This window comes from Pyrus communis, chromosome 3, assembly GCF_963583255.1.
Source record: "Pyrus communis chromosome 3, drPyrComm1.1, whole genome shotgun sequence".
Classification (NCBI taxonomy): domain Eukaryota; kingdom Viridiplantae; phylum Streptophyta; class Magnoliopsida; order Rosales; family Rosaceae; genus Pyrus; species Pyrus communis.
This window is the reverse complement of record NC_084805.1, coordinates 14,302,911-14,363,858: the sequence shown is the minus strand read 5'-3', so window position 1 is coordinate 14,363,858 and position 60,948 is coordinate 14,302,911. Positions and strand designations below refer to the sequence as shown.

The 60,948-nt window shown below is 39.6% G+C and overlaps 7 protein-coding genes across 7 annotated transcripts; all 7 read right to left on the bottom strand.

The window, feature by feature from the left end:
- Positions 1–5,745: 5,745 nt before the first annotated feature.
- LOC137728790 (probable amidase At4g34880) lies at positions 5,746–8,120 on the bottom strand. Its single transcript, XM_068467555.1, has 5 exons — positions 7,461–8,120; positions 7,012–7,226; positions 6,638–6,874; positions 6,353–6,548; positions 5,746–6,252 (listed from the first exon to the last, which is right to left on the bottom strand). Exons 1-5 carry the CDS (start codon positions 8,001–8,003, stop codon positions 5,890–5,892), a joined length of 1,554 nt encoding a protein of 517 aa, XP_068323656.1. The 5' UTR covers positions 8,004–8,120; the 3' UTR covers positions 5,746–5,889.
- Positions 8,121–9,444: 1,324 nt separating this feature from the next.
- Positions 9,445–11,303, bottom strand: LOC137730336 (uncharacterized). Its single transcript, XM_068469403.1, has 3 exons — positions 11,127–11,303; positions 10,463–10,925; positions 9,445–9,987 (listed from the first exon to the last, which is right to left on the bottom strand). The coding sequence occupies exons 1-3, from the start codon at positions 11,275–11,277 to the stop codon at positions 9,636–9,638; spliced, it is 966 nt and encodes a 321-aa protein (XP_068325504.1). The 5' UTR covers positions 11,278–11,303; the 3' UTR covers positions 9,445–9,635.
- Positions 11,304–13,046: 1,743 nt separating this feature from the next.
- Positions 13,047–15,666, bottom strand: LOC137728005 (eukaryotic translation initiation factor 4B3-like). The gene is made up of 2 exons (XM_068466881.1): positions 14,381–15,666; positions 13,047–13,420 (listed from the first exon to the last, which is right to left on the bottom strand). The coding sequence occupies exons 1-2, from the start codon at positions 15,565–15,567 to the stop codon at positions 13,312–13,314; spliced, it is 1,296 nt and encodes a 431-aa protein (XP_068322982.1). The 5' UTR covers positions 15,568–15,666; the 3' UTR covers positions 13,047–13,311.
- A 1,002-nt stretch (positions 15,667–16,668) lies between these two features.
- On the bottom strand, positions 16,669–20,537 carry LOC137729588 (probable magnesium transporter NIPA6). The gene is made up of 9 exons (XM_068468565.1): positions 20,112–20,537; positions 19,866–19,922; positions 19,668–19,758; positions 19,413–19,573; positions 19,180–19,307; positions 18,944–19,081; positions 18,373–18,465; positions 18,129–18,252; positions 16,669–17,623 (listed from the first exon to the last, which is right to left on the bottom strand). Exons 1-9 carry the CDS (start codon positions 20,233–20,235, stop codon positions 17,529–17,531), a joined length of 1,011 nt encoding a protein of 336 aa, XP_068324666.1. The 5' UTR covers positions 20,236–20,537; the 3' UTR covers positions 16,669–17,528.
- Positions 20,538–21,362: 825 nt separating this feature from the next.
- Positions 21,363–22,237, bottom strand: LOC137727550 (peptidyl-prolyl cis-trans isomerase-like). Its single transcript, XM_068466397.1, has one exon. It carries the CDS (start codon positions 22,167–22,169, stop codon positions 21,618–21,620), a length of 552 nt encoding a protein of 183 aa, XP_068322498.1. The 5' UTR covers positions 22,170–22,237; the 3' UTR covers positions 21,363–21,617.
- Positions 22,238–29,811: 7,574 nt separating this feature from the next.
- Positions 29,812–51,403, bottom strand: LOC137728237 (uncharacterized). The gene is made up of 30 exons (XM_068467085.1): positions 51,293–51,403; positions 51,053–51,162; positions 50,752–50,836; positions 50,467–50,562; positions 49,923–50,051; positions 46,238–46,291; positions 45,936–46,127; positions 45,681–45,737; positions 44,857–44,934; positions 44,714–44,773; positions 44,419–44,576; positions 43,968–44,166; positions 43,286–43,405; positions 42,446–42,531; positions 41,339–41,416; positions 40,473–40,561; positions 40,090–40,238; positions 38,504–38,647; positions 38,360–38,412; positions 37,808–37,918; positions 37,193–37,269; positions 36,977–37,087; positions 35,284–35,405; positions 34,636–35,098; positions 34,043–34,150; positions 33,778–33,836; positions 32,969–33,337; positions 30,576–32,124; positions 30,236–30,443; positions 29,812–30,120 (listed from the first exon to the last, which is right to left on the bottom strand). The coding sequence occupies exons 1-18, from the start codon at positions 51,401–51,403 to the stop codon at positions 38,609–38,611; spliced, it is 1,890 nt and encodes a 629-aa protein (XP_068323186.1). The 3' UTR covers positions 29,812–30,120; positions 30,236–30,443; positions 30,576–32,124; positions 32,969–33,337; positions 33,778–33,836; positions 34,043–34,150; positions 34,636–35,098; positions 35,284–35,405; positions 36,977–37,087; positions 37,193–37,269; positions 37,808–37,918; positions 38,360–38,412; positions 38,504–38,608.
- On the bottom strand, positions 30,020–37,377 carry LOC137728238 (uncharacterized). Its single transcript, XM_068467086.1, has 14 exons — positions 37,336–37,377; positions 37,210–37,269; positions 36,977–37,087; positions 35,284–35,405; positions 35,041–35,098; positions 34,636–34,917; positions 34,043–34,150; positions 33,778–33,836; positions 33,130–33,337; positions 31,946–32,124; positions 31,425–31,889; positions 30,576–31,374; positions 30,236–30,443; positions 30,020–30,120 (listed from the first exon to the last, which is right to left on the bottom strand). Exons 1-14 carry the CDS (start codon positions 37,375–37,377, stop codon positions 30,020–30,022), a joined length of 2,802 nt encoding a protein of 933 aa, XP_068323187.1.
- Positions 51,404–60,948: the final 9,545 nt, after the last annotated feature.

Sequence of the window (60,948 nt, the reverse complement as noted above, 5' to 3'; positions counted from 1 at the left end):
CCAACCACTTCACTTCGCTCAAAATTATCTCAGCCTGCCGCGTCTTTTTGTTGCACTGCAGCTGCTGGATACGCCGTGCGCCGGCAACGAAGGCCGTCAGCCGAGCCTTGTTGGCCTCAAGGTCCTTCTCAAGCTCGGAAGCAGCAGCCAACCTTTGCCGTTGAAGGTCAGAAATTTGACGCTGGAGGTCAGAGATCTGACGATCAAACTCGGTCAGCTTTGCTTTCTACGCTTTGATTGCCTCCATCTCTACTCGGCCAGCCTCATGCGCGACCTTGGCCACCTTCAAGTCGTCTTCGGCTTGTAAGGCTCGCTCGAAGATGAGGAAGTGTTGCCGAGTCCGCTCCAGAAGGTCGGTGAGGAAAGAGATACCCTCCGGGCTCAGGTGACCACCGCTGGCGAAGTCATTAAGACACTTTCCAACAGAGTCAAGGCCCTTGCATCGGAGAGCTTGGGAGGCAGTAAAAGACAGGACTTCGTGCAGCTTCACGAAGACTTCGGCCTCGGGTATGGCCGCCGCTGGTTCGGCTGGAGCGGCAGACGAGCCGGCCTCACCGGTCGTGCTCTGAAGAAGAGCATCAAACTCCACTTCCCACGATGGCTGCACATGAAATGAAAACTTTGTGACGAAAATGAAGACGTCGTGATACAGTGCATGACAAAAAAGGGATTGTTTTAGACCTGTCGAGAGGAGACTTCGGCCATGCCCTCTGGGTCATTGCTCGAACCCAGGGAACTTAATGGCCGAGCCCAGTGCCTTAGACCGCCTCGCAATTCACGCGGCCGATGGAGGTCATCTACATTTGATGGCCACGACGGTGGCCAAGAAATATAGACAACGCCCCTCGGCGCGTAAAATTGTCGGTGAAATGAACGTTCGGGCACCTGACATTTAATAGTCTTTTAAAAACATGTGTCACGAAAAAATCAACACAAAGAAACAATACTTACAAAGGCCGAAAAGACTTCCTGCGGAGGAATGGGAGGGTCTTCATCCTGTGGGTGGATCGACGTTTCGGCTGTGGCCTCAGGATCGGCCATAGGTCTCTTGCCGCGATCCGCCGCAGAAGGACATGGTCGAGCGGTCGCCTCGACGACCGGAGGAGGATGGACGGGAGGAGAGTTGACTGGTCGACGACGACGTTCCAGCGGAACTTCGTCGCTCTCGCTCTTAACATCCTGAACAAAGAAAAAAAAAATTTAGCATTACAACCAGAAACCCAAAGAGACGAGTGGAAGTAGAATTATACCTCCAGAACGACTGTTGGAGTCGAGGGTGCTTCGACAGGCGCAGTCGACTTCCCCACTGCAGGCGCCACGACCGGCTCCGAAGCTGGAGCTGGTGCAACGATTGGATCGGCCGTGGTCTCGGGAAGGGAGACGGCTGGAGGAATCGGGGTTGGAGATGCCGGGGCAGCCGGTACAGAAGGAGAGCCGGCAGGAGCAGGCGTCCCAGTAGTGTCACTGGGGACGACATGAATCTCCCGGTCGCCCTTCTTCGCCAATTTCTTGACGCGTTTAGAAGGGCGAGGGGCATCATCCTCCGGCTCGACCCCTCGATGGGGGCGTTTGGCCGGGACCGTCCGCTCGGTGACAAGGGTCCTCTTCGTGGGCGCCGACTTCTTCGCCCTTGCCACCGCGGCGACCACTTCGACCGTCCTCGACCCGCGACCCCCTGAAGAGCAAAGTAATTAATAACAAAAAATAATAAATAAAAAAAAGAGGTAAGAATAGCGGAAAGACTACCTTGGGCCGACTCCTTAGGTTGAGTCGAGGACGTTGACCTGGGACGGTCGCCGAAGATCTTCCTCACCAGATCTTCGGCCGGGCCGCCGAAGAAGTCGCCGGTATACTCCTCCCACCAGTCCCCGAAGGTGTCGGTTCCCAAAGATTTAGGAACCGTCGGCCGGATCCGGAATTTCCTGCACTTCTCTTGGAACTCCTGCTCCGACGTCTTACATTCTCTTTCAGAGGAACCGGTAAGACGTTCCCGACTCAGGAGAGACCGAGAGGCGAGCAGGGGGACGGGGCAGCCTTGAAGATAGCCGAGCTGCCGGGCGACAAAATGGGGGTGGTAGACCTCCCAGCTGCCTCGACGGGCATCGCAACCAAGAGGAAGGTCGCGAGCCAAAACAAACGACCCCCAGCACTGACGGATGTCCGCATCCTCGGACTCGGCCCATGCTGCCGTAGGGAGCCTGAGCGAGGAAGGGTACTCCTGGCGCCGGCACACCAGGAACTCGTCATCTGAGAGGACGTCGAGGCTGAGGAAGTGTTTGAAAACCTCGTCAGCTCGGTGAGGTGGCGCCGGTCGAGAGGCCAATTGAAGGCCGAGGGCGGTCGTTCGCTGGAAGGCAGGAACCTCCGGTCGAAGGGTGGAGAAGTAGACCTGCAACCAGAGTTGGAACACCCAGAGGGGTCCGTTCTGGTGCGAGTCAATCTTGCTAATGGTCGCCTCAGCCAGGTAACGGTAGAGGTTGGCGAGTATGGTTGGACTGAGCGCCAGTGAGCGACCATTAGCTAGTGCCTGGGCCACCGGCATGTTCTCGACTAGGCACTTGTTTGACCTGGTACACTAGATGAATTTGTTGTACCGGTAGAAGAGGAAGGCCTTGTGCTCTCCCTTCCTAAGGCCTTCCTCGCCCCGGCCGGCGAAATGAAGGATGAGGGTGTTGTAGTTGAAGAAGTTCTTGTGGAGCTTCTGAACTTCTTCCCTTGAGGGCTCCCGATCACCCCGGCTTAGTGTTTCAACGGCCCTCTCGTCGAATAGTGCCTTCAGGTCGAGAGGAGAAGGATATCCGGAGAGGGCGGCATCAATAGGAAGGCCGGTTGGAGACGTCCCAAGGATGGCCGAGATGTCGAGGACTGTGGGGCCGAGAGGGCCGAAGGGCAGGACCATGGTGTTGGTGGCCGAACACCATAAACTCAGGGCCGCCATGAGCAGCTCCTTATCCATGGCAATCTCCATGGTCGATAGGATAATGGCATCGTAGATGCCGAGAGCCTTCCATTCCTCGCCAAAGAATGTGCTTATTCGGTCAACCTAGGCGGCCCAAGCCGTGGTGGTCGAGGGCCAGGCTCCCTGAGGCCGCGCCAGAATCCACTTTGACTAATCAAACCCCTGCAGCAGGGGTGTTAAACACTGCTCCTTGAGCAGGTTGGTGACAGACGACGGCACTGCGTCTCTGAAGAGGGGACCCAGAATCTGGTGGGTGGTGGCCATGTCATTTTCAAATCGCAGCGTCTTAACGGCGCTCCGATCAATGAAATCTTTACATTTGTTGACTTCATCAGAGAGTTTCGAGATAAAGGAGGCCATTAGTAGAGAGAAGAGGAGGTGGTTTGGAGGAAGAAGGTGTTGCAGAAGGAAGAACTGGAAGTTTTTGCTTGAACGAACAGGAATGATAAAATTAGGATTTTGGAATTTCTGAAAGCGTAAGATGCGAATGACAGAAGTGTGGGTATTTATAGGCTTTTCAGAATGAAGATCAAACGTCTGGAATTCGAAAAGCACTGGTTCAAATTGGGGGGAAATTTGGCCGGGAAAGGTTTCAATCATTTCGGATATTTTGGGAACCTGCGAAGATGGGATCGAGGAGTCGAAAATCCAGGACGCACGATTGCGTGCGGCGCCAGTTTTAATGCATTAATGAGGATAAGACATTTCAGTTAGTGCACGGTTTCGAGGCCCATGATTGAAAGCTTTTAAGAACGGCGGAAAATCGACACGTGGCCACGCGTTGGGGGTAACGAGGAAAGTGCAATCATGTCTCATAAATGTGCAGGAATAATGGTCATTAAGGAAGTAAAGCCCAAAAAGCAATAAACGTTTTCGCTTCTTCAAGGCCGAGGCCCGACCAAGAGTTAACAGTCGGCGACCTCAGAAGCGAGGGGGCAATGTTTGGGCCCAAAATACTATTGTTGGGCCGAGCAGCAGGATGTGCTCGGTCCAAGGTGATGACAAATACTATGGGCCGAATAATAAATCCTGGGCCAGATGGCAGGGTCGACCAAATCCTATCCTAAGTAGTCCGGATGAATAGAAAAGGTCGAGGAAGTCCTGGTGCGACCAGGATTCTCGACCGGCAAGGAATGGAGTCTCGAAAAGAAGGAAAATTCAGAATCCCAGTGGGAGTAGGTTTGTTCGAGTTAGAGTCGAAATGGGACAAGGACTCCCAATCCAAATCAGAATTGGTTTCAAGGAATGGGGTACTATAAATACAAGAAATCATGCAACAGAAAGGCCCCATTCAAATCAGCATACAATTGCCCTGCGCAAAACCTCTCAAACACCTTGAGATTTTTCCTTTTCTTTTCCCTGCCGACACACCTTCAGTTTGGATAAACAGCACTGTGGAAGCACCCGGCGAGCACCTTCAGTTTGGATAAACAGCACTGCTGCCGCAGAATCAGCCGACCGAGAAGCACCTTCAGTTTGGATAAACAGCACTGCGTCGAGGTCGACCGGTTATCTATCTGAGTCTCGGCCGAGAAGGGTTTTCGAACCTTTATTGGCAGAGGTCACCTTGATAGCCCTCTCGGCATAGTCATGTGTTACAAATTGCACTGCTCGGCGTACTGGACGCCGAGTGATTTTATGATTAGATACTCGCAAGTGAGTTTCAGGGTTCGGCATTCCGACGGCCGAACTACGTTTACCATCAAGACATACATCACGTTTGAGTACCTGTGCCCATATAGTTTGGTCTCGATTCGGCGTGCTTATACTCTTACGAATATAATCACAGTGACCGAATCGGGCTCCGACGATTTGTGAACTCCGCAGAATTAGTAGCCTTGTCTTCAGGCTGTAGAACCCAGAGACCGAGAGTGTTCCTTCCTCGGTCGCAATCGCAAGATAGAGAAGTCAACGATGCGCTCGAAGCGACATCAACAAATTTTACTCCTCGGCCAAGCTCGGCCGACGAGTTGGCACGCCCCGCATTCAACCGAATGACGTAGTTAGCTTATTAGTTACTCGGCCTGCGCGCCATATAGGTTTTGTAATTTTTAGAACCAACAAAAAGTCATTGGTCTATCATTCATCTAGATTTTCTACAACGAATGACTTCTGTATCAGACGTTATTAATAATGGAATCACATAAAACTCAACATGAGCTATTACTTGCTGCTGCAACCCTAGCCGCCACTTCATGCTGAAAGAAGAACGAGCATGATAGGATCAGACATGGTAATAGGGAAATTGCAAGAAAGTAAATGCAGAAAATGGAAAAGAAATCAAAGTAAATTCATATTTTCATTCATAGTCCTCTTTACATCAGAAAAAGTGTTTAAATACATCCAAGGATAGTAGGGTTTGAGTTGTAAGAGTCTAATGTTATTACCTATATAATGGGCCAAATGGACAGTAACAACAATAGGTTGTCCAACTAGTAATAACAGAAGCCCAAGTGCGAAAAGTCGCATCAAGCAAGCCACTTTCTTGGAGGATTTGAAGAATCACATTGATGATTTTGTCAATGCATCTACGGTTAAACATAAAACATGCTTCAAGAAGACCATGCAGAAGATTTGTTCCCCCTTCACATTTAATGCTTATACAGCCTGTGTCCAAATGTTTTCATTGTTGAATCGGCTTGCTTCTAATTTTGATTGAGAAATTTTGCATTTGTTTTTAGTTGTTCGGAATGTCAAAGATTGTTGCTGAGATGAGCAATGACACCAAGGAAGTTGAAGCGAATTGCCTTGGTAAAATAACAAAACAAGAATTTTTCTGCAGCAAATAAAATTATTCCTCTCTTGAGATATTTTTATTTAGATTAATCAATGTTATACCAACGTACATTTATTAGCTCAAATTCATATACTACTGGAAAGTTGATTTCTAATCCTACAGCAACGCACGGGCATTACTACTTAGTGTAGCTCTAAAACTTCAACTTTTTAAGTGAAGGAGGCTTCCTAATCCTAGTTGCTTGCTCAAAGCCATATGCCATCTCAATTAGCTTCGGCTCCCAACCCCTCAGCCCTCCAAAGGAAAGGCCAACTGGTACCCCATCATCATATCCTGCTGGGACAATCACACCCGGGGAGCCGCTAATCGCAAGCAACGGCGACACGTATACAAGAGGAGCCGCCACGGCATCTAGCTTGTTCTTCGTCACTAAATTCACGTAGTCATCCTTCGCGAATCTTGCCAAATTTAACAATGCTGCCTTCTCTGCCTTTCCTATACCATTTGTTGCTTCAGCTTCTAAAAATCGGCCTTGGCCATACTCCTTCACCTTCTCCTGCATTCCAAGTAATCAAAATCGGTTTTAGTTTCCGCAGCTACTTATTCAGAATGAACCATAGTTTGAGAAGAACAACAGCTTGCTCCTATTTACTCACCAGTTTTGCGTTTTTATTGTTAAAGGCTATCAAATCCGCCAAGGATCGGACCGGCGAAGCCACCAACTCCTTAAGGTATGTGTTTATATATATTTTGAACTCAGCTGACAGTGCAGTATTCTCACTGCTTCCATCGGAATAGATTTCATCAAAATGTGGTATTTCCAAATTGTCTACCAAAACAGCACCACCTTTCCTAAATTTAATTTTCCAACACCTTAATTAGCATTTCATCAGAATGGATACATGTCTCCGATTGAGACTTAATATGACTTTTTTTGTTACCTCATCGTGTTGAAGTGTTTTTCATAAATTGGAGTCAACGAAGTTTGACCGGAGAAGTTAAAGAAGGCTCTCACTATCCCTATTCGCTTTCCTCTAAGCCCATCACGCCTGAGGAACTGTGCGTAGCCACCCTTGGGAATGTACCTCGATGCCTCAGTCGTTGCAACATCGTTCTGGTCGATGCCTGCAATGACATCAAGAACATGAGCAGCATCTGATACTGTCCGACAGATTGGCCTGTTCAATCCAACACCAACAAACGACAGAGAAACAAAATAGTAAATATGACTAAAATTTATCCAAAATTAATTTTACACGAGCCTACTCTATATTGTGTGGAAAACTGAAAATTACGTAAATTGATCGCCACTTACCCAACTGTGTCCTGTCTTAGAGAGATCGGGACAACCCCTGCTCGACTAGTAAGACCGTTTGTTGGTTTGATGCCCACGACTGAGTTATAACTGGATGGACATAAAATTGATCCATCTGTTTCAGTCCCGAGTGTCACTGTTGCCAGATTTGCTGCCGCTGATATTGCTGAACCGCTACTTGAGCCGCAAGGTGTTGCAAGAGGATTGTAAGGGTTCTGCATTCCACCTAACAAGCTTAGTCTGTTGATTTTTTTTTCTGCCTTGTTCAGTCTAAAACTATAGAAATGTTATCTTAGGAGACAGTCTGTCAAGTTATATTGTCAATCTGAAATACTAATCAGTTGGACTCTTATTTAAATGTAAGTTTTAGCTCGACAGTTTCACAACATAACATACTAGTAATTCCGCGATTAAACATAAATTAATCCAACAAGTGATCCTCAACTCACCACCCCTTGGCCGCCTCTGGCACTCCAACCAGCGGGTGCATCGTTGGACCTCCAAAAGGACCACTCACTCAGGCTGGCCTTTCCCAGTATAATAGCCCCGGCATTCCTCAGCTTGGTGACAACACCTGCATCACGAGGAGCAACTGAGCCAAGCAGAGCATACGAGCCAGCTGTGGTGTTCAACTTGTCCTTGGTAGCAATGTTGTCCTTGACCAGAATGGGAATCCCATGTAACTTAGAGAGTGACGTGGGCGGCGCCTTAGTCTTGCGTTCGTAATCCGCCTTGTCAGCCAAGTAAAGCGCGTCCGGGTTCACTTCTATGACCGCCTTAAGGAAGGGGTTGAGTCTTTTGATTTCTCCAAGGTAGAACTGGACAAGTTGCCTTGAGGTGAGTTGGTTGTGCTTGAAAGCGAGTTGGAGATCGTCAATGGTGGCTTCCCTGATCGAGAATTTCCGGCCTGTCGTTGTCTGAGTCCCAAGCGACAATGTAAACAGAAAAACCAGAAGTAAGGATGAGAAGTGATGGAGGTTTGGTTTCTCCATGGAAGCAGTATTAGTGGAGCCTCTGCAACTCCAAACTTGGTGTAAACAAATTTATAGGATCCGAAAGGAGAAAAGTATCACAAGCAGCTATGAAATAGTGTAAACGGAAAAAAAACCTGCCCAAGCTTCCACCAATTCCAGCACCATTATCTGTGTTGGTACTGTGACCACAAGGCCCACCATCACTACAATTTGCCGGGCACGTTTAAAAAGATGCTTTGAGACCCCGTTTGGTGGACAGAATGGAATAAGTTGTTTCTAATTTTTTTTTCATAAATAGTCCAATCAATGTTTGGTGAGAAAAATTGTAACACGGATTAGATTGATTATGAATTCGAAAAAAAAGAGAAATATGATGGGTTATGTAACCTAATCATACACATGAGTTATGTAATCCATCCCTACCACTCCAAGCTTATCTTTATAACTCAATCTCATCCAGTTCACTAAACGAGCCCTAATTATCTTATCTCTTTGATGGTCGCCTTAGAAAATATGTCAAAGCAACATAATATCATGAGATATATGGATAAGGTTGCAAAGTGTGAAACCAGGTTGAAGCATAGTGGGTCGAAATAATTGTCCCTTTGTTTCGCACATGTTGAAAGAAATCGCATCAATATTTCTCACTTCTTTTCACGATGACTATGCAGAATATGGTTGGTGGTGGTGATATTTTTTAATTTTTTTGTCTTTTGCTTGCACATTGTATAGTCATGTGTATCACATTGTTGATGTTGATGTGGAGATGATTACATTTTATTGTTAAATAATTTTGAGTTTGATGCTCTAATTCTAAATAAGGCCACAAGCGGACAAGTTGATAATCTCGAGACTTCGTGTGACCGATTAGTGGCTGGGGCCGCTTCATTTGATTGATACCCAAGTGTGATGCCTTACTATTACTATCAACTCGTCAATAAGGCCTCACAAACTACATTGTAGAGTCATCCTTTGTTTCATTGAAGATAATGCATGTGAACTTGCAAAACTCACTAGCCATCCTAAACTTCCCCGCCCACCAACCACCGCGAACTCCCACCCAACCTCCATCATGAGGTTCCATGAAAGTACACTAATGGAGCTGCCATGGATCACCACTAGAAAACCCAAAGTTAATGTGGGGCTTTCTCTAGTGCACATAAAAAATGCACATTTAAGTTGCATATTTGAACAAGAGTCGTTAGATAAAAATTAAGCCACGAGCATTAGTTTGTCTATTACCCGTTGATACATATGTAACTCGAGTTATGAATCACCCATGAGTTTAGGTCAAGGAATGGATCATCCATGATCCATCGGACCTAGCCCAATCCAAAAATGTGGAAAGGTTGTTGGGCACTGCTCGAGCCTAGTTGAGCTCAATGATGAATCCTACTTGGTACGTAGTAAGATATGGATGAAATACAACCCAACACAAAAAATATAGACGAAGATGAACTACTGTTAAAATACAATACATAAAAATGTATTGTACATATTATATTACGCAAGAGCTTATAGCTTCAATGGCAGAGCACTTTAACTCTATACTCATAATAATTAGAGTTCGACTCTCGGCCTCCCTCTCTCTAAAATGAAAAATACATAATTGTAGCCTAAGATAAACATAGAAGCAAGCTTAAACACAAATCACTTGCAAGCAGTAAATTTGCAAGGGACTTTCCCATAACCTGAATTAGCCCTAATGAACCTCAATCCTGTAAGGAGGACATTTCTGTTGGAGCCCATCAAGCCCCAATTCAAATGCTGAACCACAACAATTGAATTGTAAGGAAATTGAAGGCTGTTGTAGGAGTTGAGAAATGCAGTGATCCCTTCCCTTAGGAGTGTCCTATAAGGGTCTCCTCTTCCTTGTAGGCCTTGCCACAATGTGAGGTCAGTCCCATATCTCCCAGCCGCCACCGGTCCAAAAATAACGGCTACCTTCGTGTTCGGGTTCACTGCCCTCCAGTAGCATTTGTGCTCTGGTAGTGTCCACTGTCTGAGAATCACAATCCGATCACACAATCAGCAAAGGAGTCTTGCCAACTAGGAACACATTTCTTCTTGCTAATAGAAAGGGAAGGCATGTTCGAACTTGGAATTCGTTTGAAAATAGAAATATCACTATATCAAGAGTTAGTTGTCGACTTTTGATGAAACAGTCATGTATACCATAGTAAATTAACCCATTTTGCACTTTTACGGAGAAACAAATCTTAATTTTGTTGCAGTGAACTAGCTGTGCTAAACAGCCCTAAAGCCTAATGCATTTTAGTCTAGTACAACTTGGTAAGGTCATATTTGGCTCATCCCTATGGTGAAAGTCATTCTTACTTGATTGCCAATCACAGTTTACACTTGAATATAAAGTTTTTTTTTTTTTATAAATATTCTACAATGTGTCAAATCGTGATTTGCGAAAGAATGAATGACACAATCCAACAAGAACGCGATTTGCTTAATGAATAACTTACTGATGTGGGCATGCTGTAGCTTCTAAGAAGGGCATCGGCGGCATTGGAGGCAACGAGGGCAGTGGTGGCAGTGGAGGCAATCGAGGCATTGGGGGGAGCCTAAAAGGCGGAGGGCTTGCCGGCGTCACTGGTTTAGGTAGAGGGTTAACCGGTGTTAACGGTGCAGGCACAGGATTAGATGACTTGGGGCAAAATGACATGGGTTGAGCAGGCTGAGTGAGCAAAGAGTCCACAACATACATCCCCACGTCAAACATTCTAAACACAAGTCTAAGACTTTGAGCAGGACCAGCACTAACCACACAGCCACTCCCTGTGCTTGAAGAAATCTGAGCATAACAGCCACTCAAATCTGGTGTCCCATCAAACCCGATGGCATAGTTTCCAAACCAATTTGTAGTCTCTTCCCTTGACATTGTGATTTGCCCATTACTGTCACTACATGCCACTTGTACTTTTACTCCTACAAAAATCAAAGCATATAAGTTTAGCACTAAGAGTCTAAGTAGAGAATGTGATTGAAAAATTCTACTATGCTACAGTGTATAGCGGATCATACTAAAAAATCTACAGCTGCGGATGTCTTACTTTCTTTCGGCTTCAATCGCCGAAAATAAATTAAAAGGAGAATGTAGTATTAGGAATTAAGGAATAGGGAACTCACCATAGATGGGGTAATCAAAGAGGGATCTTTCACCATCTTTGCATTGGTCACAGAAGACGGTGCCACTCACCATTGTATTTGCCTGAGCTGCATCAATGGCTACAAACAAAACCAGAATTGCTACAAAAAAGAATTTCTCCGGCCAATCCATGAGAGAGAGAGAGAGAGAGAGAGAGAGAGTGAAGAACTAGGAGTGAAAGCAATTCTTATATGCCAACTCTCAACTGCCAATATTTATGGTGAGTGGAAAGGGAACACTATTTTTCAAACTAGGAGGGACAATTGATAGTACAGACTTGCAGAGGTACATTTAAGGCTTGGTTCTAATAGCCCCATATTCTTGGTTTCATTACGACTAATGTTTGAATCACAAGTGTCGTGGACCAACAGTTAATGGCCTAAACCATCTAGATCTAGAAATTAACTTAATGTGCATGAGTTGGAGATTTAATTGCACTATTCCATGCATGAGTTTTGTCAAATAAGATAGCTTATTCGAACTTGAAACCTCTTTGAATTTTGATTGAAAGCCACAAGTAATAGTCGTTGTTCATGATAATTGATAAATTTAAGTACTGATTTTAAATTTACCAAATTTATGCTTACGGTTTACTTCCAATACTAGTTTCGATCAAATGTTTATTTTTTGTTGATTTGTACAACTTAGCATCCATGTGCAATAGTATTACAATCATTCTGTATCAAATATGCATGTGGATTCTAAATTATACGTAGTAATGACTAATGAGACCTAAGTCTCGTTGTAAACCTAACTAGTTACCTCCAGTTACGCAAGTCAAAAGTTGAAAACGCTTTCCATGTGAACTTCAACTGAAATTAATAGTAGAAGTAAATTATAGGGTACCCTAAATTATATGAGTAAAATAAATTTTTTTTTTTTTAACAAACAATATTAGCAATAATGTGGTTCAAACTCGCTTTTTGCGAGAATTAAATCTAAAACCTCTCACTTACAAATACAAAATTATACCACTAGGTTATACTAATAAGTTACTCCAGTAAACATTGTTAATTTTGAGAACCGGCGAAGAAAACACTAGTCGGTGGGCCGGAGTTTTTGCTTTCTAGGCAATAAAATAAAAAGTCCATATTACCATTATTAGACATGGGTGGGTTTGCCGCCAGATGTATAATATGAATTTCAAGCCGTTGCTGGTTGGGGGGTATTCGTTGGCCGTAAAAGTAGCACCACACACATTCATGAGACCACGAGAGAGAGTGATGATTTGCAAAGCAGGCCAATCCACGTCTGCAAAAGGTATGGCCTTTCTCTTGTGTCTGTCCATGTGATAGCTAGGGCACATGAAGAAGGTGAACTTTTTATTTTGATGTGTGAGAGACGAAAAACACCTAGTTCTTTTTTAGACAAGAAGTCTGTTTCAGTGTAAAAAGAGTCGAGTTTAAATTAGAGTTTCTCAATGAGGGTCATTTAAGTAAAAATTGGACAGATAAAAATGAACCTCACATTGATGAGGAATTTTGCATGAACTTAAGAGTAAATTGAACTACTCTCCCTATGGGCAATTATTTTTATAATGAAGCCTCAAACTTCTTCTTCATGGACGTCATGCATAGAGAATCTCTGCCTCAAATTTTGCTCATAGTATCAATTACATTATTATATGAACCAGATATTTTCAATATAGCAGAACAAATGCATGAACCCAGAATACATAAATACAGTAAGCTATAACCCTCGTCCTGTATCGTTCCCTATTCATCTCGCACCAAGCAGACATTCAGCAACATATCGATCGCACAAACAGAAACCTACAAAGTTATACAACATCTCATGTCAAAGCAAAGAAGAAAGTTATAGAGAACACCTGAAAACTCTAGATTTACTTGATCACAACTTCAAAACCAAAATCTGCACACCATGCACAAGCGCTCAACAAATGTGGGAACCGGGAGCTTTAAGGGTCAAAAATAATAATTAGAGTAACAGTAGTTCTCAATCTTAAATACAACATACAAACAAATCCTATAAGCAAAACTAACTGTTTAAAAAGCCTACAAAAATCGTCTCAAGTTCAATGTATAACAGTCGCAGCAGGGAACATAAATTATAGAAACTGAAAATTCAACAGCCTCATGGTTCCAAGCTCTCTAGTAACCTTAAATCTTTTCCCATGCCTTACACCGAACTTGTAAAACCTCCTCTTCAATTTTCATCAACATGCTCGTTCCCTGGTTCCATATGCCCGTTCTCCGACTCAACATGCTCGTTCTGTGGTTCCTCAGAATTGCTCCTAGTCTCACTTTTATCAGCACTGCACCCAAAGAAAACAATGAGGATCAAAGTTTTAACAAAATCTGAAAATAGGAAACACGTAGTTAGAAGCACATGCAATCGCACAGTGACAAGTTACAAAGTTGAAACTAACGGACGAGGAATGCATGGTTGAATGAGCCTTAAACTTTAAATGATTCCATTGAAGATGGTTATATCCTTCTAGCCCAGTATTCAGAAATTAGCATATACTAGCAACTACAATTAGTGCGTAAAACACTTTCTTTCTTTGTGCAGCTGCAGAGTTAGGGGGCTAAGTGTGCGAGCGAGCAATTAGTGCATAAAACACCTTCTTTCCTTGTGCAGCTGCAGGGTTAGGGGGCTAAGTGAGCAAGCTAGCGAGTGTGAGTGTGTTTGCGTGTGTGCGCGCGCGTGTGCAAACAGCAGAAGGATACGCATCTACAGATCACCACTCAACCTTCAAAATATGTAATAAGGTACAAAATGAAAAAGTGCCACTAATTTAATTTTGTCCATGCACACACATGAGACGGATCATAACAAAACACCTCAGAAGTGGATTTCATTTCATCAAACCACCAAGAATTCCGTAAACACTAATCAATAAGATGGCAGACAATGGTCAGCAGAGAAAAATTCTTTTGAAATACAGAAACATTGTCAAGAGTTCAAAAAGCTTCCCTTGGACATAGATGTGTACATGAATGCCCTACATCTCCCCCACAAGGTTTAGAGAGTTAACCAAAACTATCCCTTTATACAAAGAAAAACTGAATGACTCACACACAACATAAAACCAATATGCGAAGTCACTGTTCCATCGAGCAACATTTCCCAAAAACTCATTCAAACAATTCTAACAGCAACATACAATCAAAATCAACATGCAAAAGTATAGAAAGGATCAAACTTCACAATTAAGCATCCTAACTTCGAGTATTTCAGATTCCCAATCAATCATATTACTGAAATAACCAACCTCTGGGGCCGTGAATCAGCCGAATCAGGCTTCCTCCAAGCTCTCTCAGTTCGATCACCAGCACGCCCATTTCCCATCCCAAAACTCCTCCCAAACGACTCGCTGTTCGCTATCTCCTTCACCTCCTTAATCTTAGCAGACTCAAGCTGCTCATCAATCTCCTTCCAGTCCTTCCCCTTCTCCGCCAACACCTCTTCCCTCGGCCTTGCTGCACCAAATGGGTTAGAGCCCTTGGGCTTCGGTGGAGTGGTCGACCCTGGTGAGGTCTCGTTGCTCACAGGCAAACTCCTCGGCTGCAAATTAAGCCTGGGCCTCGCAGTACTCTCACCAAGACCACCATTACTCTCCTCTCTCTTCTTCCCCCAAACATCAGAATCCGCACCACCGCCATTGGAAACGAACCCAACTTTTCTCTCTCTATCAAATCCAGACCCACCATTAGTCTCCTCCTTCTTCCTCCCCCAATTATCAGAATCAGCACCTCCATTAGATGGGAACCCTACTTTCCTCTCCCGATCAAACCCGCTGCCACCACCGCCAAATCTCCGTCCCTCCGACTGCATGGAGCTCTTATTCGATACCCAGCTGTTGGATTCATCAGCCTTCGACTGTGACCCACCAAAAAAACTACCTCCAGGTCCTCCTCTCTCCCTCCTCTCAAACCCATTTCCCGGCATCGATTTCTTCTTGGCGCCCCAATCATCAACCTCATCCGCTCTCGAAGGCTCATCTCGGTTCGATTCCCTCCCAAACCCACCTTCCTTCCTCTGACCCGAACCCCACTTCGACTCCGAAGACTCGTCACCATTGGAATACCTGCTGTTTCCCCGATCGCCCCCATAAGACCTGAACCCGCCGCCGAGCCGATTCCGATCAAGCTCCTCGGCTGTTCGCTCGCGCGGACCGGTCGGCAAAAGCATCCGGTCCTCGTGGGTCAGGCCCACGGGATGCTCCGCGGGCTTGGGTTTGGGCGCCCCAAAGTTATTGAACTCGGCGAGGGAGATGGTCTGTTTCTTCTTCTTGGGCTTGGTGGCGGCGGCTGCAGAGAGAGATGGGAAGTCAGCGGAGGGCGGCTCAACGGCGCGTTGTTGTTCCTCTTTGGCTTGCTGTTCGAGTTCGGCTTCCTGCTCCTCGGCGGCAAGGGCCCAGGCGCCGGGCTTGGCCCACGGAGACACGGTGGCCGCCATGGTTGCAGTGGTAGCTCTGTGGAAAACTGAAAAGGTGGCTCCTTTTTATTCTCTTGCGCGAAGTCGGTTTTCGGGGTTGCGTTGTGGAGAAGCGGTGAAGGGGTTCTACGAATATATAGGGTAAGGGATGAGGATCTGATCCGACGGTTGATTGGAGTTTATGATTTTCCGAATCGGATGGGGATTCTGACTTTTAATTTTTTTTTTTTTAATTTTTTTTTAATTTTTTTTTAATTTTTTGTTTTTTGATATGGAGAAGGAATCTGACTTTTATTTATTTATTTATTTTTTTAATTTTTCCTTATTAGTATCTTTTATGGTGTGAAGCGAAATTCCTCTTATGCAAGTAAAATGGTACTTGAAATGCAGTTTTAAAGTTTTCGCATACAAGCGAACATGTGATTCGATTACAACTTCAAATTTATCGTATACAAGTTAAAGACTATCTTATTACATATGACACGATTAAAGTTTAGAATTTTTCGCATATAAACGAACAGATGATCCTATTATAACTTCAAATTTGTCGTATACAAGTTAAAGAACATTAGTTTATTAGCATCTCTCATTACATATAACATGATTAAAGCTTAGAATTTCTCGTATACAAACGAAAAGGGAACCTGATTGCAACTTAGATTTTCTCATATACAAAGAAAGGGCTAACAAATTTAGTTTAATTTCTACACATTTTCAAATTTGAATTGGGAGTATTTTTCTTGTAATGAGGGGGATACCTTACAATCTCTATTTCCTATATCACGAAACAAAAAGCTAGTCGGTTCAAGATGGGGTATTTTAGAACGGAGGTGCCAAAGTCGTTATCTAATAAAAATAAATAGAATTTTAACTTCGAAGGAGTTTAAATTATGCATGGACACACTTATATCCAAAAATAACTTATAATTTAAATGGTCGAGAGCGTTACCTTACCTCTAAGGTCTTTTTTGTTGAATTGAATGCATTCCATTACAAACTTATTCCAATTTTCCCATATGTGTCCATATCCATAGGATTGAAATTGAAATTAGTGATTCCTCTTTTCCCTTTTTTACCTAGAACCCACTATTTATCATTTCTTATGGGCTAAAGCAATTTGGGAAGATTACATTCAAATGGTAAAATATTGCACAATCTGCAGATTCGGATATATGTAGATGGACATTTCACATTTGTGAGTGAAGCCATCCATGTCTTTTTTTTCTTTCAGAAAAAAGGTAAACTCATTGACAAGAAAACCCAAAATTGAAGAGTTTATACAAGATTTACAAATTCCATGTAGTATTTGCCCATTAAAACGTAACTCTGTCCATCAGCTCTATTCTATAATCTATCAATGCCGGTATGATACACACTAGAAACAGAGGAAACAATCAACCTCATTTGGATATCAACGAGGATCATGAACGAAACTAGTGAATGAGAAGCTGAGCATCATTATGTACAGATGCCATTAGCCTGTCGTGAAGAGATTGGACATCGCCAGCATCACAAGTCTCTCTATTCCCTGATATTGGTACAGAACTGTAACCCCATTCCTGACGGAGGATGATTCAGAACTTAGCATTCAGAGGGGTGCCACAAACACAACTCACTAGGGCCTCATCTGCTGGCCGATGAAGCACATAAAAGTAGCTCCGCAATCTGCTAATAGCTCCAATGTCTGCCTAGAAGAAACCAGGAACTCCCCATCTACAAACACTCTTTAAAGGGTGGTTCTATAGGCACCCAACACATTGCTAAAGAAAAGAAATTATAAAACAGGCCAGTAATGGGATAGAGGAAGGGGACGAAAGGGGACGGTGGATGGGAGTGCAATGTTTTTTAGAAGAGTAAGGGTAAAATAGTTAGCAACGTGCTGGATGCCCACAGACTAACTCCTATCAAAATGATAGTTGCAGTGCAGCTTCATTGCTTGGGATTGCATTCTTCAAGATGATTGTTGCAGATTAAAATTGGTATTACGGTTCAGGATAATCTGAATTCTGTAAAGTGAGCAAACGTTCATCTTCAGAACTCTTCACTGACTCTCCTCTAATGTACCATGTTACAGTTCCTGCTATGACGAGAAGAACTATTGTAAGTTCAAGTCAAAACCCAATACAAAGATTTACCATATACTAAGATTCAAAAGCACTCTGAAGAAGAGTTTCCCGGTACCAATCACAAGCAAAGAAAGTAAATGTTATAGCCAACTGTAAGTGTAACTGTAACATGATCCTTAGTCAAACCAATGTGTTAATCACACCAACTCCTGAAACAGTTCAACCCGACAAAGAAACACACCATGCGAAGTATTTTTTTTCTCTTTTGGTGCTCAACCAGAGTAGTAGTTAAAATGGTGATGGAATGTTACCACATTGTAAATTTTATTCCTGATCTTAGTTTTCTTATCATGAGGAAACCAAATGTCTTGCAGCATCTGTTTTATGTTCAACCTGTTTATTAGATCAGAATTTTTACTTGCAATATTGATTTGAATTTAAAGGAGAAATTAAGTATAATAAAGAGCCCCAAATCCCAGATAATACAGGTTAAGGAAACAAAGTCCATATATATACCTTGTGGTTGTGGAGCAGGTGGTTCCTGATCTCTTGTTGCATGGAGTATGATGGTTCCTGACAGCACAGTAATGAATCCACATATTTCAGAGGCTATGCTGCTTACATTCTGACCAGACCAATCCTGTTTAGAATATAGGAAACAACGTGAAATCAGAATCCGATGTCTTCATAATTGCATGGCAAACAAGTAACAAATTAAGGCATCAGAAGGAAACCCCAGTCTATAGATCAAGAAATCTACCTTGAACATTATTACACTAGCAATTATGGTCAGAGTTGTGAACATCACATAATATACTGGGGCAACAATTGCAGCATTGAATGTATCCAAAGCCTGAAACAAAGATGCTGGCAACATAAGTGATACGAGACTCAGCATGTAATTATTTATAATCCGAACTTCTAGAGAGATCTGAGTTAAAAGATGGCTGAAAGAAAATACCAACAAGATTATCATCCAAGCAGCATGTGATAAGCTGAATTTTTCAATAAGTAAACCAACTTAAACTTACTTTCAAATTTCAATTGAAAAGACTTTGAGAAATTTCCAAATTAATCAGAATGCAAATACTCTACGCTTTATCTACTGCTATTATATTGACAAGTTATACATCAATTGCCCCTCCTTTATAGGCTAGGAACACGATGTAGTCAAAAGGTAAACAAATGGGCTGAACAGGATCTAAGAAAGGAAATACAAATTAGGCATTGCAGGTAGAGCAGACACTTAGCAAAAAAATGGCTAGTTGCCACATAAATGCCAGTGACGATGGTCTTGGAGGAAGGTGCCAAAATTAAAAGAGCAAACTGACCTTGTTAAGGTAATTTAACTGTGTAACAACGCAGATTATTGCAACTGTCAGAAAAAACCATGTCTGTGGATAAGCTATCTGACTTACTCCCTCAAGAGTTAGCTTTATAGCAATTCCAATTGCCTTTATGCTTACAACCTGAAGTAGCACAACGTACACAGCTAAGCACCTAACAATTTGAACATATAAGAACAAAATGACTATACGTACTTAGCAAACAAGAAAAGGATAGTTACCGTAAGTGAACCCATCAAGGAACAGATTCCCAAATAGACTAGTATGTTCGTTTGTCCATACCGAGGTTCAAAATGCAAGACCAAAACTAACACTAGGGAAATTGTAACTCCAACATAAATCAGAAAGGCTGTGTAGAAAAGAAAAACACGTCAAGTTAAACAAGCCAATGAAGGTTTTATGACAAGTAGCATTGAAAGAGAAAAGGACGAGATAGAGGTCACGATTCACGAACCTGTTTGGGTCGCCAGGACCCAGATTTCCTCTACAGAATTTAGACTATGCTCCTGAGGTGCATGGATCACAATCACAACTGATCCCACGATGCAGGTAACACATCCGACAATACCCATTTTCGTTATTGGTTCCTTCAACAAGAAGTGAGCCAAAACAGCACTGGACAAATCCAACAAACCCGTAAGACGGAAACACAAACTTTCACACAATAATCAGCACAGAAATGAACTGAGTGTTATACAAGTGCATTTACCTGACGATTATACTCAGTGCACCAAGTGGGGTTACAAGAACTGCCGGAGCATATACATAAGCCACGAAATTGGCAACTTCCCCAACAATCACTACCCAGTTGGAAAAATCGAAAATCGAAAACCGAATATCAATAACTCACATCTACTTAGGAATTCGGTCAAATTTTCTGCAGGGAGAGTGTTTGAGCTACACTTACTGGTGATCATGCCAGCCCACCAGAGTGGTTCTAGTAAGTATGCATACCCACCAACTCCTACACAACTCAAATTAGACAAATTATCAATCAAACAAATCAATGAGATCACCATAACAAATCAATCAGCCAGTTGGGTTTCTGGAACCCATCAATTAGAAGAATTTTTAAAAATTGAATCGTTTGATTACATATTTGTAATTTACTCCAATTCCCAATATCTGGGGATTGCATCCAACTAAAACTTACCTGCTCGGGTGCCGGCGGCGGCGGCGCGCTTGAGACCCTTCTTCTTCAGGATGAAGCTCGCCCCGATGAAGGCGCTCGACGCCATCGCCAGTATCAACCCCTTTGTATTCTCCGAAAACCCCATCGGTCTCTCTGTCTCTCTCTCTAGGGTTCGATTTCCCGCCAACCAGAATTTTACAACTGGTTTCTCTCCTCTCTTTCTCTGTAAATTGCAATACGCCTCCAAAGCTCTCAAAGAGTAGAGAGAAAGAGAGAGCGAGCGATCTGTAATTTCTGTTAATTCTAATTATATATTCCTGATTTATTTGCTAAATTGAAATCCTCTCTCGCGACTCCCAAGTTCAGTCGTCTTGTCGGAAGTTTCCGGTGGCCGTCCGGACCGAGGTAATGATTCCCTGCTTCGCGCCTTGGTTACCCCCATGTTGCGGGAGCTGATTCTATTGGCCCGTGACTTGTTGCGGGGCCGTACTGAAATGACGAGCATGTCCTTGTTCTTCTGGCACGTGCCAAGACCCCTTGCGGTTTGCATACATTCGTATGTTGACAAGTGTCCTAGGACTTAACAACATTTTAACTCTGTTAACTTGCCAGAAAAAAAAAAAAAAAAAAAAAACACAAAAAAAAATTAAAGAAAAATCAGAAAACTTCAGCTCACCTCGGCCGAAGTGGACGAGCTGGAAAATTCCTTTAGATCCGAAATTCTAAATTCGAATCGTTAAAACTGTATAAAAAATTAGGCTTATCTGATTCGATTTTTCAAATGGGTTTAGAAGAAGGCTAATTCAAATCCCTGTAATTGTTATCAATTGGGTTTGGAAGCCATTTTGTGTTGGATCTGCTTTGGCGACGGTAGCAGTATCTTTGTTCGGTCTTCCTATTTTTTTCCTTTTGAATTTGTTTGAATTTTAACGCTGTTACAGTTACACTCCAGTTATGGGTTCACAGGCTGGGCAGTGGATTTATGGGCGCAGCACATCTGCCTCCACTACAGTAAGTCACGTGATCAGTTGGATGACAGCGGCGGGCGGACGCGCCAAACGCATTTACATCGAACGGGTTCATAAACAAGTAAAACAATAAGATACATTACTAGGTTGCAACCACAAATACAACATACATTTTCCAATACAAGATACTGAAGATGCCAACAAGCACAAGAGTCCAAAAACACAAGTGGATCAACAATTAACAATTAACAATTAATAATTAAATGATAAACCAAAAAGAAAATCAATTGGAAAAGAAAGATAGTTAATAATAATTGAGAATAAGACCTATTTTATTTAACGATAATAGCTCATTTCAATACAGAATAAAGAGTCTCAATCTCGGGTCAGAAACCACCGGAAGAGCATTATACGGCAAATTAGAAAATTAAAACCATAATAAGGTCCATACCCAAACTCTAATATGACCCCACCTACTTTAATACCCAAATTTAAACACTCATCGCATAACACGACGACGTTTCCATCGTCCATACATCAGCAGCCCAAGCGGCGCCGTCTAGGATAGCTGGCCACAGTCGGCGACAACCACCGGCTTCGAGGTCCTTCCCTGTCCAGATCCGACCTTCTCGATGTTCTTCACCACATCCAGCCCCTCGATCACCTGCCCGAACACCACGTGCTTGCCGTCGAGCCACTCGGTCTTGGCTGTGCAGATGAAGAACTGAGATCCGTTGGTTCCGGGACCCGCGTTGGCCATGGATAATATTCCAGGTCCGGTGTGCTTCTTCTGGAAGTTCTCGTCCGCGAACTTGGCGCCGTAGATCGACTCTCCTCCGGTGCCGTTTCCGGCGGTGAAGTCACCTCCCTGGCACATGAACCCGGGGATCACGCGGTGGAAGGCGGATCCCTTGTAGTGGAGGGGCTTGCCGGAGCGGCCTGTGCCCTTCTCGCCGGTGCAGAGAGCCCTGAAGTTCTCCGCGGTGCGGGGGGTGGTGTCGGCGAAGAGCTCCATCACGATTCGGCCGGCCGGCCGGCCTCCGATCGTCATGTCAAAGAAAACCTTCGGGTTTACCATTGCGGTTCGTTCTAAATCCTTCGGGTCTACCATTGCGGTTCGTTCTAGAGGAGACAATCAAGAGAGTGGTATTGGGCTTTGTGATGCGTGGTCAAGGTCACGAAGACGCGGGGATTTATAAAAGGGTTTCTGCGGGGAATGTCTAGGTCAAGTTTCTGTCAGCCGTTGGATTGAAAAACGTGGAGCGAATCCGAAGAGGGACGGGCTAACCGTGGTTGGGTCGGCTTTTTAACCGTGGTGTATTTTGGGATCCGAGGCTGAATGAAGTGGGCATGCTGGGTATATGCCTTTGTCATTTTTGGAATGAGATCATCTATCATCTCATAATTTAATATTAATTTTTATTTCAATAACAAAAGATATTGTGCCATACCAATGATAACATGAGTTATTATTGAGTTAAGAGTCTTACTTTTGAATCTGATTTTTACAGTAATTTTCATTCCATCGTTATAAAATATGATAATGTTATTCATACCATGTTTTTATACCACTTTATATGATATCTGATGTAGAAATTCACATCATTTGAAAAATTTGCAAAACCTAAGAAAATGAAAAAGAAAGACTTCTCGTATATCACAATCATCATTTAATTAACTAGTTTTTCTTAATTATTAGTTTATTAAATAATGAACTAAATTTAAAAATCTTATTAATTCAAATGATGTGATTGTCAACATCAAATATCACCTAAGATGATATAAAAATACAGTACAAAAATATCGTATGAATAACATTACTCTATAAAATATAGTATTATAAACATAAAGTGATTCTCTTGTAATTTCACTTTAGAGAGAAAAGATTTATTTTCGGATTTTTTCTATTAAGATCATCTGATCAAGTGATTCAGACATTTAAAAACGTCCTATTTATTTTGACTCTTTAAAAACTATAATAATTTTTTAATTGTTAAAATATGGACCTGCTAGGGTTTCGCAGGTTTCTAGGGTTTAAGCCGTGAGAGGGAAGTATTGAAGATGTTTTCATATATTGATTTTCTTCACAAGAAGTACAAGCTTTATACAATATGCAATAGGCTATTCTAGGAAGTCAACTATACAAGGATTACACAAATCAATCTATTCCTATAATAAAGGAAAGGAAACAATCATACTCCAAGATATTGCCGCTTAATACTCCCCCTCAAGGTGGAATGTGAATGTCAATCACACCCATCTTGCCAAGTAATGATTGAAACTTCCCTTGTCCAAACGGCTTGGTAAATATATCAGCCAACTGTGCTCTAGTACGAACGTAAGCTGTCGTGATAACCCCTGATTGAATACGTTCACAAACAACATGGCAATCGATCTCTATATGTTTGGTACGCTCGTGGAACACGGGATTGGCTGCTATATGAAGAGCCGTTTGATTGTCACAATGCAGTTTTGCTGGCACACGATGATCAACTCGTAAGTCAGCCAACAAATATTTCATCCATGTAAGCTCACACGTCGCAGAGGCCATGGCACGATACTCTGCTTCTGTTGAAGATCGAGAAACGGTGGTTTGTTTCTTAGTCTTCCAAGATACCAATGCTCCTCCAAGGAATATGCAATAACCCGTGACAGATCTCCTTGTAATTGAACATCGAGCCCAATCGGCGTCACAATATCCAGCCAAGATTAAGTCCCCCTTTGAAGGAAATAGAAGTCCTTGTCCAGGTGCCCCTTTTAAGTATCGCAAGAGACGATGAACTGCATCTAAATGTGGTTTTCTTGGTTGTTGCATGTATTGGCTGAGTACATGAACTGCATATGAAATTTCCGGTCTAGTGATCGTGAGGTAAATAAGTTTACCAACAAGCCTCCTATACTTCGAGGCATCATGAAGAACTTGCCCTTCTGTTGGAGATAACTTCAAATTTTCTTCCATGGGAAATTTAGCAGGTTTGGCACCCAGTAAGCCGGCTTCATTAAGAATGTCAAGTGTGTATTTCCGTTGCGAGATAGAAATACCTTGAGAAGACCGAGCCACCTCTACGCCGAGAAAGTATTTTAATGGTCCCATATCCTTGATTCGAAACTGAGTGTGAAGGAACTGTTTGAGATCACGAATGGCCTCTTCATCGTTGCCTGTGATGATCATGTCATCGACGTAGATTAGTATAGCTGTGAATGAGTGATCACGTACCTTGGTGAACAAGGAATAATCGGCCTTGGATTGTTGATATCCAGCTTGGTGTATGGCAGTGGAAAATTTGTGAAACCAGCTTCGAGAGGCTTGTTTAAGCCCGTAAAGTGACTTGTTGAGTTGGCATATATTGTGCTCCCCCTGACGACGAAGACCGGGAGGCAGTTGCATATAGACTTCTTCCCCAAGGTCTTCATGGAGGAAGGCATTTTGAACATCCATTTGGTGGAGAGACCAACGACGAATAGAAGCTACGGCCAAAAGACAGCGGACGGTAATAAGTTTGGCAACGGGGGCGAAAGTCTCTTTGTAATCGATACCTTCACGTTGTGTAAAACCCTTGGCAACAAGGCGAGCTTTATAACACTCGACAGACCCATCTGAATGATACTTGACCTTGTAAACCCATTTGCAACCAATAGCTCGATGACCGGGAGGGAGACGAGTGAGAGTCCAAGTCTGATTTTGTTCCAGGGCTAGGAGTTCAAATTGCATGGCGGCTTGCCATGCAGGATCACTATTGGCTTGCTCAAAAGTAGTAGGTTCGACAATGGTGGAAATGGCACAAGCAAAAAAACGGTGGGAAGAAGAAAGATGAGCATAAGAAACATAATGAGATAAAGGGTAACGTGTACCTGACATGGAAGAGGAGGTGGCACTGGGAGCAAGAGAGTGTACATGATATAAATGATAGCCCTGAAGTCGCACAGAGGGTTTTGGAGGACGGTTGGAGTGGCGAGTGGCAAGGGGAAGAGGTGAAGGGGCAGGCTCGGTGATGAGAGGGTCCGGGGAAGAGGTGGTGGCAAGGGTAGGTGGTGTGTCGTGTGATGGGAGGGTGATGGTAGTGGTGGTAGGGGCAAGTGGGTCGATGGGAAGGTGAATACTATGGTTGGGATGTGGAGGTGATAAAGGAGAGTTAATGGTAGTATCAAGGGGAAGGGGGAGGACAACACTATCACGTTGGTGATCTGGTGGTTGGGAAGTAAAGGGAAAAGTGTCCTCATGAAAGACCACATCACGGGAGGTGGAGAATTTGTGGGTAGTGAGGTCATAAACACGGTACCCCTTTTGACCAAGAGGATATCCAAAAAATATGCATTTCCGAGCACGTTGATCAAATTTGTGTGTGGGAGTGAGATTCGTGGCATAGCATAAGCAACCAAACACACGCAAGTGATGAAAATCTGGAAGTGTACAATGTAAAAGCTCAAATGGGGTTTTGTGATGAAGGAGTGGTGTTGGTAAGCGATTGATTAAATAACATGCCGTTTGAACACTTTCCCCCCAAAAAATTAAAGGTAAATTGGCTTGAAAACGAAGTGCTCGCCCAACATTTAAAAGATGGCGATGTTTTCTTTCAACGACCCCATTTTGTTGGGGAGTAGAGGGACAAGAAGTGTGAAACACAATACCATTGCTATCAAAAAAAGAACGTAAAGAAATGAATTCAGCCCCATTATCTGCCCTAATCGTCTTGATCATGCGATTGAATTGTGTTTGAACCCAAGCAATAAAAGAATGTAACAACCCTTGCGTTTCAGATTTTAAACGCATGAGATGGATCCAAGTAAATCGTGAATAATCATCAACAATAGTCAAAAAATATCTAGCCCCCGAATGATAATTGACTCGATGAGGTCCCCAAATATCACAATGTATTAAATCAAAAGGTGCTTGAGATGAAATAAAACTAGACGGAAAAGACAAACGAGTTTGTTTAGCAAGGGGACAAATGTCACACAAATGACTAGAATCAAACATAATAGTTGGAACTTGCTTGGTCAAAAGTTGTAGGGGATCGGTGGAGGGATGTCCTAAGCGTCGGTGCCAAAGGTTTGAATGACGGTTGACGTTGTGAGCTAGATGAGGATTTTGTGTCGACGACAAGTAATAGAGCCCATTATATTGCTTGCCCAGGCCAATCGTCCTCCTCGTAGCCATGTCCTGTATCACACAAAAGGTAGGAAAGAAAATCACTATGCATTGTAGAGACTCAGTGAGTTTGCTAATGGATAACAAATAAACTTGAAAATTTGGAACATGTAACACATCATCAAGTTTAATAAGAGGAGTGGCTTGGACGGAACCAACAGATTCTATAATGGCTTTTCCCCCATTCGGCATTTGTACATAATCACACATGGATTTCTTGTGAAGCAAGTGAGGTGAAAGAGATATATGATCCGTTGCCCCACTATCAATGATCCAATATAGGGTTTTCTGTGGTAAGGCTCCTGACATATTAGACAGAGGTGTAAGAGTACCTGTGGCGTTTGCAAAATGGTGGGGATTACCATCCAAGTTGTTTTTCTTGAGCATGGCCATGATTTGGTTGTACTCTTCAGGAGTGAACTTGGGGCTGTCACTGCTGGTTTCATGATGGTGCTGATCCGTGACTGTGGCGACTTCATTGCCAGTCTTTATTTGATTAGCCGCAGGTTTCTTCTTGTTAGGAGGGATCATCTTTTTGCCATGGTATTTGTGCCTCGGTGGAAAGCCATAGAGATAAAAACATCGATCTACGGTATGATATTTTTGATCACAATATGAGCACTTAATAGAGGAATTACCTCGTTGTGCAGCAGATTCCCTATGGCTTGTCAAATGCATAGCATGCAAACTGTTGTTATGACGAGTGAGAGATACCTCCACTTGCTTCTCTTGTTGTAAAACAAGAGAGTATGCCTTCCGAGTGTCGGGAAGTGGCTGCATCAACAAGATTTGCCCACGTACTGCGGCATAGGACTCGTTTAATCCCATGAGAAACTGCATCACTCTTTCCTTTTCATCACGTTCATTGATCTTCTTCAAACCCCCACAAGTGCATGTTGAGGGCTCATGATAGGACGTCAATTCATCCCACAATGCCTTTAGTTTTGTGTAGTAGATTGAGATCGATTGTTGCTCCTGTCTGTGCTCAACAATTTCTCTCTTAATTTGATAAACACGTGAACCGTTCCCTTGAGAGAAACGATCACGAAAGTCAGCCCACACATCTGCTGATGATGTGTAGTAGGAGACGCTGCTTGCAATGTCTTCATGCACAGAATTCAAGATCCACGCGAGGACCATGTCATTGCATCGTTGCCACAATGCAAATTGTTTATCTGTTTCAGCAGGTGGGTCAATGGTTCCATCGACCAAACCTAGCTTGTTCTTAGCACTTAGACTGATGTGCATAGCACGGCTCCATGTGTTGTAGTTGTCTCCTTGAAGGGTTTTGGAGACCAAGATGTTCCCAGGTTGATCAGAGGGGTGTAATAAGAACGGGTTCGAGAGATCAGCAGCCATCTCTAATGGTTTTGTGTTGGTTCCTGAATCACTCATGATGACGATGTTGTTGGTTGTGGTGCGGAAGCGTTGAAGGTGGGGGGGGGGGTATTCAGAGTCACCAGAAACGATGCTCTGATACCATGTTAAAATATGGACCTGCTAGGGTTTCGTAGGTTTCTAGGGTTTAAGCCGTGAGAGGGAAGTATTGAAGATGTTTTCATATATTGATTTTCTTCACAAGAAGTACAAGCTTTATACAATATGCAATAGGCTATTCTAGGAAGTCAACTATACAAGGATTACACAAATCAATCTATTCCTATAATAAAGGAAAGGAAACAATCATACTCCAAGATATTGCCGCTTAATATTAATGTTGAATGAAATTTTAAAAGTTTGGATCACTTGATTTGGTGATTTTAGTGGAAGAGATGTAGAGATGATCTCTTCTTTACTTTTGAAACTATTTCTGCTTTCGGGTAAGGGTTCGTCGGCACATCAGGAGAAGATGCGACGCCGTTCAGGGGTTTCGGGTGTGGATTTGATTGTTGTGGCACATGGCACACGTCTTTGATAAAAAGTTAGCGCTGACAATTTGATTGATTTACTGACCCTTCACTTGATCAAATCTAACGATGGAGATTTCACGAGGTTATTCAGATGCCAACAAATGTTTGAAGCCAAAAGATCTGAAATTACGAATCAGGGAAACCAATTTATATATTTATATATTTATTTATTTATTAAATATGATTATACCCGTGGAGCATGGATCCACCAACCATGGACATGTGGGTTGCCAGGAGATTTTTAATGTGCTCGAAACATAGACACATACATCATATGTTATTATACGAATAGATGGACACTTGAAGAAAAAAATCATCTACTTATATAATAATATATGACATACCGTCTCGTATTTCAGACACATTAAAAAATCTCTTTCGGATTGATCCAAACAACAAGCAGATTGATTAAGATTAGTTTGTTAATTTTCTTCATAATGGAAAATATAAATCAGAAATGAATAGAGGTAATATGGTTAAAGGGTCGTTGTTCCTAAAAAGAGGAGGGCACTTTGTTTAGTAAAGTTGGGGGATTATCTTCAATTTATTCCAATATGGCAATTTTCGTTGGGTGCTTGGACAGATGTTCTTGCAACATTGGTCACGTGGTCACCGTTACTTAGACAGTCGTCTCAGTTTTTCTTTTGGATTTTTCCTATGAATCTCAAGTTTTGTCCTTCCAACTTTCTAAACTTGCGTATTTAGGGATATTATTTTTGTAAATTGATTTTCACCTCTTGCAAATTTTTGTTTAGTTATTGGTAGCGAAATCAAAAGTCATAATTAAAATGAGATGGGCAAAAAATAGACACAAAAATAAAAAATAGTTGTGGGGTCCATATCACATTGAATTTAAACAAATATAGAAGTGGCATGCAAGGACAATAAAACAATGTGAGGCACATCGTTGAGTATTATGGTAACAATCAGAGTCTTTGAGGGAAGGGACTTTCATTTTTCTCAAAAATAAAAAATAGTTGTGGGGTCCATATCATATTGAATTTACACAAATATAGAAGTGGCATGCAAGGACAATAAAACAATGTGAGGCACATCGTTGAGTATTATGGTAACAATCAGAGTCTTTAAGGGAAGGGACTTCCATTTTTCTCAAAAATAAAAAATAGTTGTGGGGTCCATATTATATTGAATTTTAACAATTCGAACCATCTATTTTTCAAGTTGTACTTCATAAATCAGCTTGTAAAATATTAGCCAAATTAGAAATATCTTGGGCATCTAATTTTTTTTTGCTAGATCTTAGACGTCTAATTTAGTTCAAAGAAATTGACAACACACAATGCTCTTAAAAACATTGAAATTTCATCATGACTAGTAAATAGACATATAGTTTCGAATTGAATTGAAATTTTGTAAAAATGATTTATAAATCGAGACTTAAAAAAAAATGGTTCGAATCGTTAAAATTCAATGCGGAATGAATTCTACAACTAATCCCTATTTTTCTAAATAAAAGATAAAGATCACTTGTTTAAAGGGCCTAAATCTCATTACCCCGTTCCAAAGTATCTTCCCTTCAAATCAAAATTCGTGTAAATTACGCGAGAGAGAGAGAGAGAGAGAGAGAGAGAGAGAGAGAGAGAGAGAGAGAGAGAGAGAGAGAAGGGCAATGAAAACGCAACACTTGACGGAATCAACTTTGGAAAAGGGAAGGACAGGAAATTCGCATGCGACAATGAAAAGTGGCCACGGATTCAACAAAAGCAATTCAATATATAATACAAAAACAATGGCTCAAAGAAACCCCACAATTTTATAACCAAAATGTGGAATATTTCTAAAGCCATTCATCTGAGCCTTCCTTTCAAGTGATGCAGAGTTTTTACATTACATTGCAAAGCCTTACAGTTTTCGGTTTTCGCCTATATGCACAAGACTATCTCACAGAAACTCGTCAGCCTGTAATAATCCGGGATAAATGACCGATATAATCTGTTTCAAGGACTTCGCAGATGGTTTGAGGAAAGCATGTCTCTCCGTCGCTACAAAACACATTACAAGAAAACATTAAGTACTCACTGAACGTCCAGTAGCTTGGTAACAAACTACGTATTCAATGCAACTGGAAGACGTATGCAGATAAATGGGAGTTTTTACCTTTTACTAAATGTTTAACTTCCTTTGAAAAATCCTCCACACGACCCATTACTGGTCTTATGCCACATATCTGCAGAACACAGAGTTCCGAGTGCAGGGCCATCTCCATTATTTGTAGCAGTAAGCAACAGATACTCTGGACTTCAATTTGAATCTCGTTTGATCTGTTAACCACACACAGCTCTGTAACAATTGTAATTGCTTGGTCCTACATCAGAGATAATAACACATCCACATTAAAAAGGAACGCCACCTCAAAACTTACAAGTTATTGTAGACCAGATACAGTTTCACATAACGAAACAAAAAGCTGATCAAAGAACAAAATTTATCGTCGTACCTGTAAGCCATGTAAGATCTCAGGCATTGGAAGCTCAGGAAAATGGTCAAGATCTACAAAACCAACCTCTTCTTCCCTTCTAGCAGCACCCTCAGCTTGTAAGCTCAGGAACTTCAAAAGGAGAAAAGTTATTCTGTAGATCTGTAGGGCAATAGAGTCGGAGAAATATGACAGAGAAATGTGACTGCCATTTACAGTTGCTTGAGTTTTAATAACCAGCGCAGTAGATGTGGTAGGGATGGTGGAGAATTTTGGTTTTGAAACACAACTGAGGGCTGAAAGAGCAAACCATCTGCTTTTACTGTTGATAAATGAGGGTTTCTTCCAGCCATCAAATTCCTCTTTAAGGACAGAAGGACATAACAGAGGGGCAATAAGACTAGAAGGTTCACCAAGCCGTTGAGTTCCCCGACTGATAAAGGCTAAAAGATGGATACTTTTCTCTCTCAACTGGGAATCCAATTCTTTCATGGACTTAACCCAGGAATTCCAATATTTTGCTAGCACACACATTAGCATGAGAGTGTGCTCAGTTTCTTTAAGATCAGTAAGAGAAGTTTGTCTCTGCTGAGCCCAAGGTCTTTTCTTGTCATGATCATCAGATGGGAAATCCGGAGCACTTAGATAGTAAGAAATCATATAGTCTTTCTCTGAAAAGAAGTAAGGTATTACATTCTCCACAAGATTGGAACAAGCAGAACTGTCTCCCAATGACTCAACCATAGCTGTGATGACTGCCAAACCAAGTCCCCAAATTTGCTCCGGCTTTTCCAGTTTCTCAGATGATGAGCTGGAATTTCTGTTTCAATAGCTTCGGAAGAAGATGTACCATCCAAGTATTCAGCGAACAAGAATCTCAGAGACGAGAGAAAGCCATAATTAATAAGCATTTCTGCACCCTGCCTAACACGGGCAAGAGTCATAAAGAACTTCATTATAACAGGCACAGATTCAAGAAAATTTTTATTTTGAAGCTTCAGAATCACATGCTGAAGCTGGAGGTGGTTCTCTATAATGGGGAACCAAGTGTTGGGAGTCAAGAAATTTCTAAGTATCAAGTCCATAGTAGTTAGGGAGAGGATTCCGTGCTCAGCAGTAGCAATAACTGGTAGTAGACCAAGACTCACATTAGATATTTTAGCCATGTCTTCGACAGAAACTATATCTCTTGCCCCAACCAAATGCAACTTATGACAACTAAACTCCACCGCTGAGAGAAGCAACATAAGTAAGAGCTTGACTACAGTGTCAACCCCCATAACTGATGGCCTGGTAACTAATGCTCTGAAATCACTCAACGCTTTAAGCCAGAACCTGATGTTTTTAGTAAGAGAATGCAAACAGATAAAGGCAGGCTTTTATGTGCATACATCATAAAATAGAGAAGCGATTCTGCTTGAGCCGCAAGGAAGTGAAAGATATCTTCAGAAGCGCTGGGTACTGGAGCTAATGATTCTACTGTGTTGTGGAAGCTCAGGCATATGTGATCTATGCATGAGAAAACAAGTTGATCAGGGATTTGTCTCACTGTCCTCTTTGTCTCCAGTGACTGCAGTAGCAGGTACACATGAATTAGTTTCAAAAGAAATAAGATATTTGTAAAAGCAACAAAGTGACAAGAACTAAACCGTCACAACAAAAAAATTCATCGACCTTCAACACATGGACAAAAATACCGTGCTGGTCAGCATCTAGATGCTACTGCTGAAAGCAGGTGGCTTAGATCATGTGTCTTATTGAAGACAAAGTAGCCTTCACTATATGTCCAAACACTCAAAACCTCATCATCTTGGTTTTTCTTATCATATTCTTGATTTAACGGGAATGCAATGACTTCACAACCGTTCATTGTAAGATGAATAGAAGTTAATTAAAAGAGTATTTCGAAATGAAATCTGCATTCTCCAGTTACCATTAAATGCTTTTACTATTCATACCCCAATTTTGAACAATACAAACTTGACACATCTTATATCATGAGAGTTACTACTCTAGCCATAGGTCCTAGTTATTTGATTGCATTCTTCAGTACTTAAGTAGACATGACATAGGTATAACATAGAGTTCACAGACTGCAATATCATTGATGCTGTTCAACTTCCAAAATATTTGAAATGAGAAATCAATGTTTGAAATAGTTTTTACACAAACTTTACAGGTTCCTGTAGAATATTAGACATTAACATTTGTTTAGCATCAGATGTAACATGTTTCAAAAACATTGCATCTCTTACATCTGCATGATCCTTAAAATATCCAACCCTAAAATGCAGTTCCAGATATTATTGGACCCCTTTCATTGACGGATTCCTCAACGGAAGGACACTGCATATCAAATTTCTAACAATGAGAAAGCATCTAAAAGCAATTAGAAACTCTAAGAGAGTACTCACATCCTCCCCGTAAACAGATAAGACACTTCTTAATGGTCTCAATGCAGAAAGCTTCGAACTTGTAAGCATCGCCATTGACTTTGCAGCTTTCATGTGATGCAACATTGCCTTTGATTCTTTCCATTTTAATCCCAAAGATCTAACCCCAAATCAGCACGTACACATTTAAGATCAAACAAGTATGTATCTCTTCTGGTCACAAAAAGATCACCATCATCCTTGTGTTGGTAAGTCTGAAAAATATTTGATTCAATCAGGAACTGAGAGAGCTCTTTGAATGGTCCAGCACTGATTTCAGGGCCTTCAAGCTGTCCTTGCAGATGATAGTAGAGATCACTAAGTATCAAATAGTTTGGCTCTTTCCCTGCACTGAAAATAAGATAATATATTATTCATACATAGGCACATACATAACACGCATTATTCATTGATTCCATTTTCGTAGTCTCAGCATTCTTATGAGATATAACACATGTTATTAAAAGAGTATATGTGAAACAAATAAACAAAAACCACATATGGTCTTCAAAGCCTATGCAAATTTAACCTCCCAAACTTATGACTGCATGTCACCACTTAGACGGTCTGTCAAATACAATAACTCAAAACTAAAGTATCACACATAACACAGCAAGAACTGTTTTCACACTATAAGAACACATTTACTGGAAGGGGCAGTTATAAATATCCAGAATCCTCAGGCGAGGTACTGTATAGAGGCAGTTTGTTGACTTACAAATGCCTTGTTCAAAAGTGGCAGTGCTAAGTATAGAAATTCCAACCGAAATTAACAATAGCACACATGTTACCTGTAACCATGCTGTGAGTATTGAGCTAACAATTCAGAAAAAGCAGGATGACTTCTCAGCTGCCAATGAAGAAGGGTGAGAAGAAAGATAACAGCAATCAGATATGATGCAAATTATACAATCTCAATTTTACTAAAGCGGAAAGTACTAAATACAAGAACTTATGAAATTAGAAACTAAATTGAACCTTTAATGGGTTTCTCAGCATACAATCATCTTGGATTACAAATTAAGTAACACAATCAAGAAGGGAACTAAATTGAACCTTATTTGACATGTTACTGGACTTCTGAACTAATGACATAGACAAACTTCCTGCATCACCAACTGATAAGTTCACCATCACACGAGCAGTGATTACACTCGCAGCAACCTGTGAAGTTACAAAGGTATGAATATCGCATTCTAAAAATTAAGAACCTATAAGCCACTTAGTATTAGGGTCCAGTGGTATTTCTATTCACTTGTAAGTGAGAGGTCTTATTTTCGATTCTTGCCAAAGGCGAATTTGAACCACATTATTGCAAGCCTATTGTGAGGCTTAGCCACTCCCCCACCCCTTAGTGTAGATAATAGGTTAGTACTAATGTATGTCATGAAGCATATTGAACACAATAATGCATAGGTGAGAAACTTTCTTATACAAAAAATGACTATTTCCTAGAGCACTGAACTTAAGCGGAAAACCAAAAGCTTCAACTCATAAAACATAAGGCAACCAACAAATTCACAGAATGTATGAAGATGAAAAAAGAAGTGATAAACAGCCAACCAAAGTGAAAACAAAACCAGAGACATAATTCACAAGTTAAAATTAATAGATTCGTAGAAAAATAAAAAATTTTGACTAGAACTTACCTTTGCCCGCAAAAACAACTCAGGGTCATACTCACAATTGGTAAGTGACTTAATCAGATTGCCCAAAACGGAGCTCTCACACCAGGCTGATAAAATAGCTTCAAGATCTGCAGCTTTTGATTTTTCTGATCTTACTGTATTTTGTATCCTGTCTTGTGATTCAGGCAGTTGTTTTACAAATGACTCAGCATGTAACAGCTTTTTGTGCAGGAACATGCTATGCGCTATTATTTCCAATATGGCAGATTTGGCACTGGTATCTGAAGGACAAATCTTCAGCTTCTGTCTCAGTTATATTTTCAGGTGAAGGAGCTTCCACGTTAGAGGTTATCGAAATAGAACTGGACAACTTTTTCCAGAAATTTTCAGAGCTTTTCAGGCATTCCAAAATATTAGTGTACTGACCAGCACCTTGCCACAGCGCCTTAGAAAGTTAAGAACATTCAGCAGCAATCGGGGATTGCTGCAGATTTAGAAAAAGAAAAAAAGGTTCAAACAACTGAAAAGTGACCATTCTGAGACATGACCATATCAATCCCAGAAAAGAAAAAAAAAAAAAAAAAAAAAAAAAAAAGAAGCACAATTTCAGGACTGCAAGGTAAATGATGAAAGACAAACCAAATTGAGAATTCATTCAGGAAAAAGTACCAGTTGACAACGCTTGCCTTTCCAGATTCAAAATCATTTGTTGGCAGCTTCACACCACCACCATTACTCAGTTGGACATCCTTATTCACTTTGGTTGGTAATACAGCAACAAGAAAAGCAGGCTGCACGAATAAACAATTAAATAAGAAACAGCTAAACCAAGCAGCAGAGGAAACTGTTATCAGAATAGATCACAAAACTTGAATGAAAGGTTTCAATATAACTACATAAGTTTGCCTGGGGATGAAATGCATTAAAATTGCCACCATATGCACACAAATACAATGCAATTCAATTAACTAATTCTTTGGTTGGGCCAAATCACTCGAACACATTTTTTGTTTTTAAATTTTTGCAACAGAAATTTTTTCTTACTGATCAAGTGATAAAATTGCAAGTGGACAAGGCAGCATTCACTTCAAAGACAGAGAGTATTGAAATTAGGGTAATCGATTGCTAAAACAGCCCCAAGCAAAACACAACTAATACACTGCTTGCCAATCTAATCAAATATTTGTGAACGATGAGCTCGTACGTAGGGCTGCAAGTTCGATTGGAAATTCCAATCTGAACCAAAAATTTCCGTTCCAAGTCCAAAAATTTCCAATTCCGAAAATTTTGGATGGCAATTGGAATTTACCTATCCAATCTGAAAGTCCGAAATTCCGATCTGAATTTTCTTAAACTTAGTACTATAAAAAAGCCATGCATATTCTTATTTTATCATGTTTATTGTTATATTTGGATATGTTTTATTTGGTATTTATATAATTAGAAATGAAGAGTAATCATATATACTATTTTATTTTATCTAATATGATTTTATCTCATAACACACATGCTGTCACATCCCGACCCGGGCCCCCACCACATCCCAGGCTTAACTCCACCGTAGCACAATATTGTCCGCTTTGGGCCCCAACCACGCCCTCACGGTTTTGTTTCTGGCCCCACCACATCCCAGGCTTAACTCCACCGTAGCACGATATTGTCCGCTTTGGGCCCCAACCACGCCCTCACGGTTTTGTTTCTGGGAACTCATGCGAGAGCTTCCCAGTGGGTCACCCATCCTAGGATTGCTCTCGCGCGAACTCGCTTAACTTCGGAGTTCCTATAGAACCCAAAGCCAGTGAGCTCCCAAAAGGCCTTGTGCTAGGTAGAGATGGGAATATACATATAAGGCTTACAGGATCCACTCCCCTGGGCAATGTGGGATGTCACACATGCAGCGGCCTACAAATATTGCAAAAATTCAGAAAAAATATTGAATGGTGGATACATAAAAGTTTGAAAATTTTCTAAGTCTTGCAAAATGCAAGAGATACGAATTATGTTCCAAAAATTCCGAGATAAAATCAATTTTGAAATTTTTGATAAATTCCCATAATCCAAAATCCGAAATTGGAACTAATATTTGATTCCAACCCTTTTTGGAGTGGATTGGAATGCTTGTTTCCAATCCGATCCGACCAAAAGCACCCCTACGGGCACATAAACACAGAATTTAAAAGTTATTTTTTTTCTAAGAAATTGAAAAATGAGAAAATTTGAAAGCATTAATCAAACAATTGTGAAGATAGCTTCAATTAAGCGGAAAGAACTGGACCTTAAGCATTCTTTCTTTTCTTTCATAAATCTATGAGTGATACTCCAACAAATAAAAAATACAGAACTTGAAACCTACTATAACAACCTGATGAAGTGCAGCAGAAGTGAGGAGATTGACTGTAGCAACAAAGAGATCTTCATTCAATTCCAACTGCTCAAGTAGTATGTAACTAATAGAATGCCTCAGCTCTCCAATCTACGACGGTTCAGTGACGCCACAAATCGATTTAGAAGCAGTTGATTCACTCAATTCAATTTACAAGAAATTAAGAACTAAAAGATAAGCATAAATCAACATTACCTGTTTATCATCCAGACCGAAGCTGCTACCAAACAAATACGGTTGCATAAAACCCTAGCAGCACCAACTTGTACTCCCTGCATTGAGAACTTGAGAATATTAATAAAGATGCTGAACAATTATAAGATTATTATCCCACCTACCACCAAGCAAACAATTAAGGTCAAGTCAACAAATTCCCCCATATTTATAGTCTGCCCAACCTTTTCATAATTAAATGCAAATAAGATGTGCACAAAGCCATTACTATCCAGTAGGGCATTCCAGTTTGAAGGTAAAAAAGATTAGCATTACGCCTATCACGCCCAACTGTCTGAGTAACAAACCACTGAATGCAACTATAAGTTTCCTATGAATCCATGTGTTCTACAAAGTATATAAAACAGAAACAAATTGACATGCAACTCCTACATAACAATAATCACATAGATATGGAGACAAGTAAAGGAGGAACTCTTCCAGCAGAAATAACAAAAAGAAAAAACAACATTATAATTTGATAATGTACAGGTAAATACACGGTTACCGAAATGGAAGAACAATATAACTATAGTATTTATATACGCAATGAAGAGAATGTAATCAATAACAATTGAGTACAGAGAAAGGCCATACAGGATTGCAAAAGTAAGATATCAAGGACGCAAGCGCTGCAACAACAGGAATTGGTCTGGTAGCTGATGAGAAAACTGCTTGATGAAAAAATGGAGGACTGGAACATATATCCTGAAAATAAACATAATTGAACATCAACTACGGACCTACGGTACAAAATAAAAATGAAACCATCATATTTCTAATAAAGAAAGATATCTATCACAGATGCATATAGTTGGCGCATACACAGAATACTCTAGAAAATAGGTAACAGAACACACAGGATTTCGTTGTACTGTTCACTGCTCATTTTACTTTTTAAAGCAAGCTAGAGGGTTGGTTTATTTTTTAAACTTGTACCGTACATCAAGAAAACTCACTTTTGAACAGAAACAGAACACTACATCTGCGCATCATCTAACATAATCCCAAAAAATTGTAACATGTGCAACTTTAAAAGTCTTTCAAACATAGCATGCAATCAAAACGTATATTCAACAAGCTTATTTCCAAATATCTTAGAAAATTTAGAGAGCATGATGAAAAGGATATCTAAAATGGAACATGTACCCATCTGTAAACCTTCAATCTCTGTTAGATCAACGAGCCAGCTGAAATAAAGTCTGCAGAAAAATGCTCTCAAATTAGTGATTAGAACAAAAACAACAGCAGGCCATTACCAAATAAGATTAAAAGATACATAACATAACCCACCTCCAGTGCTTGGGTTGTTGTACAAACAATCCGAAAGAGAGTACTATGGATGGACGAATCAGACAGTAACCTGTCCAGGATGACTTCATCCAACTTTTCAGAGCATCATACAGATGTAATAAAATTTTTCATCACTTCTAGCACCTGAACCAGTAAAATAATGTAAAAATTGACCCTCCCACCGTAATCGACATTTACAACGCAAAGTTTCATTTCAGAGACCTCAATAACTGAGTAAATAGAGTAGATTAACTAGCCTTGAGAAGCGACAGTCAGGTGCAGAAAACAATGTTCAGTACCATGCATGCATGCATTGATGCACATTGCGGTTCCCTAACATGCACACATTGATGCAGACAAAATTTCAGATATGAATTCTTTTACAAGCTTGGCTATTGGGCTCACGTGTATCAGCTTAAAAATATGCTTTCAACTTGATTCTTTTATTCTTTTCTTTTCTTCGATAATAAACAGAATAACACTACTAGAATGAGGTGAAAATAGTACAACAGAGAACAAGTAATCCATTAAAGGTACACAAGTCCTATACCAGCTTGTTATCTACTCAACAGTTCTGGAAGATTATTCAAACTACGGAACAAAGGGAGAGAAAATCATTCAAATTTCTCCGGAAATTGAAATTCCAGCTCATTGGAAATTTGGAATGTAGGAGAGCAGAGATTGTTAATTGGCACATCATGGACAAATTATAACCCACTAAACATAGATACAGAAAGCCAAAAGGAAGGTACCCAACCTAGTCATCCCCCTAAGAACCAATTCTTCCCCCATTCCCACAAGTAACCAAAGATCATGTAGAAAATAACTAACTTCGCTTGAAATATCATTCCAAGGACCTTAATTCAAACCTATAGCCACCACATTAAAGCTTCACATAGTGGCATCAATGCCAAATCGAACACGAATGGAAAAAGGCCAAAGAGATTATCTTCCCAATGGAAATCTTTACAACCACCTCCTAACTAAGCCCCCTTCCTATATAACTGTACTCTCATTCATTTTTATTTGAAAGGTATTTGAAAGACTCATGAGTCATATGCCTCATACTCTTTAACTGGTTAAGTTACATCAATTAAAAGAACAAATGCAGAAGGCATAAGAAAGACAAAAGGCTTCGCACTCATTAACCAAATACGTCACAGCATAACAAGGTACAACAAATAGGATATCAACTGCATGCAGGGCAAATGGAGTTGACCTCGTATGAATGGAAAAAAAAAAAAAAAAAAAAAAAATCCTTGATTTGCCAAATTTCTTGTCATTTCTATAAATCTAAAGGAATTTCATAATGATAAAATTACTCTCTTGTCATTTCTTGGCGTTTGATGGTTCAAGGCTGATATAGGGAGGCAATCCAATCAATAGGACCAGCTCAGAATTTATGTTAGTTATGCACAAACCAGAAGGCCGAACCCCATCAGTATTCATCAAGTTTGTTCCGTACTCGTAAAAAAACAGTGGAACTAACTTGTGTCACAAATAATACCAGCAGAAGAGAAACCAATTTATGTTAGTTATACACAAACCAGAAGGCTGAACCCCATCAGTTTTCATCAAGGCTGTACCTTCAATGTTACTCTCCAACGAGTATGCTTCACCTTGTATTTCCAGTATTCATGGTTAACAAGAACATACTGAATGGAGAAAACAATTAAATCCAGGACAGCATCATTTTTTAATCCTGTCTCCATGAGATGTAGGGTAAAGTCCAGCACTGCAACGTTTTAAAATCATCCATGTCAAAGCAGAAAGCTAAGATATAAAAATAAAACAAAAAACAAATTAAAAAAAAAAATCCAGTACTTCCTATTTTATTGTATGTATCAACATATTTTAGTACAACACAAATCAAGATGGAACTAGATGATGTTATACCAGCAAAAGCACATAACATCAATGCAAGAATTAGCAAAACAGAAGATGGCAAAATGAATGATTTAACTTATACCTGATATAGTCAATGAGCAGCAACTATCATTCTGCTCACAGTCAATTAATAGCATCTTTGCCAGTTTCCCAGAAAGAAACCATGTTCCACTAGAAACAAAAATAAAATAAACAAAGTGATAGAAAATATTAGAACAAAAAAGGAAAGTGCAAAGCCGAGGAAGTGCCATAAAGAGAAACAAATAACCAAGATAAATAACACCAAGAATTTACGTGGTTTGGCAATATGTGCCTATGTCCACGGGACAACAACAACAATCTTTCACTATATCAGTAATGAGTACAACCAATAATCTTGCCAAATCTCTAGAACTAGGACTTGACGAAAAACCTTAAAGAACAAGAACAAGAAATACACTATCTTTTTTCTTTTCTCTTGCACACACTTTACAATATTCTCTCACTCTAATCCCTTGAGTGGTATACAATTTATTGTTTTGCTCCCCCCCTCAAAACTAGTACAATAGCCCCTTTATATAGACATGATAAAGGTCTTCTTCAATAAGGATTACTAATCCTAATTGGAATCTAGTTATGAATCATTCTCCAATTGAGAAACTAACTCCAATTGGGAAAACAACTCCAATTGAGAAAACAATTTAATCCTCTAAGACTATTAATTCCCAATAGACTTAGGACAACTTATCATGGGGTGGAAAAAAACCCAACAATATACAGTGGGGAAAAAATGTCATAAAAAAATTCTCTACACTGAAAGAAAACAAGAAATGAGAAACTTAAATAAAGCTCCACTTTAGATAATTGTATACCTCAATTAACTTAAAGGTAAGAATGTAAACCGCACATTTTTATGTATGCATGATAACAGCAGAACAAAGAAAGCTAATCTTTTCTCAAAGGTATCACCTTGATGGATCATTGTGGCCATTGCTGAAACCAAATATATTTGCCTTTAAGGCCACCTCAGACACACGAGAAGGGGAACTGCCACAGTAAATGCATGTTAGAAAAACAGGTTGTGCTCAGGTCGGGCCTCTGCCAAAAACAATACAAGCAATAATTATAGGCTAATATAACACTCTGAAATTCAAGATATATTATTTATCCACACAAAAAAAGTTCAAAATACATTGCATATAGATTGGGCTGTTAAGGAAACAGAACTTTATTAATAATAAAATCAAAGCAAAATTACAAGCACAGCGAACAAGTCCACCAAAAAAAGAACAAACCTACAACAATGAGCCGTATCAAACATCAGAATCATAACATCAACTCCATAACAGATCAAAAGTAACTCACACCCAATACATAGCCAACAACACATTTCCAGTTGAAGACAGCTTTGAGTAACAGTTGCTAATCAATTGCATGCGACAAGGCTAAAAATGTATATTGAGATTAACTTAAAATTTTAAATATTTAGAATTGTTTGCATACAATGGACTATCAACTTGTTCAGTGTATTATACTTGCATCATATCAATAAATATTAATGTTTTTGTTTTAGTAGAATATGCATTCCTGTGTGTCATCTGCATTTCCTCCTGGTGTAGAGGATATCAAAGGGGGAGGAGGAGGTTTGGATTGGAACTTGGGTGTGGAGTTAACGGCTCTCTACCACTGGAGCTACAAGTCCCCATCATATCCCTAGTTCTTTCAGTTTTACTTATTGCTATAATTTTACGAAATGAAGGCTTTAAATAATAGCATAAAGACTTCTGAAACTTTCAAAACTTAATTTCATAATACCCTGATTAAAACGACACACAGATGCAGAAGAACTCAAAAGACAATAGGTGATAAAGTTACCATCTTAACATCTTTGCCAATATATTTATACCCACGGACATCAGAGCGGCACCGCCCAAAGTAGGAGATAATTTTCTGACCAAAGTGCAAATGATTTCAACCAACTTGGATGGTGAAACAAGAAGTGCCTATTACAAGACATGATAATATAGGCAAGAAAGAGGAAACACACAAGCACAAACAAAAAGGTTACTTAATTACCGCATATTACTTTCTGTCTGCCCATTCATGCCAGTTGATTGGAAATGTGATGAGTTCCCAATGTCCATCAAAGCAAAACATACAGCCTAAATAAAACACCAATATTAAAAACTTGGTAAAGTAGAGATGGTTACAGAGATGGTAAGAAATTAAGAGAGGAGAGGGGAGAGGGGAAGGAAACAAGGCAAGGTTAGGATCAATTACAGCTAAACTATTCTCTGTCCACTCTAAACAGCACAAGAATTCAGAAGTTAGCGTTTTAACAGTGGAGGCTGATAAAATGTTATCATATTTATGGCAACCCAAGAGAAAACTATTTCAATATTCTGACTGCATGCATCCACATTTATTTAAAACAGCTTAATCAAGATTATTATCAAATGCTTTAAAATGCGAAAGCATTGACAAGGCCTTAACCTTGACACATTGAGGCATAACCCTTTGAAAACTTGAACTATAATAACAAAAATATAAAAAAAATTACCAACTGTCATTCAACCATTAAACATATAATTCAACCAGACCATCAAACTTGAATAGGAAATCCAAACAAGCATAATCAAAAGGCAATTCCAATAAGGGAAAATCCAATTCACTCATTCTAGTCCTCTTCGTCATCATTACAACGATCACCATGCAAAGTACCACCAAGTTATTGGAGTAAAAAGGCAGTTTCTGAAGCTTTTACTGTTAGTACCTTAAAATGTCATTTTATCCCAAAAGGCGTAAACCTTGATGAAAAGTGTATGCCTCAGCCAATTAGCATATGCCAAATCAAATAAATGCTAAAAAAAGGATGAAAACCATAAAGACTCCAGCAATTAATGATGAAAACCATACTGTGTTAAAGGTAACCATCCCGCTAAATAGGTCAAGAATAAGAAGAGCCTTGTCATTTCTGTCAAAATACAGCTCCTGAGACAGGTGCATGAGCAATACTAGCACCCCAGATTGTGTATACTGTACAAAATAGGCAGAAATTAGCACAAAACAGCAACCAAATTGAAAATACAATTGGATATCTTCTATTACTCTCCTTGAATATACTGTTTCACAACCCACTAAGTAAGACTACATGTAACCCATTATCTCCAAAAAAAATCTTGTCATTGCTAATGATGTAGAAAGTGAAGGAAGATGAAATAAAAAACAATATTGAAGGAAGATAATTTAGGAAATAAAATTTTGATGCCGCACATGTAGTGTGTATAATTGGGAAATAAAAACTTAAGACAAAATTTAACCCTTTGAGGATAGGTAATAACTTTTCACATGATAATTCCTGAAAATGCCTATTCAATTTTCGACCTACATTAGAAAGAGTATTTCACAAAACTTTGAAGAGGAAGGAGAAAAACAACACAGAGATAAATGCACTAACATTGGAAAATGCTCTTTAAAGTATAACCTAATACCTGTGCACTTACAAGCAGTTGAAAGTCTAGTGATATTTCTCAAGAATATACAAAATTCACCAATACAAAGCAATTATCAATGTTAGTTAAAGTAATTGGCCATTTACCTCCCATCGTACAAGAGCGGTATTTCCACTAACTAATCTTAAAATACGTCCACAGGTTTTACTGGGAATGACCAGACCTTCAAATCCAGGAACATGCAACGGGAGTTTCGTCTCCACAATTTGAGACCTATCCTCCCCAAGGGAGCCATTAATCTCAACCAGGGATGATATACCCACAGACTTATCCAAAAAGTTATACCTGTTGACAGGATGATTACACAACAATAAGAGAACAACATAACAATTAATCGTTTAGATAAACGAATATAATTAATTCTTACAAAAATTCTTAGTATTATAAGTTCAAGTAATAAAGCAAATACTTCCCGAATGAGGATTTCGATAACCAAATTAAAGTTTAACCCTACACCCATATAGTGATCAGGTCTACAACTCATTTTGTTTATCAAAAACCAGATTTTGAACGACCATGCCAAATAATTCTACTCACACACATTCTGCAGGCCAAGTTCCTTCACAAAGTGATGATAAAAGGCGAACTAGTTCCACAGTCCTGAAAGGAAATTCACCCTCTAAGTTGCAAAGAAGACACCGGATAGGGCCATCAATAAAACTTTCATGATCCCAAAACTGGATACAAAGTGACTCCTGCAAAATTCAGATGAACTGCAATTTAGAAATGAGTAACAATTACACTATTCAAACAAAAATCGAATTTGAACTTTATAATTATAAAATATTTATATCTGAAGTCACAGATGCTGAAAGATAATAAGTGTCCAAACCTCTCCCTGATAAATTTTGCAAAGAATATCCAGTAACAACTTCAGAGATTTATCTTCCAGCTGCAAAACAAGGACAGAAGAAATAAGAAATACATCCAAAAAAATGCTAACAAGGTTTAAGCAAAGGTCCATTATGCATTTACCTGAAGACTGATATCATAAGAGGCAATAAATGCAGATACAAAAGTTCTCAACACACTACGGTAGCCGTCAGCAGGCCCCTAAAGAAAACAAAACACAAAAATGATCACTCTTTAGGAAATGAAAAGACCGAGGGAAGAGATGCAAAACTCATTAACACCTCAAGGTGGATCCCAAGAGACGAAAAAAACAAGCAGAAAACTTGAACATATGGGGCACCCCTAGAAACTGATCACTCTAAACACATACACTAACAAATTGAGAATAACTTACATCTGGTTCCTTCAACACATCACTTTGAAGGCTTTCAACACAATAATTCAACGATGCAGTTTGCATTTTAATAAATAAAAAGAAAGTTACCCAGCACAAATTAGCTTATGTATATCCATAGTTGCCTTCATGGCATTTTAAAATTGCAAATAAGATTATCCTATGGTCCTCCGATTGCAAACCTAAAAATATAGATTGTCCTGAATTCCCAGTCACAGTAGCATCACAGGCTTGGCTAAAAGCATGCTTATAGATCAGATAGTAGTGAAGGTTCACTTAAATCGGGATTCTGTAGTTTGGGTATGGAAATGTTCAACCTAGTAATGGATCAGTGATTCTTATTTATATAAAAGTATCAATCATATTGCATTCACATGAAAAAAATAATAATAAAAGAGCAAAATCGTATGTTCTTGGATTTCATAGTTAGCAGAATTTTCTGACCCAATAGAAACCAATACTTAAATCCACCTTTGTTATTTTAAGTCGGTCCTGTCTAAATTACAACACCATGTCTTAAAGATGAGGCAAACTAAAGGCATGGGGCATCTGCCTTACAAGTGGATTCCACCTCAGGACAGTTCATCCCTTGGTCTCCGCCAAAAGGAATCTTCATTGAGTAATGACATAAGCCAAAAAATATTGCACTGTACTGGTGCAACAAATGTGAACTCCACAATTTAGATATTTAATGCAAAAATCAACAATTTGACCAAAGATATTTACTGTCACTAGATCATGACTTGCAGAGTAAATACATAGATGCATCCTAACTGGCTAAGAACCTGAAAGGGATTGCATCATGAACCATCTGGAGAAGACTTTCCAGGTCCAGGGTTTCTATAAGGATTAGAAGCAGCTGGACTTTAGTTTGATAAGAAGAACGTAGTGCTTCAGTTGATACTGCCAGCTTTTCAAAGTTATAAGACCCAGATAAAATTCCCTGCAGGAAAAATGTATTGAGCTTGGACTGGATAAGAAAGTACTTCATAAATGAATTCTGTGACGAAGATAACAAAATACCTTATAGAGCAAGCACAAAGTTTTCCACCTTTCACCATTACAAGTACAAAATGACTCATAATAAGCAAGGAAAAGAATGTCCAAAACCAGATTGTCTTCAATTAGTGTCTCCTCAGCCCACAAAGTGAAAAGGTCAATATCCTAATAAAGCAACCAGACAAGATAACATCAGGTTTTGTAACAAATACATAATTATTCAATCCCAAAAAATGCGCATGTAGACGTGTACACATATGTCGAGACGCGTATTTGTACATGGGCATCAACGTAATTTCAAATATAAATAGGTAACTTAAGATTGTCAAGTATGATAGGATTGTCCAACTTGCTGAAGCTAAAATTTGTTTCCCCTCTTCTGTCCTACAGCCTCGCATGAATGTAAGACAGGGACAACTAAATAGATGTTCCCCACCCAAATACATGTTTCTTAGGCTACAGCACATCACATGCGAGCAGAGACTTGATAGATGTTAATAACTGGCTTTAAACTTCTCCCAACTGTTGTCATAGTGATAGGAGCATATTCATGCGACTTAAATGGCTTGTTCTCGTGCATTTACGTTATGTTTCTCTAGTTATTTTAGTCTTTTATGCTTCTTTTGTGTGTTTTCAGGTTCTAAGGGCAAGGTATGCAAAAGGATGCCTTTTGGAGCCTTTTGGAGCAAATTAAAGATTGGAATGGATATCATATGCTTGGAGCCAAGAGGATGGACGAAATTAAAGACTTGAAGTAGGAAAGTTAAATCCTAAAAAGACCTCATGTTTAAGCATCATTGAAGACTCCTACGCATTTTAGAACACAAAAACAACATTCCTTGCAACCTTAGGACATTGTCGTGTGTTTCCTTGTGTCTCCCTTCCTCGCCATGCAAGGAAGGGCTTTGTTCCCTATTTTAAACACTTAAAGCATTCACTTATCATATCATTCACTTATTATAAGCATTCACTTATCACTTCCATTCACTTATCACTTATCACATATCATTCACTTATCACTCACCACATATCATTCATTTATCACTTAACATATCATTCATTTATCACTTATCAAACCATTCACTTATCACTTCCATTCACTTATCACTTATCACATATCATTCATTTATCACTCACCACATATCATCCATTCACTTATCATAATCATTCACTTATTCTTTCATCATTCAACCTTCCAACATTACACATGCATTTCAAACCTTTCAACACCCTTTAATCATCTCCCTTTTAAGTTATGATTTTATTTCTTAACCCTAGATGCATTATTTATTATCATATTCACATGCATTCACACACACTTCACACAAACAAACAACTCAAAACCGTGAGCTCCCATTCCCTTATGCCATTTTCAGATTTCCACCCACTAACCTAGTCATCAACACATGCATTCCCTTCACATTCACCCACATGCACTCCCACTCTTTAATCATATGCACTCCCATCATAATTCCACCACCAATTCAGCCACAAAACATTATCATTGCACCACATTCAACCACTCCACATCCCTCACCAAGAAATCATTCAACACATGCATCCATAATCATTTCTCCAACCTTTGCCGTGACCTTCATTCCCATTTCCAACATTTTCACATGCATTTCCAGCTTTCACATGTCTTCACATTCATTTCCAAACAAGCATTCCTTCTTTAATTCACATGCATTCACATTCATTCACCATTAGCTTTATTTCTCATGCAAACACATTTATTTCCAGCACCAAACACCATCCTTGCCGTGAGTTCCCTACCTTTTCAGCATTCCATTTCATCATTTCACCAACAATTCAGCCACATTCCACATGCATAACCAACCTAGTGTCACTCCCATTCATTCCCTTTAATCATTCAGCCACCATCATACATTTATTCTCTTCCCAAACACATACACAACCTGCCATCATTCCAGAAAACCATCCATGCCGTGGGTTCCCTTTCATTTCTGTCAAAGTACATGCACTTCCACCCTTTAATCACATGCATAAATCAGCCACATGCATCTCCCATCATCATTTCAGATTTCCACCAACCTCCTAGCTATTATGTTCCCCCCATTTCACCTATAAATAAGCATCCAACACTACTCAAAATTCATTCACTCTTCCATACACATTTCAGTCACAAACACCAAGCAACAAACCCCTTGTTGCCGTGTATCTCCCTTACAATCCAAACACCATTCCAACACTTCACAACACCACTCCTCTACCATTTCCATAATCCCCCAAACCTCACCTTAGACCTTGTGCTACAACAACGAGGAAGAGAAGAGAACCTAAACGTTCATACAATTCAAGTTTGAGTTGTTGGAATGTTTAGGTGATTCTTTGATTTCAATGTTTCATTTTAATTCTCTTTGTTTTGTACGTATAAGGAATGGAAGAGAAGAGTGCCTAAACGTTCATACAATTCAAGTTTGAGTTGTTGGAATGTTTAGGTGTTTCTTTGATTTCAAAGATATGAGGAACTAAACCCCCTTTAGCTAGGGGGTGATTCGAAACTATGTTTATTACTTGCATATGAATTGATTAACTTTCGTTGGAATTTCATAAGTTGTGGATTCAATTTGTTTAACCGTTTGATTGATAACTTATTTATGAATGTTTATTAAGAATGCGCGCTTAATTTTCATGCATAAATATGACGCTAGAATATAAGTGAATTTCACCTAATCGTTATGAACTTATATTCACAAGTAGTGGAGGTTGCTTATAAACAATCGCGTTAAACGAATTCTTGGCATAAGTTTCATGCGTATTCCATAGTAACGAATGCCTCGTTAACACTTATAGTTTTCATAATGCTTAATGATCTTTGATTGTATCTTTATTGTGCTGTTCACGTAAAGGACTTTTGGAGAATGTTGTGAATTGCGTTGCGCTAACCCATCCAATTCATTAACTTAAGGAAAACTTGACGGTTAATTTAAACGGACCTAATTGACCCGGGGCGTTGAGTTTCATAATTTATCGAAAGACCAACTGAGAATCAATCTTGTATGCAAGTGTAACATGTGTAGAGAAGAACCCCTTGGCTATTCCATCATCCATATTTTCATCTCATTCATATTTACGTTCTGCCTTTAATTACAATTTGTCCATTTAATTTAATCTCGTCAAATCAAACCCCCCCTTTACTTTCTTGTTCTTTAGTGCTTAGAATCTGTTTAGCTTATGTTTTAAAGTATTTTTGAATTCTTTGAGTCTAGTATAGTGTTTTATATTGTTTTTACGTTTTTGAGTCAGTTTCCAAGAGATTAACAATCCCTCCTAATCCCCGGTCCAGAACGATCCCTACTTATACATTTACTACAACTTGACAAAAAGAGGGTTTAATTTGTGCGCGTATAAAATCTCGCATCACATAGCAATGACTCCCACAGTCCAATTAGGTCACTACAACCTCAGTTTTACTTAACATAACCTCCTTCAACACACTATCTCAAATAACAATATGAAAACCTAGTAAAAGATAAAATACCAAAGAGTTACTTTGTCCATTGTGTCCTATCCCCCACTACCGACATTGCAGCCAAAGATGGTCAACCATGCAGTAAGATGTAATTTCTACGTCAATGAACTTCATAATTTGGCATAGCACATCCCATAAAAACGAAAAGATCAAAAGGGCGCCTGAAGCGGGGAAAACAACCTAATTGCTCCACTAGGGAGTAGGGATTTATAAACTTAAGGGGTAATATCATATTTTCCATCTAGTTTAGAAGACTCAAAATCCAACAAAGTCCATTCTTGAATTGGGATTTATGCATACCATTTGTTCAGGGTGATCGGAGGAGAAAAGGACTTGCAGCACATTTATCAGCTTCACCTCCATTCCGTCAGAAATCAACTTTAGTACTTCCTCCTTAATAGCATTAGCTTCGCCAGAGTCCAAAAGACACTGTACTAATGACCAATTCTCAAACATTTGTTGAAGTTCAGCTCTAAAATGTATCCATGATGCCATAGAAAGTTTAAATGGAGGGTGGGATTGATGATTGACTTACAAGCATGTGTGAGAATACTCCTCGTGCACTTCAGCAGGCACTGGCGTTCAACGTAATAGTGAATAATCACCTGCATGAGGGAAGAGAAGGGGGAAAACAGAAACAAATTAAGTGAGACAGACCACTAGCTATAAATGTCCCTCTTCTTTTTTCTTTCCCTTTTGTGGTAAAAAAATGTCTGATTTATGTAAGCAGCAAAAAATTTCGTTTACACTGAGCTCATCCAACCCTTACACCAAGTACTTAGAACATAGGAACCGTTATAGCATCCAACACTCATATCAGCCAGGCAATGAGAGAGATACTAACCGCATGAAAATACTCGTGCAGTATAGAGTCAAGAGCTACATCTTTGTTCTCAAGAGACCTTTCAACAAGAATGTACGATTGCACCTCATCCAGACACTGAGACAAACAACAAAATAAGTTTCGTAGCAAATGGAGAATCAATGACCTTCATTATGTTATACAGAATATCATTATCTATCTGCTTCCAACAACATGAGAACATGTAATTAAATCAGCCAAGCAGCACCCAATTGTTGAAATTTTGCATGTGGATCATTCCAAGCTCAGAAAAAGTCCCATTATAACCGATTTCATTATTCCTAAAACTGCTTGATTAGTTTTACAAGTCAGTAATTGAGACTCCAAAACGAAATCAAAGTTCTCGCAGAGCCTGAATGCAAAAAACAAAAACTTTTACACTAGGACAAAGTTCAAATTCGGAATTTTAGTTGATTTGAAAATCCAAAATGTATGTATATATATACACCAGATGCACACACATTTTAGAAGTACAAGTGGCATAAAAGAAGCAGTACAAACTCACCAAATAGGAGCTGATTTTCAAAGCTTTATCTTCAATTCAGGCTTTAGATTCAACTGATGAGACCCAATTTTCACTTGCTGTGAATTCAAGGCCTCCCCCGAATTCTCATTGGGCGGCTTGAAGCAAGACACTGTGTCCACGAACCATGCATGATTGTCCTTCAATGTCTTTACCTTAGTAAAATACCAATCAAGTTCAAAAATTTTCATACATTTTTATTTATATATATATATATATAGAGAGAGAGAGAGAGAGAGAGAGAGAGAGAGTGAGAGAGAGAGAGAGAGAGAGATGGGGATTTACCAGAATGGGAGGGAGGTCGGACGACAGAGAGGCATTTTCGAGCTCGGTGAGTAAGAAAGAGAAAGAGTAGTCCCACCAGAGGGAGGCGTCGACGGGCTTAGTGCTTGCCATTGACGGAGCTTCGAAGCTCAGAGAGGGTGAACTTAAAACCATAGAAGAAGAGGGTTTTTCAGTTTCAGAATCAGAAACCCAGATTATTTTGTGATTTTTTATTCTTTTTCCCGCTTCAAAGAAACTGTATCTGCGAAAATTTGGACTTGAAAACTTTAGTTTAGTTGGGTCAGAAGCGATGAAGAATTATACTTTCGATTGGGCTCAGGTTTGGGCTTGGTGCGGGTATCTGCTGGGTTTTTGAATGTCAGCTTTAGGGGCCTTCAAAATCGTTAGGCCATTTCTAATAGAAAGGGTTAAAGATCAAAAAATTAAAAAATAATAAAAAAAACGTAATTGAAAGAAATCTGAATCTCCTTTTAGAATAAAATGAAATCAACCTCCTGATAGGAAAAAAAAAAATTCAAGACAATTATCAACTAAAATATGATTCCACAGAAACCCTCACTTTTCTAGTGTGACCGAGGTATCTTCCCAATATGATATAAGATGGTAATAAAAATGGAAAAATAACACAAATGGCCCATTTCCTTAATCTTAGGTCCGAAATTCGATTTTTGAGATATGTACAACCATGCACACGACATGCATAACAATATGACAGGAATATGATTTTCTTAAAACTTGAAATGACCAAATTGCCCTCCAATATAAATGGGTTATTTCGTCCAACTTAGCCAGCATTTACTCTGTTCTTGTTTGAAAACCACAACCCCCCAACTCGATGAACCCCTTACCTGAAAAGCATAACCCATTTTCCAACCGACGACAAGATTTGAAATCCTTGTCCAATTTTTCGACCCATTTTCTAGCATTTACTCTTTGTCTAAAAATCTCTCTTGCCCAACCCCCAGCTCGAAGAACTCTAACAGTCAAACGGTGTGACCCAAATCTTGTTCAATTTTCCGACCAACGCCAACTTTACAGTCTTTTTTTATTTTTTATAAATTTCATGGCCAAGGCGAGTTTGGTATCTATGGATTCAAACAATAGTAATGGCAAGATAAAAAAAAGAATATATGTTTTGAATTGAATTTTCATTATTTGAACTTAGCTTTTCCCAGTTTGGAAATTTAAGGTGCGTTTGTTGTACCGGATTATCTTGGACTACACTAGCTTCAAAGACTAAGCTGGACTGGCTTGTCTTGGACTTAGTAGGACAAGAATAGTGAAGTGTTTGGTGCAGTGCCAAACTAAACTACGGATTAAATTTTTTTTCAAGACCCACGTTATTTTTTTTTATATTTTAAATTATAAAAATAATAAATTAAATATTATATTAGAAAATATCTTCTGCCATTATTTTTTAGAAGATAATGGATTACTCTGGAAGCAGCTACTTCCCTTTTTCTCTCTCAGTACAATTGCTTCCCATTTCCCTCTCTCTCACGACTTTGCAGACAACATAACTCGCCCTCTTCACTTTCTCTCACACCTTCACTTTCTCTCACACCTTCTTAGTGTAGAGGTATTAGTGCTCATCCCACTCGTCGTCGACAAAAGCTCCCTCTCTCACAGCCAAGCAAATGAACAAGTCACACAATCAACAGAACCCATGAGCGATTTGGATTCTAGTGGTATTGGAACGATTGATGTGCAACTCATGGAACGATTGGGTTTCAAATGTAGTGATTTTATAATTTTTTGTTTGTTTTTTGTTTCGAATTCTGGGTTGGATTTTTGAAAATGGGTTTCGAATTCTGGGTTGAATTATAGGTTTCAGATTCCGCTATATGGTTTTGAAAATGGTTGAGCAAGTGAGGAAGAAGTAGATGGGAGAGGCGAAGCGGGAGAGACAAAGCGGAGCTGATTGGTCTTAGTAGTTCGCCCAATTTTAGGGGGTCTCACTAAGACCCTTTAGCAAATTCGTTAGTCCATACGAGTCCCACTTTGTCCTACTAAAGTTAGTCCCCACGGGAATCAAACATAGGATTACACAAACACTTAATCTAGTCTAGTCCAGTCCCACTTAGTAAGGGCAAACAAACGCCCTTTTAGGGTTTTGGCTGCGATTGACTATTTTGTACAATTAATTTGAGGAAAATTAACGGATTAGCTTTAGGGTTATGGAATTGCATGTGTTTTGAATTTAATTTTTTTCATGGTTTGTTCAATCTTCATTTATGCATACTGTGTACATATTTTGTGCATGTGTAGATGTTAGGCATACTTGCTTGAATTTGGTTCATGAATGGGTTTAATTTAAGCATATAATGTGCATATACTATGCATATCATGTGTGCATGTTTATGTTATTAATTTCATGTGCGTATAAAACTTATGTTTGTCATTGTTGGATTCAAGGGCTCTGTTGAAAATCTTGCAGGTTGAAAGTCAAATCGTCTCCTTTGTCAGAACTTATGTGCCCATCGGATGAGTTATTTCTTGCTACTATCTCTCGTGTTATCATACACCTCAGGGTGTCTGTGTAATATAAAAGGCTAATTTTCCAAAAGATCAACTCAAGAAATTCGAGGATTCTTGTTTTGGCCATTTGGTTGACGTGGACTGCATTGACTGGGTTGACCAACTTAACCACTATGTTATCCTTAAGGCTATTAAGGATATTGTGATCGATGATTATCCTTCATGTTTGAGGAAGATGTCATGACTTTCAAAAGCTCCGAATTTTATTCGATCAACAGACTAAAGTTCAGAGAATTCCCCCCAAACAAAAGGACAATGAATGTCGTATTAGAAAGATGTATTTCAGGGTAAAGAAGAAGATAACCCTAAAACAATTGGAGGACTAATTCAACGAATGCCAAAATGAAGACGATTTGTACAAGCTGGGCCTACTGTACTTCATCCAAAACAATTGGAAAACTAATTCAACGAGTGCCAAAATGAAGACGATTTGTACAAGCTGGGCCTACTGTACTTCGTCCACTTTATTGTTTTGGGGAAGGAAAATGACTCATCCACTGACTACCATCTGCTTGAGTTGGTAGACAATGAAGAAAAATGAGGTGACCTATCATTGGGGTTCGGCGTCCTTCCAATTGTTGATGTCAATCATGACCACTGCTGCTTTAACCAATACAACATTCTAAAAGAAAAAAAGTAAAGAAATCGGGGGTTGGTATCCAAGATTCCTATAACCTGAAGGGATTTTTGTATGTATTCCAGGTAATTTCTTTTTCCTTTTTTGTTATAAGTTTAACGTACTTTACATTTGTTTCCGCTGCAATTTATTTACATTATAACTTTCAATTTTGTAGATTTAGTTGTTTGAAACTTTGTCGTACCTAAAGACAAAAAGAACTCAAGGGTGTTGATGGAGAACCCTGTGTTATTGCCTCGAATTTGCCGTGTGGACACCAATGTAAATATGTCGTATAAGAAGCTGAAGAGGGGTGAATTTGCTCAACAAACGGCACGTGTTATTTTCATATCATCCCGCAGCAAGTGCTTCCAATTTTAATAAACTTACTACACTTTAAATAAAATTGATCATACTAACTTATGCAACACCAATTTTGTCGAATGCAGCTTATCGTCCATCCCATTACTCCCACCAAGGGAAAAAAAAAAAAAGAAAAAAACCCTTACTGAAGTAGCATGTTTGATGAAGTTAAGCCTTCTACGAAAGCAACACCAGAGTGCAGATATACAGGTTTTGCCAATGTTGATCATGACTTCGAGGCGACTTTTTCATCGAAAGGCAAAAGGAACATGAAGATAGGACACCAAAGGAAACGAGTGTTGCCATCAACTTCCAATTTAACGGTTCGTACATAAATTCGTACATTATAGTTTGAAGTTAGACACATTGTTTTACTATTTCTGTGAATAGATATCACTTTCAGGGGTAATTGATGAAATCACTGTTTTTCATACGCAGGATTATGAGTTTATTCCAAGGAGAGAGTTTGATGAGTTTGCACAGTTGATGAAGCTCCAGTTGAGGATGATTTTGGAGAAACTAAAGGCCACGCAGGGTGCCAGGGGGCCTTGGCTGCCGAGGTTAAGTGTCTACAAGTCGACGCAGCCAGCCAATCATTTTAGAAGACCTTGAGCCCTGATAAGTCGGTAGGAACAGCATATGACTCGGAAAAAGTCTCTGAGGATACCAAGGTGGAAAAAATCCTCTACCCCTCCACAAGACCATGACATGAGTTAGAAAGATCTTTCCGCATCGTTTGCTCAACCTCACACCTCTACTTTCGAACAAAAGTCCTTTGCGGGAAATGACACAGTCGTATCGACATGAGATGCCACTTTTCTGACTTTTGATGTCGTCTTGCTCAACACAGTTTCGGCCTATGACGCAAAGGATGTCGCCTAATCACTCATGCATATATTGGAGTTTAAATTGGAAGGTGACTTGGGAGAAGGCCAAGTTATGTATCTTTGAGAGGGAGACAACGACATGGAGGTTAGCAAGCATAATGGCCAAAATGAGAAAGGCGTCGAGGTGAACAAAACTGCCAGTCCATCTGATTTCGAGTTGTTTCCCAATGAGGGATGCGACGGAAGTGCAAAGGAATGCAGCTCGTGCACCATTTCACCCCTCTCCAAGGCTAAAAAAAAAAAAGAAAGATAAATTTTCGACAGTCGAGCTGAGGATGTCGGAGTTGCCCGGATCCCTTGCGGATTATCCCTAAGCATGATGTGGAGGTTTTCATCAATGACAAACTGCGTGCATTAGCAGAGGTACGTCCACGTTCGGTGGTATTTCAAACAATTGAATATTTAACAACTGTCCAAATTGGAATAACAATTGTCCATATTGGAATAACAACCTATGGGTTTTTTTTTGTACCAACGATATAATCGACTTATGCACATTGGCTATTGTGGGTTGGGATTTTTTTGCCATGCTCATCTATTCGAAGGGTACTCTGCACAACAACACAAGTATTTTTTCTGAATTTGTAACTACTTTCTGTTTACCACTTTATAAGTGATTATAAGTGTTTAATATTGCCTACAATAAATTTCACCTTGGATTCAACACATCAACGTTGGCCTTTACCTTCTAAGGAAGTGATCGTTAGAGCATCCTAAAATTTTTGGGGAACGGTGGACAACGGTGTACTATTTTTTCTGGGAAAGTTTTATGTTCATATTCTTACCCTTAATTCTATTTACTTATGTTCGTAATATGAATTCTTTGTCATTTACAAATAGGTAGACATGTCCTTTGTTTTTGTTTTTTTGTGAGAAATTTTTTAATTTTGTTGCAATGCATCGATGTAGGAAAAAATGAAAAAAGAAGTTGTGGATTTTGAGAACGCTAAAACAAATGTTAAGGCAAAGGTGAAAGAAACTTTGATTTTTATGCTTTCGAGGCACTTGGTCAATGTCGCGTTAGGCATGCAGGTGTGACGCCACACACGCATGCATGGGAGGATATCGACAAAGTATTCATCCCAAGTCACGTGAACGGCAACAACTGGTTATTGGCTTATGTCCATCTTGTACGTTGCACCATCACGATTTATGATTCACATTTCTCGAGGTCAAGTGGGCAAAAATGAAGAAACAACTTATGTATCTTTGTTTTGTAATTCCTAGTCTTCTGAAGGTGACATGATTTGACAAGGCACAACCTGATTTAAGCCTAACCCAGAAAACAATGGATAAACTGTTTAGCATTAATCATGAATCAAATACGGGCAGTAAGATAACAAATACGTTTTTTTTACTTGTCTTTAACTTCATTTAAATATCAAGTGCGTTGTAACGTGCACTTATTGTTATGTGGTAGGGCGGATTGCAGAGTTTTCTTGCTTAAATTTGCCGACTAACTCATCCACCGGCTTGGCCACCAACAATGTCGTTCTGAAGACATGGGGTTTTTTAGACTAAAGCTTGTGATCGAGTTCATATGAGGTAGTGCGCTTCTGTGAAGTCATATGCGGACAACATTTATTTGACTAGTTTTTCTTGTTATAACCAAACAATTTGGTTTTTTTAAGTATCGTACACTTTGCGGTTTATTCGCTTAAATGTAATCGTAATTTTAGTACTTAGTGGAGTGGTGTTTGTCTTGCCATGTAAATGTTATCATAATTTTAGTAATATTAGTAATTTTAATATGCAGTGTGCATATTTTGTGTTGAGCATGCATTGAGCATGTTCTGTGCATCCCTTGAGCATATACTGTGCATGCCTTGAGCATGTATTGTGCATGCTTTGGAAATGTTCTGTGCATCCTTTGAGCATGTACTAAGCATATCCTAAAAGTCCCAAGATTAAGCAAATGGCTCATTTTTGTGCATGTCCTAAGATTAAGCAAATGGCTCATTTCTCAAGATTAAGCAAATTACATAGATGACATTGAAGTAATGAAATATTTAGGTCCTTCCCAATATCATGGAAGAAACCGACACTAAAGTCTATCCAAACTAGGGGCCTTCAAGGCTGCAATAGCATTAGCAACTGATCAAATTTCTTCATCTATAATTAAAGAAAGCAAACATTGACTCAAAGGATGCAAGGTTCTATAATATCCGCTCATAAATGTTAACAAAAACTTCCCTTTTCTATTTACTAACCAAGTATTTAAAGGTACCTGCACAACTAGTAAACTGATCCTTACCATAAACGGTGGTATGGCAGTGCCAAACATCTTTAACAAATAACTTGAATCCAGGGTGGAGCAACCATGATTTAAGAAGTTAATAAAATTAGACATGTCACCATTCACACTTTAGTTCCCCCCAACTTTCTCAGACATGATAATGATGTTATTAAAGTCACCTATAAGACACCAAGGCATATTATGAGCGTTTAAGTTTATAATTTCCTGCCAAAGAGCAAGCTGCAATTGCTTTTTAGGGTAAGCATGCACAAAAGCGATGAAATGTTGCCTCTTATTACTCAAATCTTGCACCCAACAATGCAAAAAAAATCTAGAAGTCAAAGCAATAGTATTAACTTTAATAGTGACATAATTCCAGCAGAGGCATAAATCACCTATTCTACCAAGAAGTTTACAACAAAAGACTTCATCAAAAAACCTACCAAAGAAGTTCTTTTGGATTTTATCCATACCCATGTTAATCTCTGACAAACAAAAAAGATTCATCTTGTTCAAGTTACATAAAAAAACTACAGTTACTCCTAAATTCACTTCTATCAATGCCCCTGCAATTCCACACTAGGTACTTCATCCGTCCATTTCTTCTAGATAGCTAATCCCCGCCTCATTTGCAAACTCTTCCCGGATTCTTTTACTTGGACTCAAAACACCAACTTTAGGCGTAAGGGAAGCCACGTTCCCTTCAACAGCATCCCCGACAAACTCACCTCTAGAATAAGCATCTGTAACTATCACATCTTGATTATAACAATTCAAAACACATATAACAAGAAACTCACTCTTAATAAAAAAAATTCATGACCATACCCACACAAAACAAATAATCACAAGGTTCAACAAGAACATAGACAAGAATTAAATTGCCAGAGAGCAGGAGAACTTGTCCTTCATAGCTACCTCAGCACCAGCTTGTTGCCCAGACTTTTCAGCTTTAGCATTCTCTTCTTCATGGAGAACCACCATCAGGAAACATAACATGACATCCTTTTGAAGAGCATCTATAACATCATCTTCTACTCGAGTATCCTCAGTATAGATGAGAAGCTCATCCTTAAAGACCTGTCAATTAAGAAATAGCCATCCACCTCTCCTAACTCAGGTCAACCTCAACTAAAACCTTGGCAAAGAGCCCATTCAAACCAAGAATGACGGCACCCCTTCAAATGATATTGCTCGGAGTCTCAATGATGACCTTGATAATATTAGCCTCTTTGTATTGCATCGGGACACGCGGAAGCCTTGCTCAAACAACGAAGTTGTCGATGGTATTCATGTCACTAAACTTAGTGGTCCACCGCTCAAGGTGAAAAATTTGCCCAGAATATACCACGGCCAATTTTCCACCACAACATTAAGATCATCTCCATCTGTGAACTCAAAATTAAACATTCCTAACATGATGATTCAGATAAAACATGTTCTTGACTTCATTCTTCCAGAGAAGACCAAGCTTCCACTAGATAATCTTAGCCTCCAGGTGTTACCCGAACATCTTGCCCATAAGAACTTTGCTTTGGATGTACTCCACATTCAAGGATGAACATAACGAAGTACTCACCTTGGTGACACCATGGTCATGGTGAACGTACCAAAAACCTTCTCAATAACGAGTTCCTCCCAAGTTGTGGAATAGAGAAAAGCTTAGCCCATCTAGGAATGTGATGGTTACTACAAAACATAGGCCTCATGGGGTGGGAGGAACTCAAAGCAAGGGCTTGAGAATTGGTTATAAAGGTAAAGTTAAGAAAGAGATAATAAATACAAATGCAAGAGAGATAGAAGGAATTAGAGACAAAAGTGACAAAATAGAGCAACCCAGAATAAATAGACTACCTTAAGGAGAAGGCAACCGTTATATAGGCACAAAAACCAAACAAAATAATTAAAAAAAAACCGCACAACATCAGTCATGATGCCCACGACAAGTCAAGATTGGGTTTATGATGGCCAACTAAGGAAGAGTAATAATGATTAAAACCTAGTTTGAGTAGAAAACATGGAGAATGAGGCCCCAAAAATCCCGAGAACCCAACCGACCCACGAAAACCCTAGAATACCCATCCTTTACTATTTTTACTTTTTTAATCCTTGAATTCGATTGATGAAGGGTAAAAGTTTAATTTATTAGAAATAATTTTAGAAAGTTTAGAAGTAATTTTAATTTATTATGCAGGGGTAAAAGTTTGGACCTTTTTTGTATTCTAGAAACTAAGGTCTCGTTGGACAAGCTCCCTAGTAGTTGGTATAATCATTTTTTGATAGTTGGGCTTGCTATGATCCCGTTAGTAGAACGGGGGGTTTATGTCTTCTTTGGAACTCTTACTCGTTAAATATTAATGTCGTGGTCTTGAATTCACGTTATATTCATGTGTGGACTAAGGAATTATCTAAAGATTTAGAGTATGCAGCTACGTTTCTTTATGTTTTACCCCCAGAAATCTCTTCAACCTAGGTTGTGGGAGGAAATCATATGCCATATCTAAACTAACGCATGTGCATGTGCTGAGCATGCAGTGTGCATGACATGTGCATGCTTTGTACATGTCCCAAAAGTCCTATTTTGGTCCCATGATTAAGTAAATGGCTCACTTCCCACTAATAAATTACATAGACAACATTGAAGTAATGAAACATTAAGTACTTCTTTATGACAAACCATATAGTGGCTCCAACGACTAGTGCCTTGTAGCAATCAACGGTTGCCCACTTCCCGTTCACATCCACTTTCATTGCATAATGACAAAATATCTCAAACCCTTCATGAAGTCCTAACCGATAACCTTGGTTGTATTGCTCGCCCATTGCGTCAATGTATGCAGCAAATGACATGAACTTCTCAATCTCTTTTATTGCGATCCCCTTCACGGGTCGACGAGCCTTTTTCAATTTCTACTTCAGCGATGTGAGGTTCTTCGCATGATTTTCCTTATACTTAGTAATCCTCCCTACAATGGTTTTAAACTTATACAGAGATTTCAATAATTATTATATATAT

What these genes read in the sequence shown, in the direction of transcription:
- LOC137728790 (XM_068467555.1), bottom strand. Translation starts at nt 8,003, where the DNA reads ATGGAGAAACCAAACCTCCATCACTTCTCATCCTTACTTCTGGTTTTT. An exon ending in CCAGAGGCGGCCAAGGGGTG is followed by an intron (nt 7,227 to 7,460) that starts GTGAGTTGAGGA and finishes GGTGGAATGCAG; the next exon opens with AACCCTTACAATCCTCTTGC. An exon ending in CTAAGACAGGACACAGTTGG is followed by an intron (nt 6,875 to 7,011) that starts GTAAGTGGCGAT and finishes TGGATTGAACAG; the next exon opens with GCCAATCTGTCGGACAGTAT.
- LOC137730336 (XM_068469403.1), bottom strand. Translation starts at nt 11,277, where the DNA reads ATGGATTGGCCGGAGAAATTCTTTTTTGTAGCAATTCTGGTTTTGTTT. An exon ending in CTTTGATTACCCCATCTATG is followed by an intron (nt 10,926 to 11,126) that starts GTGAGTTCCCTA and finishes TGATTTTTGTAG; the next exon opens with GAGTAAAAGTACAAGTGGCA. An exon ending in GCTACAGCATGCCCACATCA is followed by an intron (nt 9,988 to 10,462) that starts GTAAGTTATTCA and finishes TGTGATTCTCAG; the next exon opens with ACAGTGGACACTACCAGAGC.
- LOC137728005 (XM_068466881.1), bottom strand. Translation starts at nt 15,567, where the DNA reads ATGGCGGCCACCGTGTCTCCGTGGGCCAAGCCCGGCGCCTGGGCCCTT. An exon ending in GCTGATTCACGGCCCCAGAG is followed by an intron (nt 13,421 to 14,380) that starts GTTGGTTATTTC and finishes CTTTGGGTGCAG; the next exon opens with TGCTGATAAAAGTGAGACTA.
- LOC137729588 (XM_068468565.1), bottom strand. Translation starts at nt 20,235, where the DNA reads ATGGGGTTTTCGGAGAATACAAAGGGGTTGATACTGGCGATGGCGTCG. An exon ending in GTGGGCTGGCATGATCACCA is followed by an intron (nt 19,759 to 19,865) that starts GTAAGTGTAGCT and finishes CCAACTGGGTAG; the next exon opens with TGATTGTTGGGGAAGTTGCC. An exon ending in GGTCCTGGCGACCCAAACAG is followed by an intron (nt 19,308 to 19,412) that starts GTTCGTGAATCG and finishes TTTTCTACACAG; the next exon opens with CCTTTCTGATTTATGTTGGA.
- LOC137727550 (XM_068466397.1), bottom strand. Translation starts at nt 22,169, where the DNA reads ATGGTAGACCCGAAGGATTTAGAACGAACCGCAATGGTAAACCCGAAG.
- LOC137728238 (XM_068467086.1), bottom strand. Translation starts at nt 37,377, where the DNA reads ATGGGGGAATTTGTTGACTTGACCTTAATTGTTTGCTTGGTG. An exon ending in CTTCTGCTGCACTTCATCAG is followed by an intron (nt 35,406 to 36,976) that starts GTTGTTATAGTA and finishes TTATTCGTGCAG; the next exon opens with CCTGCTTTTCTTGTTGCTGT. An exon ending in TACTCACAGCATGGTTACAG is followed by an intron (nt 33,338 to 33,777) that starts GTAACATGTGTG and finishes TCTTATTTTCAG; the next exon opens with TGCAGGGAAAGAGCCAAACT.
- LOC137728237 (XM_068467085.1), bottom strand. Translation starts at nt 51,403, where the DNA reads ATGGCAAGCACTAAGCCCGTCGACGCCTCCCTCTGGTGGGACTACTCT. An exon ending in TCACAGCAAGTGAAAATTGG is followed by an intron (nt 50,837 to 51,052) that starts GTCTCATCAGTT and finishes TTTTGCATTCAG; the next exon opens with GCTCTGCGAGAACTTTGATT. An exon ending in CCGCTCTTGTACGATGGGAG is followed by an intron (nt 43,406 to 43,967) that starts GTAAATGGCCAA and finishes TATTTTGTACAG; the next exon opens with TATACACAATCTGGGGTGCT.